The 68339-nt window shown below is 42.5% G+C and overlaps 1 protein-coding gene across 1 annotated transcript; it reads left to right on the forward strand.

The window, feature by feature from the left end:
- The first annotated feature begins 22858 nt into the window (after window positions 1-22858).
- lancl1 (LanC antibiotic synthetase component C-like 1 (bacterial)) lies at window positions 22859-58585 on the forward strand. The gene is made up of 9 exons (XM_048598840.1): window positions 22859-23072; window positions 29922-30039; window positions 33626-33833; window positions 36457-36604; window positions 43043-43186; window positions 46366-46548; window positions 49041-49217; window positions 50306-50378; window positions 57392-58585. Exons 1-9 carry the CDS (start codon window positions 22989-22991, stop codon window positions 57466-57468), a joined length of 1212 nt encoding a protein of 403 aa, XP_048454797.1. The 5' UTR covers window positions 22859-22988; the 3' UTR covers window positions 57469-58585.
- Window positions 58586-68339: the final 9754 nt, after the last annotated feature.

Consider the following 68339-nt stretch of genomic DNA (forward strand, 5'->3'; position numbering starts at 1 on the left):
TCAGATTCTCCAGCATCTGCAGTTCCTACTATCTCTGATACAATTTTAACCTCACTGCGAAGCATTTCTGAAGAAGGGTCTAGGCCCAAAACGTCAGCCTTCCTGCTTCTATGATGCTGCTTGGCCTGCTGTGTTCATCCAGCTCTACACCTTGTTATCTCAGATTTTTCAGCATCTGCAGTTCCTACTATCTCTGACTCTGGCTTGCTGCAGTGCTCCAGCAAAGACCAATGCAAACTGGAGGAACAACACCTCATTTTCTGCTTGGGGACCCTACAGCCCTCCAGACTCAATATTGAGTTCAATAATTTTAGGCCCTAAACTCTCCCATGTCCCAGCCCACTACCCCACACACCAGGCCTTGTTACCACATAGCCTGCCATTACATGGACCCTGTTGTTAGTCACTAACAGTCCCCATTGACAACTATTCACTCTCCCTGCCTGATCGTTAGCAACTCCTTTGTTACTGATAGGCATAGTCTATAGGCCACCAAATAATAACATCACATTGGGGTGGGCAATAAACAAAGAAATAACTAATGCCTGTAAAAATGGTACGGCAATTATCATGGGGGATTTTAACCTACACGTAGATTGGTCGAACCAGCTCGGTCAGGGTAGCCTTGAGGAGGAGTTTGTTGAGTGTATCCGTGATAGTTTTCTTGAACAGTACGTAATGGAACCAATGAGGGAGCAAGCTATCCTAGATCTGGTCCTGTGTAATGAGACAGGAATAATTAATGACCTCATAGTTAGGGATCCTCTTGGAAGGAGTGATCACAGTATGGTTGAATTTAGAATACAGATGGAGAGTGTGAAGATAAAATCCAATACCAGGGTCCTGTGCTTGAACAAGGGGAACTACAATAGAATGAGGGAGGACTTGGCTAAAGTAGACTGGAAACAAAGATTTTACGGTGGGACAGTTGACGAGCAGTGGAGGACTTTCAAAGCAATTTTTCAAAGTGCTCAGCAAAAGTATATTCCAATGAAAAGGAAGGACTGTAAGAAAAGGGGTAATCTGCCATGGGTGTCTAAAGAAATAAGGGAGGCTATCAAATTGAAAGAGAAGGCATACAAAGTGGCCAAAAACAGCATGAAACTAGAAGATTGGGAAAACTTTAAAGGTCAACAGAAAGCCACAAAAAGAGCTATAAAGAAAAGTAAGATAGAACATGAGAAAAAACTAGCACAGAATATAAAGACAGATAGCAAAAGTTTCTATAAATATATAAAACGAAAAAGAGTGGCTAAAGTAAACGTTGGCCTTTTAGAGCATGAGAAGGGGAGTTAGTTATGGGATATGATGAAATGGCCGAGGCATTGAACAGATATTTTGTATCGGTCTTCACGGTGGAGGACACTAATAACATGCCAGTAATTGACAAAGAGACGAAGGTAGGTGAGGACCTGGAAACAATCATTATTACGGAAGAGGTAGTGTTGGGCAAGCTAATGGAGCTAAGGATTGATAAGTCTCCTGGCCCTGATGGAATGCATCCCAGGGTACTAAAAGAGATGGCGGGAGAAATAGCAGGTGCACTAGCGGTAATTTTCCAAAATTCACTGGACTCTGGGGCAGTCCCAGCAGATTGGAAAACAGGAAATGTGATGCCACTGTTTAAAAAGGGAAGTAGACAAAAGATGGGGAATTATAGACCGGTTAGCTTAACCTCTGTAGTGGGGAAGATGCTTGAGTCTGTTATCAAGGAAGAAATAGCAAGGCATCTTGATAGAAATTGTCCCGTTGGGCAGATGCAGCATGGGTTCATGAAGGGCAGGTCATGCTTGACAAATCTTTTGGAATTCTATGAAAACATTATGAGTGAGGTGGACAATGGGCACCCAGTGGATGTGGTGTACCTAGATTTCCAAAAGGCCTTCGACAAGGTGCCACACAAGATGCCGTACTGCATAAGATAAGGATGCATGGCATTAAGGGTAAAGTATTAGCATGGATAGAGGATTGGTTGACTAACAGGAAGCAAAGAGTGCGGATAAATGAGTGCTATTCTAGCTGGCAGTCAGTGACTAGTGGTGTGCCTCAGGGATCGGTGTTGGGACTGCAATTATTTACAATTTATATAGATGATTTGGAGTTGGGGACCACGTGTTGAGTGTCAAAGTTTGCAGATGACACTAAGACGAGTGGCAGAGCAAAGTGTGCAGAGGACTGTGAAACGTTGCAGAGGAACATAGATACATTGAGTGAGTGGGCAAAGGTCTGGCAGATGAAATACAATGTAAATAAATGTGAAGTCATACATTTTGGTCGGAGTAATAGTAAAAAGGATTATTACTTGAATGGTAAAAAGTTGCAGCATGCTGCCATGCAGAGGGACCTGGGTGTCCTTGTGCATGAATCACAGAAGGTAGGTCTGCAGGTACAACAAGTAATTAGGAAGGCAAATGGAATTTTGTCCTTCATTGCTAAAGGGATTGAAATTAAAAGCAGAGAGATTATGTTGCAGCTGTACAAGGTGCTGGTGAGGCCACACCTGGAGTACTGTGTGCAGTTTTGGTCTCCTTACTTGAGAAAGGATGTATTGGCACTGGAGGGGGTGCAAAGGAGGTTCACTAGGTTGATTCCGGAGTTGAGGGGGTTGGCTTATGAGGAGAGACTGAGTAGATTGGGATTATATTCATTGGAATTCAGAAGATTGAGGGGGAATCTTATAGAAACATATAAAATTATGAAGGAAATAGATAAGATAGAAGTAGAGAGGATGTTTCCACTGGTAGGTGAAGATAGGACAAGAGGGCATAGCCTCAAGATTAGAGGGAGCAGATTTAGTACTGAATTGAGAAGGAATTTCTTCACCCAGAGGGTTGTTAATCTATGGAATTCCTTGCCCAGTGAAGTAGTTGATGCTACTTCGGTAAACGTTTTTAAAAAAAAGATAGTTTTTTTTGAACAACAAAGGAATTAAGGGATACGATGAGAACGCGGGTAAGTGGATCTGAGACAACGAAAAGATCAGCCATGATCTTATTGAATGGCGGAGCAGGCTCGAAGGGCCAGACGGCCTACTCCTGCTCCTAGTTCTTATGTTCTTATGTCTGTCCAACTATCTTTCTCTCTCTTTGGGCCCTATCCTATCGCTTACTCCCTACCGTACCCAACTCCCTATTTTCTACATATAAACTGATGTTTTCCCAGCCACCATCAGTTCTGAGGAAGGGTCACTGGACCCGAAACGTTAACTTTGTTTTTTCCTTCACAGATGCTGCCAGACCTGCTGGGCTTTTCCAGCAACTTTGTTTTTGAGCCTGCTCCATCATTCAATAAGATCATGGCTGATCTTTTCATGGACTCAACTCCACTTACCCACTGTTCACCACAACCCTTAATTTCCTTACTGTTCAAAAATCTATATTTGCCTTAAAAACATTCAATGAGGTAACTCAACTGCTTCACTGGGCAGGGAATTCCACAGATTCACAACCCTTTGGGTGAAGATGTTCCTCCGCAACTCCACCCTAAATCTGCTCCCCCTTATTTTGGGGCTACGTGGATAGAGAAACAGAGTTAACATTTTTGAATCCAATATGACTTTTTTGCCTATAGTGAGTTGTTTAATTGTCCACTGCCATTCACGACTGGATGTTGCAAGACTGCAGAGCTTAGATCTGCTGCCTTAATGGTGGAACAGCTTAGTTCTGTCTATCACTTGCTGCTAATGTTGTTTGACACAAAAGTAATCCTGTTCTGAAGCTTCAACAGATTGACACCTCATTTTTAAGTATACCTGGTGCTGCTCCTAGTATGCCCTTCTGCACTCTCCATTGAACCAGGGTTGATCCTCTGGCTTGATGGTAATGGTAGAGTGGGGGATATGCAGGCCATGAGGTTGCAGATTGTATTGGATTACAATTCTACTGCTGCTGATGGCCTACAACACCTCATGGATGCCCAGTCTTGCTAGATCTGTTCAAAGTCTATTCCATTTAGCATGATGATAGTGCCACACAACACAATGTAAGATATTATCAGTGTGAAGGTGGGACTTTATTTCAGCAAGGACTAACGTGGTGGTCACTCTTACATGCATCTGTAGCTGGCAGATTGGTGAGGATGAGGTCAAGTATATTTTCCCCTTTTTTTCAGTTACCTCACCACCTGCTACAATCTAGCAGCTGTGTCCTTTCTGACCAGCTCAGTCAGTAACGCTGCTGCTGAGTCACATTGAATTCAAGTGGTGTTCAATATGGAGGAGTGCCGATTTATCAGCTGAGGGAGGATAGTACATGGAAATCAGCATGTTTCCTCACCCATGTTTGACCTGACGCCATAAGACTTCATAGCAATCAATGTTGAGGACTCCCAGGGCAACTCCCTCTCGACTGTATACCACTGTGCTGCCACCTCTGCTGGGACTGTCCTGCCAGTGGGACAGGACATATTCAGAGATGGTAATGCTGGGACATTTTAAAGTATGATGTTCTGCGTATCTCTATGTCAGGCTGTTCATTGACTATTCTGTGAGACAGCTCTCACAATTTAGCAAGGAGGCCTTCCCAGAATCAGTGAATTGTTGGAGACCATTTGGCCCACGTCTGCACTTTCTCTCCAAATGACCATCATAACCTAATGCCAATCTTCTGCCTTTTACCATATCCTTGCTCATTGTTTCTACCCAAATAATCATCCAATGGTCTCTTCAATACTTCAATTGAACCTGCCACCACCACGTTTCCAGGCAGTGCAATCCATATCCTAATGACTTGCCAGGTGAAAAAGATTTTTCACTTATATTGCAAGCACTTCACTTGCAAATTACTTTATATCTGTGCTCACTGGTTCTTGATCCATTTATGGATGGTAACAGATTCTCCCATCTGTTCTCTCCAAACCCCTCATGAGATTGAAAACTTTGATCAGATCTTCTCTTAATCTTCTTTCCAAGGAAAATGGCCCCAACTTCTCCAATCTATCCTGAAAATTGAAATTTCTCTTTCTTGGAAACCTCTTCTACATCCGCTTGTTAGTCTATTCAAGAAAAACTGTCCTCTTTCGTTTGGAGCAAGGGATAAAAATACTAAAAGTGAAGCCCTCATCCAGGAATGTAGAATGTAAAAATCTGGTTTAAAATCTGATCACTGTGCACTGGTAGTAGTAATCTTGCCTGATGACTATAAGACCATTAAATGTAAATGCAGAAATAGGCCATTCAGCCCATTGGCCAAGACCTGCCCCATTCAATGAAATCATGGCTGATTTGATCATTCTCAACTCCACTTTCCTGCCTTTTCCCCATAACCTTTTATTCTCTTACTGATTAAAAATCTGTCCATCTCAGCCTTGAATATACCTAATGACCAGGAGAACTAGGAAATGCAGTTAGATTGTGTGCAATGAAATGAACACAATATCATTGAACATCCTTTAACATTCTCCAAAGTAGCATCGTATCCCAATTCCAAACCTGGGCTTTGGAAATGACAATGCTGCCCAGTAAAGAGATGGTTAAGGATATGCAGACAGCCTTTATACAACTGAAAGATTACAAAATGGATGTTGAACGTCCTACTTCAAATTTTCACTTAGAATCCAGTGTCATAAGACATAGGAGCAGAATTAGGCCATCCCCTTGTCCTGCCTTCTTCCCATAACCCTTGATCTGTCAAATCATAATAAGAAGATATCAATACTTCCCAGATTGTTCAATGTAGGCTTTGAAGTATAAAAAATCCCTGCTGTTTCTGAAGAAAAGGAGCAGGACCTACATTCAGATAGAGAAAGTAGGAAATACACTGAATGTGAAATACAGGAAATTCATATTCAATTAGAATCACCAAACTTGAGACTGGAACCTAAAGCAAATGAGATTCAAAATCCTCATGCTGAATAATGCACTGTTATTTAGTTCCCCAAGCAGAAAGATTTGATAGACTTGGATGAAATTGAATGGTCAGAAAGTTTAAATACTGTTGCTTCAGACGAAACGCACATACTTAGCTCAGACCAATAGTCAGAAAGTGAGCCTTTGAAAATACATTTTGAGTTTGATTTGATAGTTCAAAAAATAGATGTTCCAGTGTTTAGTCTAAATACTGATCAGTTACTTGAAGCAATAACATTTCTCTTCCAATCTGAGGAATTGAATTTTAGGGAAGCTGCTGCAACTACAAGGTGATTCTTCTGGGGGAGGGTGAACAGCCAGCGGTTGGGATCCATGTTGGCAGTTTGAAGAGCACATGGTCAGGTGTGCGGGAAACTTTACGTGAGTGAGATAGAGGCAGAAGATGTGTGAATATATCTGGAACAAAAACAGAAGTTGCTGGAAAAACTCAGCAGGTCTGGCAGCATCTGTGAAGAAAAATCACAGTTCATGTTTTGGGTCCAGTGACCCCTCCTCAGTATATCTGGAAATTTGGTTCAAATGGCAATTCAGCTGGTAAATCTTTTTCTAGGCAAATTTTAAAGTAAAAATCAGATTTTACCCTCAAAATAACAGCCTTTAAGTAAATTTAAATAGCCTAGGTAAACAGGCAGCTGCCTGATTATGGCAATCAATCACCTGAAATCCATTGCTTAAATGTAGTAACTATTACTCTAGGTGAAACTACAAAATGATTCATACACTCTATATAAAAAAGGGATTTTTAAAACACATGGACAGTACGAGGAAAACTTCACCTGAGCGGGGCAGAGACAGAAGCTAAATGAGCATATTAGGAATTTGGTTCAACCTGGGAATTTGATGTAGAGAGAGGAAGAGACACTTTAAGAAGTTATATGGCAAGAAGTAAAGTGTGCTGAGTGGGAAGCAGGTGCTTTTTTTTTCTGCTTTTCCTCAGCAAATTCATTGGTTGGTAATAAACTGCTGTTAGGGACTTTCCTTAGATTTCCGTAAATTAGAAAAGTGTATTAGTTTTAAAGAATGGAAAACTGAAATACAAGAAAGTCAGGGATAATATAATACGTAATTTAAGTAATTCAAAGCAAAATAAGATTAAGGTAAGGGAAGTAAAGTTGGACATGGCAGTGCTGCTTGGTTGAGTGGAATGTGTCGTCTGTAATATGTGTGAAACCATGTACCTACAGGTGTGCTAGATGACCATCCGTGCAGTAAGTGTGTTCAGCTGTAGAAACTTGAGCTTTGGGTTTCAGAACTTGAGCAGCAGCTGGAGTCACTGTGGCGCATCTGTAAGGCTGAGAGTTACATGGACAGCATGTTTAGACAGGTGGCCACAATGCAGCTTAAGGAGCAAGGAAAGGAATATGTGACTACCTGGAAGCCCAATAGAAACAGGCAGGTAGTGCATGAGTTCCCTGAGAGCACTGGTTCCTCAAGGGTGTCCATTAAAAGCCACATATGTAGCATCATGAGCAACTCAGCTGTACAGGACAAGAGGAAGAAGAAAGTAGGGGAATAGTGATACGGGATTCATTTGTTAGAGGAACAGACCAATGTTTCTTTGACCATCAACATGACTCCAGAATGGTATGATACCTCCCTAGTGCTAGGGTCAAGGATATTACAAAGCAGCCATATGGTCATTCTTCTTGGGGATGATGAACAACCAGAGGTTGATGTTGGGAGCAATGACTTAAGTAGGAAAGGAGGTGTGGTTCTGCAATCAGAACTTAAGGACTTTGTAGCAAATTAGCAAACTCTTCAGTGGGTGGAGTCATACCTAACACATGGGAAGACGGTTGTGGTTGTTGGAGGTCAGTCATCTCAGCTCCAGGACATACCTGCAGGAGTTCCTTAGGGTAGTGACCTAGGCCCAACCATCTTCAGCTACTTCATCAATGACTTACCCTCCATCGTAAGGTCAAAATGGGGATGTTCGCTGATGATTGCACAATGTTCAGCACCAATTGTGACTCCTCAGATCCTGAAGCACTCCATGGTCAAATGCAACAATATCTGGACAATATCCAGGCTTGGGCTGATAAGTAGCAAGTAACATTCACACCACACAAAGGCCACACTATGACCATCACCAATAAGGGACAATCTAACCACCGCTCCTTGACATTCAATGGTGTTACCATCACTGGTAACAATCAAAGATTGATTTTTATTGTCACATCTACTGAAATACAGTGAAAAGCTTTGTTTATGAACAGTACAGGCAGATCACAGCAAGCAAAGGATGTACAGATCAAAAATATTTAGAGGCATACAGGTTACATTGCAGGTTACATTATTTGAAGCTAGAGTCCACTCAACAGTCTGATAATGGCTGGAGAGAAGCTGTTCCTGAACCTGTTTGTACATGTGTTTAAGCTTCTGTATCTTCTGCTTGATGGAAGAGGTTGTAGGAGGTCATTACCAGGGTGCAATGGATCTTTGATGTTGGCCACCTTTCCACAACAGCAAGCCATGTAACTCGAGTCCATGGATGGAAGGTTGGCTTCCATGATGGTCTGGGCTGTGCACACCACTTTCTATAGTTTCTTACAGTCCTGGGCAGAGCAGTCACCATACCAGGTCATACGCTTTCAATGGTACATCTGTAGAAGTTGGTGAGGGACTTATGGAAATGTCAAATTTCCTCAGCCAGCTGAGGAAGAAGAGATGTTGTTGTGCCCCCAGCAGTGAATCCCCCACTATCAACATCCTGGGCATTATTGTTGACCATAAACTCAACTGGACTCATCACATAAACACAGTGGCTACAGGAGCAAGTTAGAGGCTAGAGATACTGCAACAAATAACTCACCTCCTGACTCCCCAAAGCCTGTCGACCATCTACAAGGCACAAGTCAGGAGTTCACCAAAGATCCTCAGACCTCAGATCCTCTTCTAAACCCACAACCACCACCACCTTCACGTTCCCCTCCAAGCCACTCACCATCCTGACTTGGAAATATATCACCGTTCCTTCACTGTCACTGCATCAAAATCCTGGAATTCCCTCCTTGATGGCATTGTGGGTCAAGCCACAGCAGGTGGACTGCAGCGGTTCAAGAAGGCAACTCATCACCAACTTCTCAAAGGCTGCTAGGAATGGGCAATAAATGGCCAGCCAGCGAAGCCCACATCCCACAAATGAATAAAAGAAAGGACTGTAATGTAGTAATATCCAGGTTATTTCCAATGCGTTTTTTAATTCATTCATGGGATGTGAACATCACTGGCTGGCCAGCATTTACTGCCATTCCCTGTTGCCCCTGAGAAGGTGGTGGTGAGTTGATTTCTCGAATGCCTGACTGCACATTCTGTTGGTTGACCCACAATGCCGTGAGGGAGGGAATTCAAGAAGTTTGACCCAGAGACAGTTAAGGAACAGTGATATATTTCTTAGTCCGGATAGAGAGTGGCTTGGAGGGAACATGGTGGTGTTTTCATGTATCTGCTGCCCTTGTCCTTCCAAGTCCATGTGGTAGTGGGTTTGGAAGATGCTGTCAAAGGATTTTTGATGAGTTTCTGCGGTGCATCTTCTAGATTGTACACACTGTTGTTAGTGAGCACTGGTAATAGAGGGAATGGATGTTTGTGGCAAGTAAGTGCACAAATAACAGAATAAGGCAAATGAATACACGACTGGAAAGATGGTGCAAGAGGTGAGGCTTTAGATTCCTGGGACACTGGGACTGGTTCTTGGAAAGGTGGCACCAGTTAAGCTGGATGGGTTGCACCTGAACAGAGCTGGGGCCAAGTTCTTTGCAAGGTATTTTGGTCGTGATGTTGGAAGGACTTTAAACCAACATGGCAGGGCTGTTGGAACAAAGAAAGAATATCAGAGAAGAATATCAGGGTCCTCAATATACTTTAAGAGTCAGATAGCGTTGAAATAGAGAACAGTAAGCTAATAGATGAAGATGCAGTAAGGGAGAAAGTAATGCAATCTAATTTAGGTTTTCCATGCATGTAAGTAAATGCACAGAGTATAGTAAATAAGCTTGGGGTGCAGATTGCAATGTGGAATAACAATGGGAAGAGCAGAGTGACTTTTTAAATATTCCAAGTTACAGGGTGTTCATAAAAGTAAAAAAAAGGAAAGTAGGTGGCGTAGCAGTATTGGTTAAGGAAGGCATTGCAGTGCTTAAGAAGAGGATGTCTCAGAGGGTTCTAGGATTCAGTCAATTTGGCTGGAGCTAAGGAATAGCTGCACACAGTTATATTGCTCAGTGTAGTCTACAGACCATCAACTAGTGGAAAGGAAAAGAGGAACAAATCTGCAGGGAAATAACAGAGAAATAGAAACATTATAGAGAGTTATAGGACTTTGGTTCGACCACATTTGGAATACTGCGTACAGTTCTGGTCGCCACATTACCAAAAGGATGTGAATGCTTTGGAGAGGGTGCAGAGGAGGTTCACCAGGATGTTGCCTGTTATGGAGGGTGCTAGCTACGAAGAGAGGTTAAGTAGATTAGGATTATTTATATTAGAAAGACGGAGGTTGAGGGGGGACCTGATTGAGCTCTACAAAATCATAAGAGGTATAGACAGGGTGGATAGCAAGAAGCTTTTTCCCAGAGTGGCGGACTCAATTACTAGGGGTCACGATTTCAAGGTGAGAGGGGAAAAGTTTAAGGGAGATATGCGTGGAAAGTTCTTTACACAGAGGGTGGTAGGTGCCTGGAACGCATTGCCAGCGGAGGTGGCAGAGGCGGGCACAATAGCATCATTTAAGATGTATCTAGACAGATACATGAATGGGCAGGGAGCAGAGGGATACAGATCCTTGGAAAATAGGCGACAGTTTTAGATAGAGGATCTGGATCGGCGCAGGTTTGGAGGGCCGAAGGGCCTGTTCCTGTGCTGTAATTTCTTTGTTCTTTGTTTTATACCGAGGGACTTCAATTACCCAATCATAGACTGGTGTATTGGTAATGTAAGGAGCAGGGAGAGCCAAGATTTCCAAGATTATGTTCAAGAGAGTTTCCCATGGCAGTATTCGTTCAATCCAACAAGAATGGATGTATTTTTGGACTTGATCTTGGAGATGAGGTGGGCCAAATGGATCAAGTGTCAAAGAGGGTACATCTAAGAGACAGCGATAATTTTAATCATAAGGTTCAGGATGATGGTGGAGAATGACAATAAAAACAAATTGGGCTGTAAAAAGCAGAAATGAAAAGTTGCAGAGATACTGTAACTGAGCAATGGGCTACCTTCAAAGAGGAAATGGTTTGAATAGGAACTTTCCCTCAAAAAGGAAATGGAGGGAGAAACAAATCCAGAGCTCACCGGATGAGGGATGAATAAGGGATGGTGATAAATGCTCGCCTGGACAGTGATACCCTCATCCAGTGTGTGAATGAGAAAAAAGACAGAAGATAGGAAAGGTTTGGAGAGATATGGGGCAGGAACAGGCAGGAGGGTCTAGTTAATGATGGGATATGTTCGGCATGGACTGGTTGGACCGAAGGGTCTGTTTCAGTGCTCTATGACTCTATGATTCTGACTCTATGAAATAGAAATTAGTAAAAAATTAAAGTCACCAATAGTCCTACCACACCATAAGTATGCTTTCTTATTAGAACAGACAACTGGTGGCAGTTTAACCTGAGGGTCACCACACTTCAGGTGAGGAGAGAGGTTGAGAAAGAGAGTCCTTCATGGTAACATCAATTGAACCCACAATGTTTGAATCATTCTGCATCACAACCCAACTGTCCAGCCAACTGACCCCCTTGAGGTAAAGTCACCACAGTCCTAGCAAACCATAGGGTTGCACTCTTAAAGAGAGAGAGAGAGACAGCTGGTGGTGTTTTTAACCTGAGGGTGATCACACCTTAGAGGAGAGAAGAGGTTGAGGAGGAGGGTCCTTTATTGTAACCCCAGTCAAGAAATGAACCCACATCTTTCTGCATCACAAACCAGCCATTCAGACAACTGAGCAAACTGACCCCTTATGTAGAAATTAAGATAAAGGAAACAAGGTGTTCTTATGACAGGTGTCAGGTGGGAAATACAATTGATATTATAAGTATCACAGAGAAGTGACTGCAAAGGGATCAGGGCTGAGAACTAATTATCCAAGGATACATGTCCTATCGAAAGGACAGACAGATGGGCAGAGGGGACGGGTTGCCTTGTTCGTAAGAAATGGAATTAAATCAATAGCAAGAAGTGATTTAGAGTTGGAAGGCACAGAATCTGTCTGGGTTGAGTTGCAGAACTGCAAAGGGAAAAAAGAACATGATGGGAGTTATGTACAGGCCTCCGAGCAGTAGTCTGGATGTGGGGAAGAAAATAAATCAGGGGATAGAAAAGGCATGCAAGAAAGGTACAATTACAATAATCACGGGAACTTCAATATGCAGGAGGGCTAGGAAAATCAATTTGGCAGCGGATCTCAGGAAAAGGAATTCATGGAATGTCTATGAGATGTTTTATTTTGAGCAGCTTGTGGTTGAGCCCACTAGGGAACAAGCAATTCTGGATTTAGTGACGTGTAACGAAGCAAACTTGAATAGGGAGCTGAGGGTGAAGGAAGCCCTAGGGGGCAGTGATCATAATATGATAAAATTCACCCTGCAGTTTGAGAGGGAGAGGCTGGAATCAGAAGTAATGGTATTACAGCAAGCCAGGCAGCATCTAGCGGAAAGGAGCAGTTAACGTTTTGGGTATTACCCTTCTTCAGGACTTCAAGACTTTTGCTCCTTTCCTCCAGTTGCTGCCTAGCTTGCTGTGTTCTTCCAGCCTTCTATTTGTCTACCTTGGATTCCAGCGTCTCCAGTTTTTTTTTGTTGTAAGGGTATTACAATTGAGTAAAGATAACTACAAAGACATGAGGGAGGAGTTGGCCATAGTTGACTAGAAGGTGGAGCAGCAATGGAAGGAGTTTCTGGGGCTAATTCAGGAGACTCAGCAGGAATTTTTGCAGCAGCAGCGGGAGCGGTGAGAGCGAGGACCAGGGGGCTGCCGGGAAGGTAAGTTCTTCATTTCGGCAGCGGAGCGGAGTGGGAGCGGTCGAATTGCGCTCTGGGAAGGTGAGTGAACTGATATATTTGGGCAGTGGCTGTACAGAAGGGCGGGAAAAAGAGTGGAAGGGCTATAGTCATAGGGGACTCGATTGTAAGGGGAGTAGATAGGCGGTTCTGTGGTCGAAAACGAGACTCCCGAATGGTATGTTGCCTCCCAGGTGCACGAATGGTATGTTGCCTCCCAAATCGACTGCAGGACATTCTGAAGGGGGAGGATGAACAGCCAGCTGTCGTGGTGCATATAGGCACCAATGATATAGGTAATAAATGGGATGAGGTCCTACAAGCAGAATTTAGGGAGTTAGGTGCCAAGTTAAAAAGTAGGACCACAGAGGTAGTAATCTCAGGATTGCTACCAGTGCCACGTGCTAATCAGAGTAGAAATGAAAGAATAGGCACGACAAATGAGTGGCTTGAGAGATGGTGCAGAAGGGAGGGGTTCAGATTTTTGGGACATTGGGACCGGTTCTGGGGGAGGTGGGACTATTACAAATCAGACGGTCTACACCTGGGCAGGACTGGAACCAACGTCCTAGGGGCTGCTGTTGGGGAGGGTTTAAACTAATGTGGCAGGGGGATGGGAACCAAATGAGGAGGTTAGTGGACAGGAAGGAGGCAGTAACTGAAGCCTATAAGGAACTAGATAATGAAGTCAGGGTGACTAAGGGAAAGAGTAGGCAGAGAGCAGATGATGAACGCAAAGGACAAGTGGTCTGAGGTGCATTTGTTTTAATGCGAGAAGTGTAGTAGGCAAGGCAGATGAACTTAGGGCTTGGATTAGTACCTGGGAGTATGATGTTATTGCTATTACTGAGACTTGGTTGAGGGAAGGACAGGATTGGCTACTAAATATCCCAGGATATAGATGCTTCAGGCGGAATAGAGAGGGAGGTAAAAGGGGTGGAGGAGTTGCATTACTGGTCAAAGAGGATATCACAGCTGTGCTGAAGGAGGGCACTATGGAGGACTCAAGCAGTGAGGCAATATGGGCAGAGCGCAGAAATAGGAAGGGTGCGGTAACAATGTTGGGGCTGTACTACAGGCCTCCCAACAGCAAGCGTGAGATAGAGGCACAAATATGTAGACAGATTATAGAAACATGTAGGAGCAACTGAGTGGTAGTGATGGGAGATTTTAATTTTCCCAACATTGACTGGGATTCACTTAGTGTTAGGGGTTTAGATGGAGCAGAATTTGTAAGGAGCATCCAGGAGTGTTTTATAGAGCAGTATGTAAATAGTCCAACTCGGGAAGGGGCCATACTGGACCTGGTGTTGGGGAATGAGCCTGGCCAGGTGGTTGAAGTTTCAGTAGGGGATTACTTTGGGAATAGTGATCACAATTCCGTAAGTTTTAGAATACTCATGGACAAAGACAAGAGTGGTCCTAAAGGAAGAGTGCTAAATTGAGGGAAGGCCATCTATAGCAAAATTCGGTAGGAGCTGGGGAATGTGGATTGGGAGCAGCTATTTGAGGGTAAATCCACATTTGATATGTGGGAGGCTTTTAAAGAGAGGTTGATTAGAGTGCAGGACAGACATGTCCCTGTGAAAATGAGGGATAGAAAGGGCAGGATGAGGGAACTATGGATGACAGGTGAAATTGTGAGACTGGCAAAGAGGAAAAAGGAAGCATACATAAGGTCTAGGCGTCTGAAAACAGACAAAGCTTTGAAAGAATATCGGGAAAGTAGGACCAATCTGAAACGAGGAATTAAGAGGGCTAAAAGGGGTCATTAAATATCTTTAGCAAACAGGGTTAAGGAAAATCCCAAAGCCTTTTATTCGTACATAAGGAGCAAGAGGGTACCTAGAGAAAGGGTTGGCCCACTCAAGGACAAAGGAGGGAAGTTATGCGAGGAGTCAGAGAAAATGAGTGAGATTCTTAATGAGTACTTTGCATCGGTATTCACCGAAGAGAGGGACATGACGGACGTTGAGGTTAGGGATAGATGTTTGATTACTTTAGGTCAAGTCGGCATAAGGAGGGGGGATGTATTGGGTATTCTGAAAGGCATTAGGGTGGAAAAGTCCCCAGGTCCGGATGGGATATATCCCAGGTTACTAAGGGAAGCAAGGGAGGAAATAGCTGGGGCCTTAACAGATATCTTTGCAGCATCCTTGAGCATGAGTGAGGTCCCAGAGGACTGGAGAATTGCTAATGTTGTCCCCTTGTTTAAGAGGGGTAGCAAGGATATTCCAGGTAATTACAGACCGGTGAGCCTGACGTCAGTGGTGGGGAAGCTGCTGGAGAAGATACTGAGGGATAGGATCTATTTACATTTGGAAGAAAATGGGCTTATTAGTGATAGGCAGCATGGTTTTGTGCAGGGAAGGTCATGTTTTACCAACTTGATAGAATTCTTTGAGGAAGTGACAAAGTTGATAGATGAGGGAAGGGCTGCAGATGTCATATACATGGACTTCAGTAAGGTGTTTGATAAGGTTCCCCATGGTAGGCTGATGGAGAAATTGAAGTTGCATGGGGTCCAGTGTGTACTAGTTAGATGGATAGAGAACTGGCTGGGCAACAGGAGACAGAGAGTTGTAGTGGAAGGGAGTTTCTCAAAATGGAGAACTGTGACCAGTGGTGTTCCACAGGGATCCTTGTTGGGACCACTGTTGTTTGTGATATACATAAATGATCTGGAGGAAGGTATAGATGGTCTGATTAGCAAGTTTGCAGATGACACTAAGATTGGTGGAGTAGCAGATAGTGAAGGGCACTGTCAGAGAATGCAGCATAATATAGATAGATTGGAGAGTTGGGCGGAGAAATGGCAGATGGAGTTCAATCCAGGCAAATGCGAGGTGTTGCATTTTGGAAGATCCAATTCAAGAGCGAACTATACGGTAAATGGAAAAGCCCTGGGGAAAACTGATGCACAGAGAGATCTGGGTGTTCAGGTCCATTGTACCCTGAAGGTGGCAACGCAGGTCGATAGAGTGGTCAAGAAGGCATACGGCATGCTTTCATTCATCGGACGGGGTATTGAGTGCAAGAGTTGGCAGGTCATGTTACAGTTGTATAGGACTTTGGTTCGACCACATTTGTAATACTGCGTACAGTTCTGGTCGCCACATTACCAAAAGGCTGTGGATGCATTGGAGAGGGTGCAGAGGAGGTTCACCAGGATGTTGCCTGGTATGGAGGGCGCTAGCTATGAAGACAGGTTGAATAGATTAGGATTATTTACATTAGAAAGACAGAGGTTGAGGGGGGACCTGATTGAGGTCTACAAAATCATAAGAGGTACAGACAGGGTGGATAGAAAGAAGCTTTTTCCCAGAGTGGCGGACTCAATTACTAGGGGTCACGATTTCAAGGTGAGAGGGGAAAAGTTTAAGGGAGATATGCGTGGAAAGTTCTTTACGCAGAGGGTGGTGGGTGCCTGGAACGCGTTGCCAGCGGAGGTGGTAGAGGCGTGCACGATAGCGTCATTTAAGATGTATCTAGACAAATATATGAATGGGCAGGGAGCAGAGGGATACAGATCCTTGGAAAATAGGCAACAGTTTTAGATAGAGGATCTGGATCGGCGCAGGCTTGGAGGGCCGAAGGGCCTGTTCCTGTGCTGTAATTTTCTTTGTTCTTTGTTTGTTCTTTGAATTCATCTCAAGGAAGAAAAAGCATATTAAGGGGCGGGGGGATGAGCAACCATGGCCAACAAGGGGAAGTCAGGAACAGCATAAAAACAAAAGAAAAAGCATATAATGTGATGAAGATTAGTGGGAAGCCAGAGGATTGGGAAGATTTTAAAAACCAGCAGAGAATAATTGAAAAAACAGTAAGCAGGTGGGGTGGGGGCGAGAATTTAAACTATGAGAGTAAAATTGCTAATAATATAAAAGAAGATTGCAAGAGTACTTTTAGATCTCTAAAAGACAAGAAAGAGGCAAAAGTGGACCACTGGAAAATGAGGCTGGCGAAGTAGTAATGGGGACAAAGATGTGGCAGGGGAATTGAATATATACTTTATATCAGTTTTCACAGTGGAAGGCAACAGCAGCATTCCAAAACTTCAAGAGATTCTGGGGGCAGAGGTGAGTGTAGTGACCATCACAAAGGAGAAGGTGTTGGGAAAGCTGAATCATAGAATGCCAATAGTGAGGAAAGAGGCCATTCAGCCCATCAAGTCCACACCAACACTCCAAAAAGTATCCCACCCATACTCAGCCCCCTACCCTATCCCTGTAATCCTGCATTTACATGGTCAAGCCACCTAGCCTGCACATCCCTCGTCACACTACAGACAATTTGTCACACCTAATCCACCTCACCTGCATATCTTTGATTTGTAGGAGGAAGCTGGAACACCCGCTGGAAACCCACGCAAACATGGGGAGAACATACAAACTTCACATACATTCGCCCAAAGCTGGAATAGAACCTGGGTCCCTGGTGCAGTGAGGAAGCAATGCAAACCACTGAGTCACTGTGTGAACCTCTGAAGGCGGATAAATAACCTGGGCCAGATGGACTACACCACAGAGTTCTGAAGGAGATAGTTGAGAACATTGTAGAGGTATATTTCAGGAATCACTGGAGTTCAGGGAGGATCCGAGAGAACTGGAAATTGACTAATGTAAGACCACTGTTTTAGAAGGGAAGGAGGAAAAAGACAGGAAACTGGTTGTTGGTAAGATTTTAGAGTCCATTATTATGGTTGAGATTGTAGAGTAATTGGAAGCGCATGGTGAAACAGGGCAGAGTCGGCTCAGCTTCAGAGGGAAGTCATGCCTGACAAATCTATTAGTGGCACAGTGGCTCAGTGGTTAGCACTGTTGCCTCACAGAGCCAGGAACCCGGGTTCAATTCCACCCTCAGGCGACTGTGAGGAGTTTGCACATTCTCCCTGTGTCTGCATGGGTTTCATCCGGCGCTCTGGCTTCCTCCCACAGTCCAAAGATGTGCATGCTAAGTGGATTGGATATGCTAAATTGCCCATGGTGTTCAGGGAGGTGTAGATTAGGGGGATGGGTCTGGGTGGGATATTCTGAGTCAGTGTGGATTTGTTGGGCCAAAGGGCCTGTTTCCACACTGTAGGGATTCTATGATTTAGAATTCTTTGAGGAGGTAACGAGCAAGTTGGACAAAGGAGAGCCACTGGATGTGATTTGTTGGGATCTCCAGAAGGTCTTTGACAAGATGTCGCACAGGAGACTGCTAAATAATATAAGAGCCCATTGTGTTAGGGGCAAGATGGAAGATTGGCTGACTGGCAGAAAGCAGAGACCAGGGATTAAGGGGTCTTTTTCAGAATGGCAGCCAGTGACTAGCAGACTTCTGTAGAGGTCAGTGTTGGGACCACAACTATTCAATTATACGTTAACAATCTGGAAGAAGGAACTAAGGTTACACTTACAGATGACACAAAGATAAGTGGACAGGCAAGTAGTATTGAGGAAGCAAGGAGGCTGCAGAAGGACTTGGACATATTTGGTGAGTGGGCAACATAGTGGCAGATGGAAGAAAATGTGATATAATGTGAGGCATCTTGGCAGGAATAATGCAGGTGTAGACTATTTTCTAACTGGGGAAAGGCTTTGAAAATATGAAATGCAAATGGACTTGGGAGACCTGGTTCAGGATTCTCTTAAGGTTAACATGTAGGTTCAGTTATAGCATCATTGAGGTCCACAGCGTGGAAACAGGTGCTCACGCCACCCAGTTTTCACAATGTAAACTAGTCCCATTTGCCTTCGTTCAGTCCATCTCCCTCCATACCTATTTCATCTACATACCTGTCTAAATGTTCCTTAAATTATGAAATTGTACTCACTCCCACCACTACCTCTGGTAGTCTTGTCCAGATACTCACCACCCACTGTGTGAAAAAATTGTCTCTCTGGACTCTTTTGTATCTCTACCCCTCATCTTAAATCTATGCCCTCTAGTTTTAGACTCTCCTACCATGGGGAAATGTTGTTAGCTATCTATGTTATCTATGCCCCTCATGATTTAATAGACCTCTATAAGGTCACCCCTCAGTCTCCCGTGCTCCAGGGAAAAAAGTCCCAGCCTATCCAACCTCTTCTTATAATTCAAAGTTTCCAATCTAGGTAGCATCCTAGTAAATCTTTTCTGCACAATTTCTATTTTAATAATATTCTTTCTCTGTTAGGGCGGTCAGAACTTGCTGTTAGGTAGGCAAATGCTGAGCCTATATAAGGCTCTGGTCAGACTGCATTTCGAACATTGTGAGCAGTTTTGAGCCCCGTACTAAGGAAAGATGGGCTAGCTTTGGAGGGGGTTCAGAGAAAGTTTACAAGAATGATCCAGGGGATGAAGGTCTTGTCATATGAGGAGCACTTAGGGACTAGATGTCTGTAATCGACAGCATTTAGCAGGATGAGGGGGGGATTGATACTTACAGAATACTGAGAGGTCTAAATAGAGTGGACATGGAAAAGAAGTTTCCACAAGTGGAAGAAACTAGGACTCTGGGATACAGCTTCAGGGTGAGATGACAACTTTTTAGAACTGAGATGAGGAAGAATTTCTTCAGCCAGAGGGTGGTGACTCTGTGCTACTCATTGCTAAACAGGGCTGCATGTTAACCTTAAGAGAATCCTGGACTAGGACTTCCAAGTCCCTTTGAACTTAAGATTTCCAAAGCCTTTCCCCATTTTCTTCATACCAATATGTATAACCTCATACTTTGCTACATTGTATTTCATCTGCCACTTCTTGGCCTACTTGCTGATCATTTTCAAGTCCTTCTGCAGCTTCCCTGATTTCTCAACACTATGTGTCCCTCCACCTATCCTTGTGTCATCAGCAAACTTAGCAACAATTTCCTCAGTTCCTTTGTCCAAATCATTAATGTATAATGTGAATAGTTGTGGTCCCAGCACTGATGTCTGCAGAACTCCACTAGTGACTGGCCGCCATTCTGAAAAAGATCTCTTTATCCCTAGTCTCTGCCTTTTGCCAGTCAGCCAATCCACTACCCATGCCAGCACCTTGCCCTAACAACATGGGATCTTATCTTATTTAGCAGCCTCCTGTGTGGTACCTTGACAAAGGCCTTCAGGAAATCCAAACAGATTGCAACCATTGGCTTTCCTTTGTATGACGTTCTCATTACCTCAAAGAATTGTAACAGATTTGTCAGGCATGTCCTCCCTTGACTAAGCCTTGCTGATCTCACCCTACGTAACCATGCACTTCCAAACACCCCACTCTCACTCATAATAATGGACTCTAAAATCTTACCAATGACTGAGTTCAGGCTAACCGGCCTACAGTTCCCTGGCTTCTGCCTTCCTCCCTTCTTAAACATGGTGTTATATTAGCCATTTTCCAGTCCTCTGGGACCTTCCCTGACTCCAGTAAGTCCTGAAAGATCACCACCAATGCCTCTACAATCTCCTTTTCTTGAGATCTGCTACCAAACTGATTTTCCCAGTCCACATGCATATCAAAGTCCCCCATGATTATTGTAATTGTGTGTTTAGAACATACAACATAGAACAGTACAGTACAGGCCCTTTGGCCCATGATGTTGTGCTGATCTATTATCCTGTTAAAATCAAACTACCCTGCATACCCTACATTTTACTATCCTTCATGTGCCTATCCAAGAGTCGCTTAAAAGTCTCCAAAGTATCTGACTCCACCACCACTGCCGGCAGTGCATTCCACACACCCACCACTCTCTGTGTAAAGAACCTACCTCTGACATTTCCCCATACCTTCCTCCAATCACTTTAAAATTATGCCTCCTCGTAATAGTCATTTCCACCCTGGGAAAATATCTCTGGCTATCCAGTCTATCTATGCCTCTCATCATCTTGTAAACCTCTATCAAGTCACCTCTCATCCATCTTCGCTCCAATGAAAAAAGCCCTAGCTCCTCAACTTTTCCTCATAAGACCTGCCCTCCCGTCCAGGCAACATCCTGGTCAATCTCCTCTGCTTCCACATCCTTCCAATAATGAGGTGACCAGAACTGAACACAATAATCCAAGTGTGGTCTAACCAGAGTTTTACACAGCTGCAGCATAACCTCACGGCTCTTAAACTCAATTCCCCTGCCAATGAAAACCAACACCATATGCCTTCTTTACAACCCTATCAACTTGGGTAGCAACTTTGAGGGATCTATGGACGTGGACCCCAAGATCCCTCTGTTCCTCCACACTACCAAGAATCCTGCCATTAACCCTGTATTCTGCATTCAAATTCGACCTTCCAAAATGAATCTCTACACACTTTTCTGAGTTGAATTCCATCTGTCACTTCTTTGCCCAGCTCTGCATTTTGTCAATGTCCCACTGCAACCTACAACAGCCCTCCACGCTGTCCACGACTCCACCAACCTTCGTGTCATCGGCAAACTTACTAACCCACCCTTCCACTTCCTCATCAAAATCATTTATAAAGATCACAAAGAGCAGAGGTCCCAGAACAGATCCCTGTGGAATACCACTGGTCACCGAGCTCCAGGCTGAATGCTTTCCATCTACTACCACCCTCTGTCTTCTATTGGACAGCCAGTTTTGTATCCAGACAGACAAATTTCCCTGAATCCCATGCCTCTTTACTTTCTGAATGAGCCTACCATGTAGAACCTTATCAAATGCCTTGCTAAAATCCATATACACCACATCCACTGCTCTGCCTTCTTCAATGTGTTTTGTCACATCCTCAAAGAATTCAATAAGGCTCATGAGGCATGACCTGCCCCTCACAAAGCTATGCTGACTATTTCTAATCAAACTGTGTTTTTCCAAATAATCATAAATACTATCTCTCAGAATCCTCTCCAATAATTTGCCCACCACAGAAGTAAGACTGTAATTTCCAGGATTATCCCTATTCCCTTTCGTGAAAAAGGGAATGACATTTGTCACTCTCCAATCTTCTGGTACTACTCTAGCGGACATTGAGGACACAAAGATCATCGCCAAAGGGGCAGCAATCTCTTCCCTTGCTACCCCTAGTAACCTTGGCTATATCCTGTCTGGCCCAGGGGACTTATCTATCTTCATGTTTTTCAAAATTTCCAGCACATCCTCCTTCCTAACATCAACCTGTTCAAGCATATCTGCCTGTTTCATACTGTCCTCACAAATGTCAAGGTCCCTCTCACTGGTGAATACTCAAGCAAAGTATTCATTAAGGACCTCCCCTACCTCCTCCGACTCCTCGCACAAGTTCCCCTCCACTATCCCTGATTGGCCTTCTCCTCACTCTGGACATCCTGTTGTTCCTCACATAAGCATAGAACGCCTTGGGGTTTTCCTTGATCCTACCCGCCAAGGTTTTCTCATACTCCCTTCTAGCTCTCCTAAGTCCATTCTTCAGTTCCTTCCTGGTTACCTTGTAGACCTCTAGAGCCCTGTCCGATCATTGCTTCCTCAACCTTAAGTAAGCTTCCTTCTTCCTCTTGACTAGATGTTCCATAAGTCTTGTCATCCAAGGTTCCTTCACCTTACCATCCCTTCCTTGCTTTTTCTATCTCCTGATTTATTTTCTTCCCCACAACCCGAATACTGTGAGAAGGCCTGTACTTAAAACCCACGGTCTTTTTTCCTTTTCAGCTCCTCGACTCAACCCACATAGATTCTACAACTTCCAAGTCTATATCGCTTCTTGCTATTGATTTAATTCCATTTCTTACAAACACGACAACCCATCCCGCCATCTGCCTGTCCTCTCAACATTAACCTGTATCCTTGGAAATTTACTTCCCAGCCTGACCCGCCTGCAGCCAGGTCTCTGTGATACCCACACCGTACCTGCCAATTTCAAGCCGCGCTACCAGCTCATTTACAAGTTTCTTATACTGCATGCATTTTTAGTATAAATCCTCTGTCCCGCGTTGACTGACCCTCCCCCCCTCATAATTCACCTTATCTGCTAGGATCCCGACCATACTTTATGTCCTATTATTTGTTCTGGGAACTTTAATAGCCTCTCCTGAGCCCTCCCCCTTTGACTCTTCCCAACAGTGCCGGCTGGGGGCGGGGTCGGGCCGGTTCAGGGGTCAAGTCGGGTTTCCGTGGTGTCAACGCTTTGCGGCCTACCGTCGGCAGCGCTGTTTTGGAGCGGGCCGCCGAGTGTAAGCGGGCGATATATCCGACATGGAAAGCAGAGCGTTCAGGAACCCGTACCCCGATTATGAAGGGCTGGCTTCTATACAGAGGCTGTTTGACTCCGCCGGGAATGTGAGTGAGACCCCGGGGAGGGGGATAGAGTGAGAGACATATTATGACCGCGGGGGTTGGGAGGTGTGGGGCGATTGAGAATCAGGGATACAGTGAGGGAAAGACACTGATTGCAGGGGGAAGGGGAGGGAAAGGAAAAATGAGGGACACAATGACTTCTGATGAGCTGGAATGAGGGATTCGCTCTGACCACGAGCGTGGGGGAAGTGGGAGATTCACGTTCAGCCAAGGGTTGGAGTGATTGAGACAGAATGGCTGCAGGATTGAGGTGGGTTACACACTGGACTTGAATAAAGTCTGGAGTGCGAGGTGGACAGGAACTGCCCTGGTGTGTGTTTGGGAACTGATTATTATTATAGGAGCAGGAGTAGAACATTTAGCTCATCGACTCTGTTTCATTCGATATCATGGCTGATCATCTGCTTCAATTCCCAAGCTATTCTCTTAGCCCTTAATATCACTATTAGAAATCTATCAATTTCTGTCTTGAACATACTCAGTGATTGAGACTCCACAGACTCTGGGTTATGAATTCCAAAAATTCACCACCCTCTAAATGAAGAAATTTCTCTTCATCTCAGTTCTAAATGGCCTATACCGTATTCTGAATTTGTATCCCCAGGTTCTAGACACCGTCGCAAGGAAAATGTCCTTTCTTTATCTGCTGTATCTTTTTCAGAATTTTGAGGGTTTCTATGAGAAGCCCTCTCATTCTTTTAAACTCCAAGAAATACAGGCCTATACTCCTCAATCTCTTCTTGTAGGACGGTCCCATCATCCCAGCATTCAGTCTGACAGACCTTCACTACACTCTCTCTATGGCAAACATATCCTTCCTTCAGCAAGCAGACCAGAACTGTACACAATAAAACCGAAAGAACTGCGGATGCTGAAAATAAGGAACAAAAACAGAAGTTGCTGAAAAAGCTTAGCATGTCTGGCAGCATCTGTGAAGAAAAATATCACAATTCTGAGTTAACAGTTCTGAGGAAGGGTCACCGGACCCAAAATGTTAACTATGATTTTTTTCTTCATAGATGCTGCCAGACCTGCTCACCTTTTCCAGCAACTTCTGTTTTTGTTCACTTCTCTAGATGTGGTCTCATCTATGTTCAATAGAAATGAAGCAAGATGATTTTGCTCCTGTGCTCAAATCCTCTTGTGATAAAAGCCAACATACTGTTTACATCACAACAGATTGTTGCACTTGCAGTTTTCAATGACACCCAAGTCCCTTTGGACATCAACACTTTCCAATCAGAGATAGTAGGAACTGCAGATGCTGGAGAATCCGAGACAACAAGGTGCAGGGCTGGATGAACACAGCAGGCCAAGCAGCATCATAGGAGCAGAGAGGCTGACGTTTCGGGCCTAGACCCTTCATCAGAAAAGGGGGAGGGGAAGGGGGTTTTGAAATAAATAGGGAGAGAGTGGGAGGCGGATAGAAGAGGGATAGAGGAGAGGAAACAAACAGGTCGAAGAGGCGGGGATGGGGCCAGGAAAGGTGAGTGTAGGTAGGGAGTTAGGAAGGGGATAGGTCAGTCCAGGGAGGACGGACAGGTCAAGGGGGCAGGATGAGGTTGGTCGGTAGGAGATGGAGGTGCGGCTTGAGGTGGGAGGAGGGGATAGGTGGGAGGAAGAACAGGTTAGGGAGGCAGGGACGAGTTGGACTGGTTTTGGGATGCGGTGGGGGGAGGGGAGATTTTGAAACTTGTGAAATCCACATTGATACCATTGGGCTGCAGGGTTTCCAATCTCTGTTTATTGAAGAAATACTTTGCACTTTCGTTCCTCTCACCAAAGTGTGTAAGGTCATACTTGCCCACATTATATCTGCCGTACATTTAGTCACTCACTCATTCAGCCTGTCTAAATCCCCTGAAGCCTCTTTGCATCCTCTGCATAACTCACATTCCCATCAAGTTTAACCTCGTCTGCAAAGTTGGAAATATCACAATTGACCCCGACATTCTCATATCGATCATTGTAACAGCCCACTGTTCACAGCCTGGCAACCTGAGAATGGCCCATTTACTCCTACATTGTGCGTTGAATCCTCAATTCATGTCAGTATGTTACCCCCAATCCCATGTATTTACTAACATCCTATGTAAGACTTTACCGAAAGCCTAGTGAAACTAGTGCATGGCAGGTTAGCAATGTGAGTATTTAACTGACACTGCAGTGTTGTAGTAACAAGATATTAACTAACTGGCAGTGGGTGGGTGGAAAGTGTTTAGGAAGGAGCTACTAAATGGTCTGGGTGTAGGTTTAGCTTAGTCAACTGGACAGCTAGTTTGCAATGCAGGTTAACTCCACCAGCGTGGGTTCAATAACTGCACCAGCTGAGCTCATTCTCCTTCTTGTCCTCACCCTTTGCCTGAGATGTGGTGAGCCTCGGGTTAAAACACCACCAGCTGTGTCTCTCTAAATGAGAGAGTGGCCTTATGATCTGGTAAGGCTATGGCAACTTTACCTTTTACTAATTGGCCTGGAGGTGTCAGAAACAACTGGCTGCAATTCATTCAAACTGCGGCAGTCAGGACTTTGAAGTTCCAGAAGAGAAGGGGAGTGTTTAAGGGGATGGGGGGTGTGTGTGGGGCGATTGAGAAACTGTTTTCTCAGTTTCTGGCTCTTCTGCATAATGCTCCTGAAAGTACAATATCTACCTGATTCTCAGCCAGCTTTACATGCAGCAGTTTAGATGTTCCTGTCCCTCAGTTGTAAATCCTCTACTGTGCATCTGCTGAGCTGCCATTTCTGTTTCAGAACAGTCCTGACCCTTCAAGTGCCTAAAACCTTCAGTTTTCCATTCGCCTTGCAGTTGCCACTTGCTGCCTCTCAACACTAATTTCTCTGAGCACCCAACAGTAGCCACTAATGCCAATACCTTTATTTTATCAATTTTTAACCAGTCACTCTCCTCTAAGTGTTTCTGTGTCTTTTTTTTTCAGGCTCCAGTGGTTGTTTTGTTTTCCAGACATGTAGTTTATTCATAAAGTTTATAAAGAAAATATAGATTACAAAATATTTAAACACTTGAATATTGCAATATTTGCGAGAAAATTCATAGTCGACTTGATGCAATTGTAATAGAATATGATTTGTAAATATAAAGTCTATGTTGGCATGGATAGAGACCGTAAGACTATAAGAAATAGGAACAGGAGTAGGCTGTTAAGTCCCAAGAGCTTGCTGCACCATTTAGTAGGGTCATGGCTCATCTGATATTCCTCACGTCCATTTTCCTGCCCTTTCCCCATAATCCTTGATTCTCCAACCAATCAAGAATGTACCTATCTTAGCTTTACCTGTACACAAGGGCTCTGCCCTCACAGCTCTCTGTGTCAAGGAGTTCCAAAGACTCCCAAACCCCTGAGAGAAGAAATTCTTCCTCAACTCAGTCTTAAAATGGCTCCCCTTACATCTCCAACTTTGCCCTCTCGTCCATGACAGAAAACATCCTCTCTCAGCATTTATCCTGTCAAGCCCCTTAAGAATCTTATGTGTTTCAATCAGATCACCCCTCATTCTTCTAAACCCCAGTGAGTAGAGTCCCAACCTGTTTAACCTTTGCTCACAAGACGATTCAAACCGGGGATCATCCTGAAGAACCTTATCTGAAGTGCCTCCAATGAAATAATATCTTTTCTTAGATAAGGTGACCAAAACTGTTAGCATTACTCCAGACATAACAAGGTGTAGAGCTGGATGAACACAGCAGGCCAAGCAGCATCATAGGAGCAGGAAGGCTGACATTTCGGGCCTAGACCCTTCATCAGAAATGGGGGAGGGGAAAGGGGTTCTGAAATAAATAGGGAGAGAGGGGGAGGCGGATAGAAGATGGATAGAGGAGAAGATAGGTGGAGAGGAAACAGACAGGTCAGAGGCGGGGATGGAGCCAGTAAAGGTGAGTGTAGGTGGGGAGGTAGGGAGGAGATAGTCAGTCCAGGGAGGACGGACAGGTCAAGGGGGCGGGATGAGGTTAGTAGGTAGGAAATGGGGGTGCGGCTTGAGGTGGGAGGAGGGGATAGGTGGGAGGAAGAACAGGTTAGGGAGGCGGGGACGAGCTGGGCTGGTTTTGGAATGCGGTAGGGAGAGGGGAGATTTTGAAGCTTGTGAAATCCCGATAGCATTACTCCAGATATGGTCTCACCAGCACTTCATACAGTTGCAGTAAGACTTCCCTACTCTTATGCTCCAACCCCCTTGAAATAAAGACCAACATTCCATTAGCCTTCCTTGTTACCTGCTGCACGAGTGCTAGCTTTCTGTGGTTCATGCACAAATACCCCCAGATCCCTTTATGTTGCAGTTTTTCTCCATCTAAATAATCATGTTCTTGTGTTCTCCCTTCCAAAATAAACAATTTTCTACTTTCCCACAATGTACTCCATTTGCCAATTTTTGGCCCACTTTATTTATTAATATCTCTCTGTAAACTGTTTGTATCCCTCTTGCAACCTGCCTTTCCACCTATTTTTGTGTTGTCTACAAACTTGGCTACATTACATTTGCTTCCTTCCTCGAAGTCATTAATATATGTTTGTAAGCTGTTGGCATCCCAGCACTGAACCCCACTGGTCAGAAGTTACGAACCTGATAAGAAAAAACTCTTGTCCCCACTGGCTGTTTCCTGTCCATGAGCCAATTCTCTGTCCATGCTAATGTATAACCTCCAACGCCGCGAGTTCTTATGACTTAACATTTTGTGTGGTACCTTATTGGCCTTCTGGAATTCCAGATGCAACATATCTAATGCCTCCTCTCTGTACGCTCTGGTTGAGACTTCCTCAAAAAACTCTAATAGAGTACTCAGATACGATTTCCCTTTCATGAAACCATGCTGACTCTGCTTCCAAATATGCTGCTGTTACTTCCTTAATAATTGATTCCAATACTTTTCCAACAATAGATATTAGGCATTTGGTTTCTCGTTACCTGCATTTTGCCTCCTTCCGTTTTTGAATAGGGGTGTCACATTGACAGTTTTCCAATCCTCTAGTACTTTTCCAGAATATAAGAATTTTTGGAAAATTACAACCAATGCAACCACTATCTCTGTAGCAGTCTTTTTTTTAAGATCCTTGGATGCAAGCCATAAGGGCAAGGGACTTATTAGTTTTTCTAATACTAATCTCTAGTGATGGTGATGGTACTTAATTCCTCCCCTTATTCACTAGTATTAATGCGATATTTGAAGTGTCTTCCACAGTAAAGACTAATGCAAAATATCTAAGGGAAAAGATATTTTAAAACTGAAAATTATAGGAAGTGCAATAGATTTTTTTGTCAAGTGCAAAGTGCTTCAATGAATTTTTAACCCTCTTGTTTTACACCATACGTTCTTTGTGAGGTACACAGTCCTAGGGGTACAACTGCTCCCAGCATGTGTTGTATCTTCTCCAGGTTGCCATCTCATGCATAAGCATGCCTGTTTCTGCTTCTGGCATGTTCTTCCAACTTTCTGGCCCAGCACTGCGGTAGGGGTATGTCAGGTTCGGGTTTGTGGTGAAGTACAGTGCCTGCAATGCCTCAGTGCCAAGTTTTGAATTGCTGGATCTGTTTTGAATCTATCCCATTTAAGATGATAGTAGTATTGCAGGACACGAAGCTTGTCCACAGTGTGAAGACAGTACTTGCTGTCAGTGAGGATCAGGCTCACTGCTACATACCATCAAGGGCAGACTGATTTGTGTCAGATAAATGGTCACGAGAACATTATGTAGGTGATCCCCTTATTTTGCTTTTTCTCACCAGCTAATACAAGCCAAGCGTGTGGTTTATGGACCTTGCCAGTTGCTTCCAAGGTGATGTTGGGAAGCCAGTTGTGGGGATGTTGACGATCTGCACCCAGCATGCATCTTTTACTCTTTAACTACTCATGATGGTACTTCATGAACTGAGTGAGGGTGGTCAATGGTAATCAGCAGGAAGTATCCTTGCCTATCTTTGACCTTAATTCAAAAGTGTTCACAGAATCTGGAGTAAATATTGAGGGCTTCTGGGGAATGTACAACAAAGTGAATTGCTCTGGTCTTCAGAAAGTTGACTATGTACTTCATCATCTTAAACATTGGAAACATACATATGCTATGGGATCTGTACAGGGTTCTACAGAGTCCATGCACGATTCGACAGAGCTCATTGTTCAATCACCCGTTTATGTTTTGTAGCAAAATAAAATAGAATTAATTACGTTGTTTAGTCAGTAGCAGCCTTGTATTCTTTTATGCACTGTTGATTTTAGTTAATCTAATTGGTCTTTAAAAAGATCTCCACTGTAAGCAAAACTTTTTTTTAAAATTACTAGTGCAGAATTTTATCGGGGGTAGAAAGGGAATGATAAAAGTTGAAGTTGGCTCAAAGATGCCTATCCTTTAAAAATATAGTTGGCAATAATGTCTCTGAAATGCCTCTGGTAAGTCAGCGGGAATGCCTCATGTTCTGAAATGTGTGGATTCTGACATTCAGAGTACTGATCTGCATTCAATCATTTTTAACATGCAGGGTTGACTTGTCACTTCCACTTGATTTGTATTTTGTAAATATTTTGAGGTAAATTAATATTTTAATTCATACCCTGGTACTATCCTCAAGCAAATGTAGATTTATGACAGTGTGTCAGCAGATTGTCCAGCTAATATGGGCTAATAGCCATTATGTCTTTGTACATTGGCTGAAAATAGTCACTGATAGTGCGAATGTGCAAAAGACAGCAGGAGATGAGAATGGTGTGAATCGGTTCTATGTGTCGACCTGAACTAAGGACGCAGAATAGCCTTGTTTTCATTTTTGTTGATCTTGGCTAAGAATGCAGAAGCATCTTACTTTCTTAATGCTTTACAGTTAACCAGTGACTTCATTCAGCAACTGCAGAGCAAGATCAGTGAATTATTGCAGCATATGGAAAATGGGTTGATAAAGGGTGATGAAACGGACTGCACCAGCTACACTGGATGGGCAGGTACTATTAGCGCTGCAAAACTGAGAAGCAATTATTGTGTGCACCCAGAAACCATCAAGGTTACACTTTGTATATTTGAATACTGAAAATTGTGTGTTTGATGTCATCAGGATAACAACTAGACATTTTCTGAATGAAAAGATGACTTTAAGGTAACGAGTTTGATTTTTCTATTTGGTAAAAATTGGTGCAAATGAAGTATTCAGGCACTCAGCGGATTCACAAAATGAAAAGTAATTCAGGCCACACCAATCAATGCAAAAAATATTTTGTAGTTGATTTACATGCTCTTCCTACTCTGCTCCCTCACTTAAAATTAAATCTTGTTGTAATGTCACTTTCTCTCACTCTTCTTTACTCAGAGCTTCAAGTTCTTCAAAAGCCCTTAGCACCTCCATTGTTTTCTTCCTACAGCTTTCTAAAACCCAACTTTTGGGTAACCTGGTGAACACACCTAATTGCCCTTGCCTCATAAACCTGATGGTATTGGCCTTATGGGTTTTAACTCCAGAAATACACGAAGAGAAAGATATTTTCAACCAAACAGTATAAAATAACCTCAAGGAGCGTCTAGTTATGGTTCTGACTGAAGGTATGTTGAAGCAATGTAGAATTTGAGAACTAAAACAGGGATTTATTTGAGTACAGGTACTGTGAGATCTCCCAAATCTGACGTGTGAAGAATTAATATTTGTATATTGTGGGAGAACATTTGACCCAAGAAAAAGAGACAAAATATGGGGAAATAAAGACACACAGGCTGGCTCTAAATAACAGAAGGGAAAGTTAGATGTTGATGAACATCACCAGAATGCTGTGCAGAATTCAGCTTGAGAATGCAAATTTTCCAGAATTGATTTTCAGATGAAATACATTTGTTTAGGAACACAGAAATGTAGTTTGACGTAAATTGCTGTTTGCATAGGTGTTTTACAGGGGTTGCTGATTTTGGGAGTTGTTTTTATTGTTTGTGTTCATATGGAAAAGTACCAGTAGGTAGCAGTGACCTCAGTAAGGGCAGTAGGAGTGACGGGACTGAGATTTGACTAGACTAGAGGGAACATGTTGGAAGATAGTGCAGTCCAGTCCAGTGTTGATAACTGTTTTGGTCACTGATATTTGCAGTAGGTTTCAGATAACCTTAAAGGTTGTGGCATAACCTGCATTTCTGATAACCTTGAAATTGCTTGGTGATGACGTTAATCAATGGCCTTTGACTAAACTGGTAATGCACTGGAGTAATAGCTTTCAAGAATTGACTTTGATATACAGGTTAAAATTATTTACTGTGCCAATTTAATTTCCTGTTTTCTAGATTAGGAATTGTATGTTATCAGCAGACTTGTTGAATTCAATTCACAAGCAGAAATACTGAATGAGTTAATCTGACTGATCATAGAAGCCCTACAGTTGTAGAAACAGGCCATCTAGCCCAACAGGTCCACACCAACCCTCCGAAGAACATCCAACCCAGAACCATCCCCCTACCCTGTCCCTGTAACCCTGCATTTCTCTTGACTAACCTACCTAGCCTGCACATCCCTGAACACTATGGGCAATTTAGCATGGTCGATCCATCTCACTTGCACATCTTTGGACTTTGGGAGGAAACCGGAGGACCCGGCGGAAACCCACGCAGACACGGGGAGAATGTGCAAACTCCACACAGTCGCCCAAGGGTGGAATCGAACCCAAATTCCTGGCGCTGTAAGACAGCAGTGCTAACGACTGAGCTACTGTACTGACTGATATTTTATTCACTCAGCAGTTCTGTCACTATTATCTCACAGAATAATGTAGGATAATAGGTCAGCACAACATAATGGGCCGAAGGGCCTGTACTGAGCTGTACTGTTCTATGTTCTAGAATGTAATGGTTGTAACAACATGATAATTCCTTGACTAAATCTAATAGTAAGAGCATAACATCTATAAAAAGTAAAACATCTATAAAAACAGATGGAAAATAGAATTCAACAAACATTGTTATTTTCAGCAATTTTTCCTTTCAGTTTAGTTTGAAGTGTGGTTACTTGTAATTGTGGGGAGACGTGGCAGCCACTTTGAGAACGAAATCTCACCAAAGAAAACAACTGTTCCCCTAAGTTGGTCAAATACAATGTTAATTTCAAGGTTAAGGGCAGAAGGTTTGGTGGTGTTTTGAGGAAAGAGTTTTTCATCAGAGGGTGGTGGGAGTCTGGAATGCACAGCCTGGTAAGCAATAGAGCCAGGAAATCTCTTAACTATTTAAAAAATAATGTGGATGAGCACTCGAAATATCATGACATTCAAGGCTATGAGCCAAGTGCTGGAAAGTGCGACAAGTGTACATTGGTCAGCACCGACTTGACGAGCCTCCTTCTGTGTTATATGACTCTAGATACTGGTTGAGAAATAAGTATTGGCCAGGACACCATGTTCTTAAAATAATATCGTAGTATTTTCTTACATCCACCTGAGACATCTTTAAGATTATACTTCCTTCCAAAAACACGCAGCACCTCCTCAGTACGAATGTTAGTCTGGATTGAGGAGTCCGCCTTGAATCCATGAACTTCTGTCTCAGTGGCCAGTACATGCCAACAGAAGTAGTCTTTGAAATATGAATGCTGCATAAAAGCTAACTAAATTGGATGATGCATGTCAAAAAGACATTGCTTTCAGACTCCAGTGGATATGTGCGTGTGCAAGGCAGATGGGCTGCAGAGGATGTGAGAATGGTTCAGGGCAGATGAATGTGGCCAAGTGTGACAGTGGATCACCTAACAGGAGGACCTACAAGTAGTAGCAACAATTAAGGAATAGCTTTCAATGGTAAGTAGAAGTACAATAATTTGACCATCTGTCTTGTAGAGGTTCTGTGTTCTAGTCTTCAAATTATTGCTCTTTGCCCATTGCACATTTACATTCTCAGTTAATACAAATAAGAGCAATTGAATGACCTTTCAGATTGCAAACTTCCAGCTTTCTTACTGTAGCAGTACATAATTTTTCCTTCATGGCATGGTTGTAATCATTTAAAACTGTTAAATTTCAGCTATGGTTCAGCTGTTACCATTATCACATGAATCCCAGGTTCAAGTACTTTTGCAATAAGTCCAGACTGCTACAACAATGCAATGCTGGGACCAGCTGGAGGCGCACACACCACATTGCGGTTCACGGGAGCGTGCTCTGCACAAACGGGCCACAGCGTTTCCTGTCTTAACACCAGTGACTACGCTTTAGAAATTACTTCATTCGATGTACAATGCTTTGAATTGTCTGACAACGACCAGAACGGAGCAAGGAAACACCCAAGTATTTCCAGTCTGTCTGACTTGATAATATGTCCAAATTGCAGCAGCTTCACAGTTTTTGTCTTTTAGTGCATCAAACAGGTCTTGCTTGGAGCAAGTGATCTTGGTGGTGGTCAAGAGAGTCTGACCATACCCAAACAAGATCTGTAGTCTGTACATGGCTTAATAAGGGTGATCTGAAACAGCATATAGTTTCTTTATTTTAAAAAAATTCCTGAAACTCTTATCTTTCACCAGCTCAGTCAACAGTGTCACATGTCTATAACAATGCATTTGTATTCCATCAGGGATTGCTTTACTATATCTGCATCTACACAATATTTATGGAGATCAGTCCTTCCTGCAGAAAGCTCTACAGTACGTCAATAAGAGTCTGAAATGTCTCACTGGGCGTGTAGTCACTTTCCTGTGTGGTGACGCAGGCCCGCTGGCAGTAGCTGCAGTTGTGCATCATAAGCTGCGGCAGACTCAAGAATCAGACGCTTACATCAATCAGTAAGTGAAAGCAACTTGCTCTAATTATACTTGGATTTTGTTGCCGGGTTATCTCTCTATCCTTGCAGCTCTATTCTATCTTAACCTGCACCGTCACTGTTGACCACTATTGACTTCAGTATTCCAATGTTTTCAATTTAAAATAGTCATCTGCAGGTTTAAATCTCTTTCTAGCCCTAATTTGCCCAGTCTGTGTGAAATCCTCCTGTCCTGCAACCATAAACTCTTGAACTCTTGCCCTATACTTGACTTCTTGCCACTCTTCCCTCATCACTCCGTCACTGAGGCATCCCGTCAAGTGACTGTTTCTTCAACAAACACCTCAATTTCCCTCTTTTTAAAATTATTAAGTAGTTTGTTGACCAAACATTTGGGCTTTGTCACAACACCCATTTAGTCTAATTAAGTATCTGAAGCTCCGGGGAAACTTCTATACACGATTAGTGGAAGTGAATACAAGACTTATTGAATTATCCCCTACACTTTTGAACCTCAAAATAGAGGAGCTTAGATTTTAAAATTTACATCCTTGTATTTCAACTCTCTCCTCCTTGCCATTCCTTATCTCTGTAATCTCCTGCAGACCTCCAAGATCTCTATGCTACTCCAGTTCTAGCCTCTTGCCTGTATACCTTATTGCTCCAGTATTGATCTTCATCTACCTAGGCTCCAGGCCTCCCATCTTTTATCTTCTGTAAACTTCAGTTTATCCCAAACTTTGTATCTGTATCCTAATCCACAACAAATCTCGTGCACCAACACTCCCGTGTTCAGTTCGGCTCCTGATCTGGAAATGCCTTTTAAAATTGTAGTCATCAACTCCAAATTTATCCCTCTCAATTTCTTCAATCCCCAATGTTGGACAGCAACGCCTTCAGCTACCTTGAGTCTGATTGGTGGAATTGCCAACATATATCTTTCCACTTCTATTCCCTCATTGTAGATGCTCTTTAAAACCTATATTTTTGACCAAGCATTGGCCATATGTTCTGATATCTCCCTGTGTGACTCAATACTACATTTTTTGATGTGCCTCCTACACGGTGCCATGGAATGAGCTCCCAACAGTATACGGGGTGAGCTTAATTTAAACACAAGTTGTTGTTTCTCCTTTGTAAGGGAAAATGTGCTTTAGGTATATGTCCTTTTTTGAATCTCGTGATAGTAGTCAAGGTAAGACTTGTTCCCAAACAAAAACCAAAGCCGCCTCTGTACACGCAGTAGTCTTGATCTGGCAGCTCCTGAGAACTTCCATGGGCTGGGGTTGAAACTGCAGGAGTGTTTTGAAATACTTTTGTCATCACAAAGATTTCTTAGTGTTATATATTGAATGTCATGCAGCATTTGCCTCAGCAAAATATACTTGGCAAAGAATACTGAGTAGGCTTTAATTATAAATGTATGTACTCAGCAAATTACTTCCTTTTAAGAGAACTATACTATTGTGAAATATTATGAAAATGTTACTTTTTTTGGTGGAGACCATAGTGAACAATTGTAAGGATCATTCTGGTCATCACCGTTATGTTTGTTCTTCTATCTACATTGGAAGCTGTTTACATATTAACACAGTGTACACACTGAATTGGTTTTGATGAATTAAAGGCTGGAATTTAAAAACATACTTATTTTGATCCCTGCACATGTTGACTGTTCAGTTACAACTGTTGCGTAGATGTATATTCTTTGGTTAATCTTTCATAGCAGTGGTGCCATGTGATTGGTTCAAAATTTTCTAATTTAATACAGGATCAAAACTGGCTTTAGTTTCTGAGAAATATCAATTCTGCATCATTAACTTCAGTCTTCTACACACTGCCAGCTCAGTCATTGCTCTTTTGGTCATGTGCAGTTTGAAACAACTCTGCCATTAGCCTGCTTAGAGTAAAAAGTAATGGATCCTTCTCAGTCTAAAGTAGTTCCTTCGTACTCCCCCCAACTCGTCAATATATAAGGCCCACCAATAAATAATTTCCCATGTCTGTGTCAGCTTACAGAGAGTAAATAGAGTTCAGCAGCAAGTTCCTCTGAATTTGTAAAGTTTATTACGCAGCGAACGTGGTTCTCTGTTTTTTTGCTGAGTTTGTGGATTTCAGCTGGGGAAGCAATGGGTTTTTTAAACTTCAAAAATATACTTTATTCATAAAATATCTTTATTTACATACATAGTTCCTAAAGCAGTTTGGCTCTGTACAGTAACATAGGAAACAAACATTGGAGTTTGACTCTATCCAACAAACAAACCAAAGGCATTTCTTACTTGTACAGTTGCTTCAACTGGCTTCTGCACCCAAAGGATTATTGGGCAAGGATCCCACTCTTAATCATTATTAAGCCAAGGGGAAGGTGTTTTATTCTAATATTTTCAAATTTTAAGAAAGAGGCATGACTTTACTTGCCTGCTTTCAGAAACTTGTATATGCTTGTGTCAAATCATATAATGATACAAAAAGCAACAATCTTAAAAAGAAATAAAGAATATGTAGTTAAAGAATGTGCTCATCATGCTTACAAGAAGAGCAAAAGGAGGAGTCATATTTTTTATTTTGTACTTACAGTCCAAATATTCGTGTTTTCAAATCTTTTTGCAAGTATTTCAGGTTTTACAATGTATTTCTTGCAGGCTTCTCCAACTACATCAATCTGTAGTGAAACTGAATTCAAGACTGCCAGATGAAATGCTCTACGGACGGATCGGATATCTATATGCGTTATTATTTGTTAATGATCAGTTTGGCACTGAAAAAATATCAATGCAGTACATGAAACAGGTAGTGTCTCTCTCTCCTTTTTTATTTAAATGATTATTTAGCGATATTAAAGTTTAAAAAAATCTCTGCCTTTCCCATATGATTTCTAAAAATTGAATCCTTGTAAACTTTCTTTTGTGTTGATATGTACAAGTTAATTTCAAAACACACTGTCCACTAATAAATGAAAAAGCACCAAGCTTTTATCTGAAGTCTGATGTTCTAAATGTTATTTAATTTTTGACCTTCCCTTTGATGTGAAGAAGTACTGGTAACATTCAGGAAAAGCATTCCTCATTTGTTGTTCTACAAAGTAATGGATGGTCAATAATGTTGATAGAAGTTACCAAACAAAACTATAAGTATTTACAAAGCTAACTATTGTTTGTACAATATTTCTTAGATATACTTTTTCTGAAGATTTCTCAGCTCTCTAACCTTTAGATATTGAAAATCCACTTGTATATCAAATACCTGAAGATTTGTTGATAGAAACCAGAAGAGTTTGTCATCCAGTTGCCCTAGATGTTTAAAGATTTAATTTTTTATAATCTGCCAGATATTGATTTCAGCAAGTACTTAGACATGTGCAGACTCTTGAAGTTCATGACGTTGGAAGATGTTAGAGAGATTAAAAGAGGCAAGGCTGTGAAGAAGAATTTTTAAAATCCAGATAATGCTTAACATATAAGTCACTAAACAGTGATCTATGACTGGAACTTGGTACAAGTTAAAAATGTGGGCAGCAGAAGTTTAGGTGACCTCTAGTTCATAGAGGGTGGAATGTGGTATCTGGCCAGGTGTGTGAGATAAATTGAGTCTAGAGATTATCAAAAGCATTGATGAAGGATTCAGCAGTGAATGAACTCATGTTTGATAGATTTCTGGTGCTGTTACATCACTAGAAATGCACAATCTTATTAAAAACAAGCATACATGGTCAATCTCCTTTTGAAGACCAGATTGCCTCACCCTGGCCTAACAGTCTACTTCGTCCCAAGACAGCTTTCAGGGGGAGAATTGCAGCCAGTGGTTAAGGACCAGAGTTTGTGATTAGAACACAATTTTAGTTGGGAGAAATGTTTTCTTGTCTGGGTATTGTGGCTACAGTGGTAAATGAGTACTTGCATCCATGTTTACCAATGTATAAACTTTACCAAAGCTATGGTGAACAATTAAGTTGCCAGAATATCAAATAAGTTAAAAATAGGAGTGACAAAGAAGGTTGCCAATAATTAAGAATTAAAATGGATACCACCACTCACTTCTACCAATTCATCTCCAAGCTGCACACCATCCTGAAATTGAAATTCCATTCCCTTTCTTTCATTCATTACCATTGGCCAATATCCTGAATACCCTTGCAGCACCAGGGTATGTAGCGCACGGACTGCAGCAGTTCAGGAAGGCAGCTCACCATCCAATGGTCAAGCCAATTATGAATCATCAATAAAAACCTAAAGAACTGTGGATGCTGTAAATCAGAAACCAAAACAAAAATTGCTGAGAAAGAAATCAAGAGTTAACGTTTCGCGCCCAGTGACCCTTCGGCAGAACAATTCTGATGAAGGGTCATTGAACTGAAACATTAATTCTGATTTCTGTCCACAGATGCTGCCAGACCTGCTGAGCTTTTCTAGTAATTTCTGTTTTTGTTATGGATCAGCAATGCCAGCCTAGCCAGCAACACCAAAATCCCAAGATGAAGACCAATAATTTGGAAGGTAGATGTTGGCAATTCTCATTTACACCACGTCTAGCTCCATTTTATTCTTGTTTCCCCATTCCACAGGTAATTAATCTCCCCGTTCTCTCAACACTATTGCTGTTGTTAGGGTTTGAACTAATTTGGCAGGGCAGTGAGATACACAGTAGAGATGCGATAATGGTGATGCACTGATAATATTTAAGAAAAGCCAGGATTGTCTGGCAGGCAGAATGTATAGAACAAAGAAACTTACAGCTCAGGAACAGCCCCTTCAGCCATCCAAGCCTGCACCGACATGCTGCCCACCACAAATAAAAACCCCTACCCTTCTGGGGACCGTATCCCTCCATTCCCATCCTATTCATGTATTTGTCAAGATGCCCTTTAAAAATCACTATCGTATCTGTGTCCACTACCTCCCCTGGCAGCGAGTTCCAGGCACCCACCACTCTGTGTAAGAAACGTGTCTCGTACATCACTTTTAAACCTTGCCCTTCGCACCTTGAATCTATGGCCCTGAGTAACTGACTCTTGCACCCTGGGAAAAAGCTTCTGACTGTCCACTCCCTTCATAATCTTGTAGACCTCTATCAAGTCGCCTCTCAACCTGTGTTGTTCCATTGAGAACAACCCAAGTTTCTCCAACCTCTCCTCATAGCTAATGCCATCCATACCAAGCAACATCCTGGTAAATCTTTTCTGTACCCTCTCCAAAGCCACCACATCCTTCTGGTAGTGTGGCGACCAGAATTGAACACAATATTTCAAATGCAGCCTAACTAACGTTCTATAAAGCTGCAAAATTACCTGCCAATTTTTAAACTCAGTGCCCCGGCTGATGAAGGCAAGCACGCTGCATGCCTTGTTGATGATCGTTTCCACCTGCGTTGCTACTTTCATGACCTGTGTATCTGTACACCTAGATCCCTCTGCCTATCAGTACTCTTAAGGGTTCAGCCATTTACTGTATATTTTCCATCTGGATTAAACCTTCCAAATTACATTACCTCAAATTTTTCCAGATTAAACTCCATCTGCCAAGTCTCTGCCCAAGTCACCAACTGATCTATATCCAGCTGTATTCTTTGATGGTCCTCATCACTATCTGCAATTCCACCCACCTTTGTGTCATCAGCAGAGTTACTAAACAGACCAGTTACACTTGCTTCCAAATCATTTATATATATATATATATATATATATATATATACATATATATATATATATATATATATATATTACAAATAGCAAAGGTCCCAACACTGATCCATGGATGCAAGTGAGGAACACCACTAGTCACAACCCTCCATTCAGAAACTTACTCTTCCACTGCTACCCTCTGTCTTCTATGACTGAGCCAGTTTCTTATCCATCTTGCAAGCTCACCTCTGACCCTGTGCAACTTTACCTTCTGTATTAGCCTGCCATGAGGGACCTTGTCAAAGGCCTTACTGTAGTCCATGTAGGTAACATCCACTGCCCTACCCTCATCAATCATCGTCACTTCTTCAAAAATCTCAATCAAGTTAGTAACCTCCCTTTCACAAACCACGTTGCCTCTTGCTAATATGCCCACTTATTTCCAAGTGGGAGTAAATCCCGTCTCGAAGAATCCCCTCCAATAATTTCCCTACCACTGATGTAAGGCTCACAGGCCTATAATTAGCTGGATTATCCTTGCCACCCGTCTTAAACAAAGGAACAACATTGGCTATTCTCCAATCCTCTGGGACCTTCCCTGTAGCCAGTGAGGATACAAAGATTTCCCTCAAGGCCCCAGCAATTTCCTCCCTTGCCTCTCTCAGTATTCTAGGGTATATCCCATCAGGCCCTGGGGACTTGTCTACCTTAATGTTTTTCAAGACCCCCAATATCTCCTCCCTTTTGGTCTCAACATGACCCAAACTATCTACACACCCTTTCCAGACTCATCGTCCACCAAGTCTTTCTCCTTGGTGAATACTGACGCAAAGTACTCCTTTAATACCTCATCCATTTCCTCTGGCTCCACACATAAATTCCCCTCCCTGTCCTTGAGTGAGCCAACCCTTTCTCTGGCTACCCTCTTGTTCTTTTATACATGTATAAAAAGCCTTGGGATTTTCTTAAATCCTGTTGGCGAATGACTTTTCATGACCCGTTTTAGCCCTCCTGACTCCTTGCTTAAGTTTCTTTTGACTTTCCTTGTATTCCACCCTTGTTTCATGTGTTCCCAGCGCCCTAGCCTTGATAAATGCTTCCTTTTTCTTTTTGATTAGGCTCACAATATCTCTCATTATCCAAGGTTCCTTAACTTGCCATACTTATCCTTCATCCTAATAGGAACATACTGGTCCTGAGTTCCCAGCAACTTGCACTTGAAAGCCTCCCACATACTAGACATTAATATGCCCTCAAACATCTGCCTCCAATCCACATTCTTTAGTTCCTGCCTAATATTGTTGTAATTAGCCTTCCCCCAATTTAGCACCTTCACCTGACCAACACACCTGTCTTTATCCATCAGTACCTTAAAGCTTACTGAATTGTCATCACTGTTGCCAAGCTGCTCACCTACTGAGTCGTTGACCGCCTGGCCAGGCTCATTCCCCAATACTAGGTCCAGTACAGCCCCTTTCCTATTTGGAGTATCTACATACTGTTTCAAGAAGCCCTCCCCTGGATGCTCCTTACAAACTCTGCCCCATCCACACTCCAAGCAATAAGCGAGTCCCAGTCAATATATGGGAAGTTAGAATCACCCATGACAATAACCCTGTAACTTTTACATCTGCCAAAATCTGCCTACATTATCTGTTCTTCTATCTCCCACTGGCTGTTCCTGAGCTCTACCCATATTGCCTCGCTGTATGAGCCATCCGAGGCGTCCTCCTGCAGTACAGCTGTGATATTCTCCTCAACAAGTAGTGCAACTCCTCACCCCTTTTACATCCCCCTCTATCCCGCCTTAAACATCTGTATCCTGGAATGTTAAGCTGCCTATCCTGTCCCTCCCTTAACCAAGTCTCTGTAATAGCAACAACATCATAGTTTCAAGTACTAATCCAAGCTCTAAGTTCATCTGCCTTACCTGTTACACTTCTTGCATTGAAACAGATGCACTTCAGTCCACCAGACCTGCTTTGATCAGCAACCACACCCTACCTGCTCTTCTCCTCCATTACAGCCCCTCCGCAAGCACCTGCTGGAAGCGGTGACTGTACTGATGCAGATCTTCCCCACATCAGCCACTCTGCTGCCCTCTTCCAGGTACTCTCCTTCACTTGTCTTGATGAAGTCCACCTTCTGGAAACTGAGACTGCACTGATGCTGATCTTCCCCACATCAGCCAATCAGCATCACCACTCTGCTGCCCTCTTCCAGGTGAAATGGAGTCTTAGAGAAAATGTTTACAGCACCGAAAGAGATCTTTTGCCCATTGTGTTCATATGAGCAATCAAATATCCATCTAGCTCCAATGCATTTTCCAACAATTGGTCCATAGCCTTGCGTGCTATGACATTTCAAATACTCATCTATATACTACTTAAATGTAACTTAAATTTTCAGACAAAGAGTTCCAATATCCAAAACCCTCTGGGTGAAAGCATTTTTCCTTAGAACCCCAAAAATGCTGATTCTTTACCATAAAAATGTACTTCCCGGTTATTGATATCTTCACTAACAGGACACCTTTTCCCTTATCTATCCTGCTTACGTTGCTCAGAACTTTGTACATCTCAATCAGATCCTCCTCAACATTCTCTGCTGAAAGCCTATCTAGTCTCACTTCATAGCTAAGTTGTTCCAGGCCAGGCAACATCCTGGTGAATCTCTTCTGCATCCTGTCTAGTGCAGTCACATCCTCCCCATAGTGTGGCAACCATAATCGTACGCAGCACTCAGGAAGGAACTTTCCCCTTTGATAGGGGGAATCAATGACAAGGAGGTTTCAAGGAAAAACTTATTCACCCAGAAGATTGTGGGAATTTAAAACTCACTGCTTGTAATGTAGAGGCAGAAACCAACGTAACATTGAAGAAGTATTTAGATGTGCTGTTGCGATGCTAAAGCATACAAAGGTCTGGGCCAATCTCTGGAAAATGGAATTAGAACATTTTGGTTGGTTGGTTGCTTTTTGACTGGTACAGATGCGATGGACCAAGGGCCTTTTTCTGTGCTATGGACTTGTATGATTCTAAGGAGGGTCCTAAAATAAAGAGAATGCTGAGAGAAGGAATTGCATAGGTTATGAACATATGAAACAGTAGCTGTAGGCCATTCGGTCCCTCAACCTTGCTCAGCCTTTCAATTCAATCACAGCTGATTTTATCAGCATTTAGATGGATAAGGCAGACTTTCTTTCAAAGATGGTACAAAGGTGCTGGAGGGGTGCAAAAGAGACCAGAAGCATCATCTTGGAGTACTGGGTATTACAGAGAAAGTTTGTGGAGGTGAGGCATGTGTAGCAGGTATTTGAACAAAAGTACCAAACTGAAATGTTGGGGAGTATAAAGTCCAGTGGGCTATTACCTGAATCAACTTGCATAACAAAACAAAGTGTGTGGAACACACTGTGGGGAGGGGACTTGATGGATATCTAATGGACCACCAAAAGGAAGCTGTTTCCTTGACTGAATGTTGCCAGTGTCTTTCTCCAGATCACCAACAGAAGATGAATAATAGCCTCTGACTGATATGTTTCCCAATGTTTTACTTCATTGATTGTATTCTTTGCAGTAAACTGTGATTTTTTTTTTTCTGTGTTTCAGGTTTGTGATGCTGTCATAAGTTCTGGAGAAAAGTTAAGTAGCAGAAAACGTATTTCCAAAAGCCCATTGATGTACGAGTGGTACCAGGAGTATTATGTTGGAGCAGCTCACGGCTTAGCTGGAATCTATTATTTCCTGATGCAAGTAAGTAATTAAATCTTAATCTTCTGATGTTGCTGAGAATGTGGTTCTGTGTTTCAGGAAGTGAACTTTTATTCTCCTTTTAAGCCAAATGTGACAATACAGTACAAGCTATCTAACATAAATATTCTAGCTGCTGCTGTTCAACAACAAATTACAAGTAGTAAACCCTGTCACAGCTCACTGCAGTAGAATGCTGGAAATTAAGCCCAGGGTCACCAATCATCTAAAATTTTAATGAACCAATCAGAAATCCCAATTTGTGTCTAACTGACTTTGGTCCCAGAACCAAAGCGAATCGCCCCAGGTTTTCTTCGGTAGCAGTATAAACAACTATTTATTTAACACATTTAACTTTAAGAAGAACAGCTAAAAGAGCAGGATTTCTAGACTTTTTTTGAAAATTTATTTGTGTGATTTGGGCTTTGCTGGCTGGACCAGCATTTATTGCCCATCCTTGAGAAAGGTGGTGATGAGTTGCCTTCTTTTACTGCTACAGTCATGTGCTGTCATTAGACACTTTAGGGAGGGAGTTCCAGGATTTTGAGCCAGCAACAGCTAAGGTATGGTGATATATTTCCAAGTCAGGATGGTGAGTGGTTTGGAGGGGAACTTGCACGTGTTGGTGTTTGCACGTGTTGGTGTTCCCACGTATCTGCTGCCCTTGTCCACCTGGTTGGTAGAGGTCGTTGGTTTGGAAGGTCTTAAGGATATTTGGTGAATTTGTGCAGTGCTTCTTGTAGATGGTACACATCACCTCCTGAGCATCAGTGGTGGAGGGCATGGATATTTGTGGATGTGGTGACAATCAAACTGGCAGAAGGGTGTCAAGCTTCTTGAGTGTCTTTGGAAAAGCACTCATCCAGGTAAGTGGGGAGTATTCCATCACACCCTTGATTTGTGCCTTGTAGGTGTTGGAGAGGCTTTAAGGAGTCAGAAAGTGAGTTACTTGTAAGATTCCTAACCTCTGGCCTGCTCCTGTAGTTCCTGTATATGGCTAATCCAGTTCAATTTCTGGTTATTGGTAACCCCAGAATGTTAATAGTAGGTATTCAGCAATGATAGTGTCATTAAATGTCAAGAGGCAATGGTTAGATTCTCTCTTGTTTCAGATGGGCATTGCCTGGCATGTATGTGGCACGATAGTTCTTTACTGTTTGTTAGTCCAAGCCTGGTTATTGTCCGGGACGTTTTGTATTTGGACGTGGCCTGCTTCAGAATCTGAGGAATTGCAAATGATGCTGAACATTGTGCAATTATCAGCAAACATCCCCATTTCTTCCGTTATGATGGAAGGAGATCATTGATGAAGCAGCTGAAGATGTTTGGGCCTTGGACACTATCCTGAGGAACTCCTGGAGAGATGTCCTTTAGTTGAAATAACTGACCTGCAACAACCACAACCATCCTCCTGTGTGCTAGGTATGACTCCAACCAATGGAGAGCTTTCCCTCTGATTTCCATTGACCCCAGTTTTGCATGGGCTCATTCATACCAATGTGACTTGATGTCAGGGCAGTCACTCTCTCCTTAACTGTGGAATTAGACTCTTTTGTCCATGTTTGAAACTAAGCCATCATGAGGTCAGCAACTGAGTGGCCCTGGTAGAACCCGAACTGGGCATCAGTGAGCAAGTTATCGCTTAACTTGATAGTACAGTTGATGGTGCCTTCCCTCATTTTATTAATGTTCGAGAGTAGACTGATGGGCGGTAATTGGGCAGGTTGGATTTGTCCTGCTTTTTGTGTACAGGACACATCTGGGCAATTTTCCACATTGTCAGGTTGATGTAGGAAGTTCTGGAGCACCCATCTTCAGTACTGTTGCTGGAATATTGTTAGAACCCATGGCCTTGCAGTATCCTGTGCCTCCAACCATTTCTTGATATCATGTGAAGTGGCTGAAGACTGGCATGTAACAAGCTGGAGGCCTGCATTTTTGAGGATGGAAATGTTTGTGGGACTGCCTCCTCCAGTGAGTTGTTAATTGTGCACTGCCATTCACAGCTGGATGTGGCAGAACTACAGAGCTTGGACTGATCCATTGGTTGTGGGATCACTTGGCCCTGTCTATCACTTGCTTATGCTGTTTGGCACACAGGTAACCCTGTTTAGACAGGTTGACACTTGCAGTTTAGGTACGCCTGAGGCTGGTCCTGGCATGCCCTCCTGCACTTTACATTGCACCAGGGTTGACTTGGTTTGATGATAATGGTACAGTGGGGAATGTGCCAGGTCATGAAGTTGCAGATTTGTGTTGGAGTACGAGCCTGCGGCTGTCAATGGCCTACATGGCCTTGAGTTGCTTTATCTGTTTGAAGTCTGTCCCATTTAGCATGATGATAGTGGCCACACAACTCAATGGAAGGTACTTTCAGTGTGGAGGTAAGACTTTGACTCACGAGGATTGTGCAGTAATTAATCTTACCCATACTATCATGGACAGATGTATCAACAGCTGGCAGATTGGTGAGGATGTTTCTCCATCTTGTTGGTTCACTGCCTCATACAGTTGGAGCAGCTATGACTATAGGACCTGGCCAGCAGTGCACTGCTGAGCTGCACTGCTGAGTTGAAATCCTCCACCCAGAGTACATTTGTGCTTTTGCCACCCGCTGTGCTCCCTCCAAGCTGAGTTCAACACAGAGGAGCACTGATTGACCAGGGGAGAACAGTATGTAGTAATAGCAGGGGGTTTCCTTGTCCGTGTTTGACCAGATGTCATGAGACTTCATGGGGTCCAAAGTGAATCTTGAGGACAACCAGTGCAACACCCTCCTGACTTTATACCACTGTGCTGCTACACTGAACTTGGGTCTCTCTCTACATGAACATAGGTTCTCTTCTCTTTCCCAACTAACTCATAACTTGCAGCAAAGTCTCTTTGCTTTACATGTGAAACATTGGCTTGTGTGTCTTGGATATTCAAGATTTGCTGTGCTTTGGCAATTTCTGTCATGTTCTTGCCAAATTACTTCCTCAGAAAACTTTAAGAGATTGTTGGAAAGGGTTATCCCTTTCTAAATTTATCCTGGTAACTGTTTACGTAACTATTAAGCAGGGTCAAATTAAACCATCCAATCATTTTGGTAGTGTATAGAATTGTACATGCTGACATTCAATTTTTAATCTTGCTTGTTGTTTTGACAACAGAATTATTTTCTTCTGTTTGTTTTCTTTTAGCCAGAACTCGGTGTTGACCAAGATACACTTGTTAAGCTGGTGAAACCCAGTGTGGACTATGTTTGTCAGCTCAAGTTTTCATCAGGAAATTATCCTCCCTGTATTGGTGAATCTAGAGATAACCTAGTTCACTGGTGTCATGGGTCACCTGGCGTGATTTACATGCTCATACAAGCTTATAAGGTACTGTGTGTGTGTGTGTGTGTGTGTGGATAATTATTATCATAGAAAAATTATAAATTGTGAGGAGGACAGTGTAGAACTCCATGAAGGCCTAGTCAAATTGGTGGAATAGGCAGAAAGGCGGATGAAGTTCAATCCAGAGAAGTGTGAGGTGATGCATTTTGAAAGCAGGAACGTGGACAAACAATATAGCATAAGGGATAGAACCTGGGTGTACATGTGCACAGATCTTTAAAGGTGTAGGACAGATGGAGAGAGCAGCAAGTAAAACAGACATTGGCCTTATTAATAGGAGCATAGAGTACAAGAATAAGGAGGTGATGTTGAATTTGTGTAAGACTCTGGCTAGACCTCATCTGGAGTATTATGTACGCTTCTGGGCTCCACGCTGTAGGAGTCGTGAACATATTAGAGTTTGTGCAGAAGAGGTTTCAAAGAGTGGTTCTAGTTATGAGAATCTGTTGAAGAAGTTGGGACTGTTCTTTTGGAGAGGAGAAAGTTATGGGGAGTTCTGATCAGAGTTTCCAAAATCATTCAGTACTGAATAAATAGATTGAAACTGTTCACAGTCATAAAAAGATCAAGAATGAGAAGGTACAGATATAAAGTGATTCGCAAATGAAACAAACACAGGGTGGAAAAAGAAACTTTTCTCATTAGCCAGCTCTCCAAATGAGTATCATGACTTAGTACCAGTGTCCTGCCTTTTCACCAATCCTTGGGTTTTGAATGCACTGCCTGGAAGCGTGGTGGAGATAGGTTCAGTTGAGGCTTTCAAAAGAGCATTATTTCTATTCACAGAATTATTCAATGTGCGAGGATATGGTCAAAGGAAGTAGACTGGTACTAGGACACAATACTCATTTGGAGGGCTGGTGCAGATACAGTGGACCGAATGGCCGCCTCCTGCACCAAATACTTCTGTGGTTCTGAAGATAAAGAAGAGTAGATCGAGGCGCTATCACACATTGGGACAATAGAAAGAAGCCAGTGTGGACTCACCAAGATTTTCTTTGAGCTAAAGAAGTACAAACAAGCAGAAAGTCTTGTATAATTAGTGTCATTTTTATCGGAACTGGAAATTGGAAGATGAATTGTAAAGGAATCAAAATATGTTGACGATTTTTAGTAATTAATGAGGAATGGGTTTAAGATTAAATGCAAGAAATTTACAATGAAGTGCAAGAGGAATTTTCTTCATAGTGATTGAAGATGGAATGCCTTAATAGAATTCAGCTTTGAAAAGAAGACCAAATCAATGTTGTTGAATAGGTTGCAGGAGTAAAGGGATGTTGAAATAGGCCATTGGATCAGCTTAGAAATGTAGTTGTCTCTTGCTTGGTATTCCTAAGGTATTCTTGAAAACCAGCATGCTTAAAAATCATTTTCCACTGAGAAACATTGTATAAATATGGGCGACTTTCCTGATCCATGATTTTTACATTTAAAAACCTACCTTGAACCTAACTGGCCTGAAAATCCTCTTAGCAAGTCTTAATGACTAACTTGTAGTACTGACCCTTTCAAATGCACATCATTTCCCACTTCTATCTTTCCACCTCTGCTGACCCTCGTGCTGCCTCCTTCCCTGGTTCCTCCTGCTGGCTGGTTCTCCCCAGTTATCCTGTTTGCTAACCTTCCTGCTCACCACTTTCCTGATGTTTGCTGTTACCCTCTCGTTTGCTGCTTTCTTTCTGACAAGCCATACACTCCCAGTGAGGACCCAGGAGAGGGTGAGTGAGAGTATCAGGGAGGGAAGCAGCAAACTGGAGGGTTGAGAGAAAGAGGGAGGGCCATGGTTAAGAGAAGATCAGGGGATGAAGGCAGCAAGCAAGAGGGTCAAAGAAAGTGGTAAGGGAGGTGGAGAACAGCACTTTGTTTTTTAACTAGACCAAGCATGGTTAATCACTATGCTTGAGCAAGAATGGTTGTGATAGTTGCATTGATAATTTACCAATCTCTCAAAAACATGAGTGCACTGTTAGCTTGCAGTTCGACCATGGACCATCTGGACTTGGCCTAGGGAAGATAAACAGAAATATATAATAATTGAGCTCAGCAGTCAGCAAGAGTGTTGCAAATGTCAGCTATTAATTTGTCTTTGGTGGCACCCATGCTCTACACTCACTGATGTTGGCATCTGGCAGTAAAAGGAGGTGAGGCACAACAGCATCTAGGATCGGGACTGCCATTTGAGACAGCACAAGATGCAAACCTTGTTTTGTTGGTCAGTATGCCCTATACTGACAAATGTAACGTAATTAAAAATCTCTGCTCACATCATAGAGCAGTAGGGCACAGACAGAGCTTATTCATTCCATCCGTTACTCCTCGACCACACATCTCCCTTCCAACATTTTTCACTGAGGTAGAACACCCAAATGTCTTAAGGCACGTCTGGGGCATTTGAGGAACAGAAGTGGCTCACTTCTTGCAGCATAATTGTATGATGCCATGTGCTATTCTTATAAACTCTTTATGTTTGCAAACAGATTTTCAAAGAAGAACGATATCTGCAAGATGCTTCTGATTGTGCAGAAGTGATTTGGCACAGAGGGCTGTTAAAGAAAGGATATGGACTGTGCCATGGTCCTGCTGGCAATGCTTATGGATTCCTGGCCATGTATAATCTTACTGGAGATAAGAAGTATTTGTACAGAGCTTGCAAGGTATCTGACACTGTCTCCTTATTTCGTGGAGAAACCTTTTGGACATGAGTTCAATCCTGTACTGTTGTTTTGCCAAACTGATCTGTAAGATCCTACTCTTTGTTTGTTGTCAGGTGGTAGTATTCTCCAGTTGACAGACTTTAGTCTGATTTTCAGAGTGTAAACTGTCACAATGGAAAACCGCAACAATGGGTCTGTTTGCAGTGGAGGCTAACATGTCTTTTCCACTAGTGGAAAGGGCAAGCAAACACCTCAAGCACCATGAGCCTCCTGGTGCTAGTGATAGAGAATGGGATCAGGGCACCTGATGTTTCCAGCAATCATAGAGCACATCAATTGGGAAGAAATCCTCTGACATAAAAAGGTTAACCAATGAAAGTCCTGTGTGGCCTGTTCTAAAAGTAGATCAATAGTTCTGCTTTTACTTATTCTAGACTATGTTTTATATTGACTCACAAGATGTGGGCATCTTTGGCCAAGCCACCATTTATTATCCCCATCTTGAATTGCCCTTGAGAATGTGGTGGTGGTGAACTGCAATCCGTTTGTTGTAGGGACTCTTTATGTGCCAGCAGGGAGGGAGTTCCAGGATTTTGACCCAGTGACTGAAGAAAAGGTGATATATTTCCAAGTCTGGATGATCAGTGACATGAAGGGAAACTTGCAGGTTGTGGTGTTCCCATGTATCTTCTGCCCTTGTCTTTATTCATGGTAGTGGTCGTGGGTTTGGAGCTTACCTGAACATAAAGTGAAGTCTGAGTGATCCAAGTGAATTAATGCAGCACAACATCCAGTATCCTCTAACGGTAGCTCTGCAAATGCTGAACGTTGTGTAAATTGATAAATTTCTGCAGTTTTCCCAACTAGTGTTGGCAATCGGAGAAAGCTGATGTCTGAGTGATAAGAGATCAGTTTCAGAAAATCTACTTGTCCTAATGTTTTAAATGAGATGGTAACTAAATCCAAGGGTTAGTATTAAGAGTGGTGTCTCTGTTAGTTGTCATTTAAACCAATGGGCTTTTCAAAGCTAATAAGTGCATAGAGCTGTAAAGTTGGATTTATTGTTGCTAATGAGTTTTGGCTTTCAGTTTGCAGAATGGTGTTTTGATTATGGGAAACATGGCTGTAGAACACCAGACAGTCCTTTTTCTCTCTTTGAAGGTAATTGACATTTAAAATCACTTATTATTTTAAAAATAGTATTAAACTGGCTACAATAAGGTGTAGAGCTGGATGAACACAGCAGGCCAAGCAGCATCAGAGGAGCAGGAAAGCTGACATTTCGGGTCTAGACCCTTTCTGAAGAAGGGTCTAGACCCGAAACGTCAGCTTTCCTACTCCTCTGATGCTCCTTGGCCTGCTGTGTTCATCCGGCTCTACACCTTTTTATATTAGATTCTCCAGCATCAGCAGTTCCTACTATCTCTTAAACTGGCTACAATGTGTTTCAGTTTTTTTCTAAACATTTCTTTACCATTCTACTCATTATAGGAGTAATAATTAAGACTCCAAATTAGAATACTGCATAATACACAATGTTTTGGCATTCTGTCGTATATAAACTGGAAACTGTTGCTGTTGAAAGTTGAATGCAAACAGGAGTGACTTAACCATAGTGAACAACCCTCTTTCCCATCTCCTCTGCCCTTACCTACAATGACATGCATCAGGACCAGAGTAGTATTAATAGCTGTATGTGTTCTTCCAGTTCTGGTCCTGGGTGCTTCCTGACTTTAATCATTCCGCCGCCAGCAGTCGTGCTTCAGCTGTCTGTGCCTTATGCTCTGGAAACTGCCTCCCTAAATCTTTTCAGCTCCCTTTCCTGCTTTAAGATGCTCCATAATCCCACAGCTTGACCACATTTTTAATCATTGACCTGAATATCTCCTTAAGTGGCTCAGTGTCATTTTTTAAATTTATACTGCTTCCTCTTCCCACTACATTTCTGTCTCTGTTTTGGTTAGCAGATGGGGCCAGGCCACATGACATCATGACCAAATGCAGCAAGGGTTTAGTCACGCCTTGGGGATTTTTACGTGAACGGCACATTGCCAGTGGTCACTGTTGTGCAAGATACTTCATACCTTGAAGCAACTTCTTGGTGGTGTCACAGAGCTGCTCCCCATTGGGTATGAATAGCACTGTATGGGCAGAGTTAAGTTAGGGTGAAAAGAGAAGTACATGTAGAGATATTACAAGGTGTAGAGCTGGATGAACACAGCAGGCCAAGCAGCATCAGAGGAGCAGGAAAGCTGACGTTTCGGGTCTAGACCCTTCTTCAGAAAAAATGTAGAGAGTAGTCTTTCAATAACATAACAGTAAGATTAGAGTCTAGTATGTCTCAGCTTACTATGCATAGTAGTATTTAGCACAAATAAGTAATAATCAGGGCTCTAAAGAAGCCAAAACTTGAAGATAGTTTTGATGTTGTATACTTCCTGACCAGTATGTCTGGAGCACAGACTTTTACATCTGGGCATAAATTCAGAGGATGAAAGAGTCATGTCAAAATTCTGATTCTAACCATAAGACGTAACAGAATAAGTCTGTTTGAAGTTCTGTTAGAATTCAGGGGAAGTTGCAGCAAATTCATTTGTGGAGTTCCAGGAGGAATTGAGCGGCAATTTCTTTGATTAGTGTTAGAAACAGAGGTTGAACTGCAAGAGTAAAGCAGCAACTGAAGGATGTTCATGTCAGCTGAGTGCTGCTCTGAGACGTTTGTCAAAATTCCTGATGCAACAAAGACATTTTCAATACAAATATTTATTTGGTGCTGCCACCCAGTGTTTTTCTTCAGAAATGCATGCTAAGAAACGCAATTTGAAGGACCAAGTTACATTTCTATTATTTAAGACTGATATAGTGACTGATATGTCAACATAAGTAGCAATTGCAACACTCCTGACAGATTTAATAGCTACCACAAGTAAATTCTGACACTTCTATGAAATGGATTTTTTTAACCAAAGTCAGAGCCTGTCTTCAGATTTGTCAGAGAGTTTGCAGTGAGCCATTCAGATAAGGGAGAGAAAACCTGATTCAATTGTAACTAAATAAATTGAAGAGTGAATGATTTCCTTTGTTAGTTTGCAAAAGAGTTTGGGAAGCTGAAGTCTGAGTGGTTAAGTGTATGTGTGCAAAGAATGCTGGAAATACTCAGCACGTCTGGTACCATCTGTGTGGAGAGAGGCAGTTAATGGCTCAGATAAGCAGCAGTCCCAATAATGGTAGATGCTGAGAACAGCATCACAGTTTGCACCCCCATGCACATTTATTCCTAAAACTGGCAACTGTAGTGTATCTCAGTGGGCTGTGGAGCAACCTTCAGTGATGTTCGTGCTAGGTTGCTTTATAAAATGGCATTCAGTAATTTGCACTCATTGCCCAGAGGCTATGCTTGTTTTCATTGATTCAAGGCACTAGTCAGACCACACTTGGAAAACTGTGAACTGTTGTGGACCCTTTATCTAAGGAGCGATATACTGGCTTTGGAGACAGTTATTAGGCTGATACTGGGTCTGGAGGGATTGCTTTATGAAGTGACAGTGAGTAGATTGAGTCTGTACTCATTGGAATGTAGAGGTGACTTTAATGAAACATACATTATCCTCAGGAGACTTGACAGAGTAGGTGTGGAAAGGTTGTTCCCCTGTGTGAGAGTTTTGAACCAGAGGGCATAATCCCAGAGTAAGGAGTCGCACATTTAAGACAAGAGATAAAGAGGAATTTCTTCTCGGAGAGTAGTGAATCTGTGAAATTCTTTACCACAGAGGGCTGTCGAGGCAGGTCATTAAGTCTATTTAATGCTGTAATAGACAGATTTTTAATAAGTAAGGTAGCCTAGGGTTATGGGGACAAAGCAGGTAAGTGGAGTTGAGGATTATCAGATCAACTATGATCTCAAGGAATTTGCAGAGCAGACCGATGGGCTGAATGATCTCCTGCTCGTGCACTGTATGATCTTATGATGCTGTCAGTTTGGGCAGTATGATCTTAGGAGTAGCTCAAATGAACATTGGAGATAGAATACATTCACCAGTAGCACCTGTTAAAACCATCAAATTACTTGCAAGGCTCTCAGTGAAGAAGTTGGGAAACTGTTTACCCTGAACCTAAAAGAGATTGCTTGTTTTTGTTTCAAAGCTCTTGTATTTTTCCACTGCCACCTTTTTAAAGTGCTTATGCTAGTGGTGTGCTAAGGATAGTCACTATTATTTCTCAATACAGGTTGAAAGGCAGAATCAGTCTTCTGACTGCTGCAAGCAGTTTACAGTGCAATTCCAGACTAGGAGAGAGAGGGGTAAAGATGATTTATGTGCATCAGATAGGGTCTAAATTTATTCTGTAGGAGCACCATTTAAGCTTTTCCTTGATAGTTTAAAGTCTTTTAAATTATTACGGGATTCGCAACTCCTATTGAAAATCAAAGCAGCCTGAACAAGGTTTATCCCAGAGCTGACACTAAACAGTTTTATTAAAATACTCCAAAGTTTACAACAGATTTCAAAAGTTTATCAAAGTATTTAAAATGATTGTAAAGCACACTCCTCCCTCTGAGTTGAAGACTTTTAAAATTTTTAATGGGATATGCACTTCGTTAATCGTCCCTATTGCCCTTGAACTGATTAGCTATCAAGGCCATCTCAGAGGGCAGTTAAGAGTCAACCCCATTGCTGTGGATTTGGCGCCACATGTAGATCAGACTGGGTTAGATTGGCAAATTTCTTTCCCAAAGGAATGTCAGTTTTTTTCAACGACTATCAAGAATGATTACATGCTCACCACTTTGTTAGCTTTTAATTCCACATTTTATTTAGTCATAGAACTGTACAGCACTGGAACATTCCAGACTCCTAATACACCCTGTGTAAAAAACTTGCACCTCTTGTCTCCTTTGAACTTGCCCCCGCTCACCTTAAATGCGTGCCTGTAGTTTTAGACATTTGAGTCTCCTTGAGCTCCCACATCCTGCAGGAGGAGCATGCCACTGCTTTAAACACCATCTCAAATGCTCTAAGACTAAAGAGGAAAGTTAAAAGCCGCTGCTCATCGCAGCCTCTCGAACCAACACATTACTTCTCATCCTGCTACCAACAAATTTTCGATAACGCATCTCTTTTCCCCTTTTTGTTTTTTGGTTACAGGAAGAGGGAGGGAGGGATACACTGGGCTTGTTTTCACTGGAACGCAGGAGATTGAGGGGCGATCTGATAGAAGTTTATAAGATTGTGAATGGCACAGATAGAGTGGAAAGTATGAGGCTTTCTCCCACGGAGGAGGGGTCACAGGGGACACAGGTTCATGGTACAAGGGCAAGTTTAAAAGAGATGTGTGAGGCACGTTTTTCACACAAAGGTGGTGAGTGCCTGGAATGTGATGCCAGAGGAGGTGGTGGAAGCAGTCACAATAGTAGCATTCAAGAAGCACCTGGACCACTACATGAATAGGAAGGGAAAAGAGAGATATGGATCCTGTAAGTAAAGACCGTTTTAATATGGAAGGCAAAATGTCTCAGAAGGCCAAACGACCTGTTCCTGTGCTGTATTGTTTTTTGTTCAAAACTGCACACAATACTCAAGGTGTAGCCTCACCAAGGTCCTGTATAACTGCAGCAAAACATTACTACTCTTGTACTCAAATCCTCTTGCTATGAAGGCCAGCATGCCATTAGGTTTTCTCACTGCTTGCTGCACCTGCATGCCGCACCTGCATGCCAGCCTTCAGTGACTGTTCCACCGTGACACCTAGGTCTCGTTGCATCTCACCTTCTAAACTGCCACCATTCAGATAATAATCTGCCTTCCTGTTTTTGCCATCAAAATGGGTAACCTCCCATTTATCCACACTATATTCCATTTGCCAAGTATTTGTCCACTTAACCAGCCTGTCGAAGTCAAGCTGCAGCCTCTTAGCATCCTCCTCATAGCACACACTGCCACACAGCTTAGTGTCATCTGCAGTTTTGACGATATTGCTTTCAATTCCTTCATCCAAATTGTTATTATATATTGTGAACAGAATTTCTGCACTTTACCTGTGACCCTTAGTTCCCCTATTGATCAAGAATCTATCTATCTCAGCTTTAAATACACACAAGGAATTCTTCCTCATCTCAGTCTTAAATGGGCTGTTTGTTTCTATGTGCTCTGGTCATTGATTTTCCCATAAGTGGAAACATTATCTCAGCATTTACCCTGTCAAGGCCTTCCTATCAAATCCCTTAAGAATCCTATATGTTTAATTATATCACCTCTCATTCTTCTAAACTCCAATGAGTAGAGTTCCAAGCTGTTTAGCCTTTGTTCATGAATCAGTCACTCCATACCAGAGATCATCCTAATGAACCTTCACAGAACTACCTCCAGAGAAATAATATATTTCCTTAAATAAAAGGACCAAAACTGCTCTCAGTACTCCAGATGTGGTCACATCAGCAGCTTATACAGTTGCAGTAAGACTTCCCTTCTCGTATACACCAAACCCCTTGAAATAAGGGCGAACATTCCATTTGCCTTAATAAAAACCGAAAGAACTATGGATGCTGTAAATCAGGAACACAAACAGAAGTTGCTGGAAAAGCTCAGCAGGTCTGGCAGCATCTGTGAAGAAAAAAAATCAGAAATAACGTATCCGGTGACCCTTCCCCACAACCTGAAACGTTAACTCTGATTTTTTTTCTTCACAGATGCAGCCAGATCTGCTGAGTTTTTCCAGCAACTTCTGTTTTTATTTCATTTGCCTTCCTGTTTACCTGCTGCATCTGTGTGCTGGCTCTTTGTCTCATGCACAAGTATCCCCAAGTCCTATTGTGTTGCAGCTCCCTGCAATTTTTTTCCATTTAAATTTTTAAATTTCTTTTAAATTTTAAATTTCTTTTGTTCTCCCTTCCAAAATACACAAATTCACATTTTCCCACATGCTATTTGCCAACTTTTGGCCCACTTACTTAACCTATGACTATCTCTCTGTAAACTGTTTGTATCCCTCTCGCAACTTGCCCTTCCACCTATTTTTATCAGCTGAAAATTTGACTACAGTACATTCGCTTCCTTCGTCCAAGTCATTAATATATATTGTAAACAGTTGTGGTCCCAGCACTGATCATCGTGGAACCAACCTGAAAAAGAAACCTTTATCCCCACTCACTGTTTCCTGCCCATTAACCAATTTTCTATCCACGCCTATGTATTACTGCCAGTATCAGGGGCACCTGGCTAATGATTTAAACTTTTCTGAGTTATGATCGCAAATGCTAACTGGAAGCCCAAATATGACCCAACTACTTGTTCCCCTCTATCCACTCCAGTTGACTTTTGCAGGAAAAACACAAATAGAGTTCCTTTTCATGAAGCCATGTTGACCCTGCTTCATTAGATAGATTTTCCAAATTTCTTGCTATTACTTCCTTAATAAATTATTCCAACATTTATCCAACAATCAATGTTAGATTAATTGGCACAGTTATCTGCTTTTTGTCTCCATCCCTTTTTGAATAGGAGCATCACATTAACAGTTTTCCAATCCTGTAGTACTTCTCCAGAATCCAAGGACTTTTAGAAAATTATAACTAATGCATTTGCTATTTCTGTAGCTATTTCTTTTAGGATGCAAGCCATCACAGCCAGAGGGACTTATCTCCCTTTACCCTTATTGGTTTGTCTCATACTACTTCTGTACTGCTGGTGATGGTACTTAATTAGCAGGGCGGCCCAGTGGCTCAGTGGTTAGCACTGCTGCCTCACAGCGCCATGGACCTGGGTTCAATTCCAGCCTTGGGCGTTTGTCTGTGTGGAGTTTGCACATTCTCCCCCTGCCTGCATGGGTTTCCTCCCACAGTCCAAAGATGTGCAGAGTATGTGGATTGGCCATGCTAAATTATCCATAGTGCCCAGGGATGTTTAGCTTAGGTGGGTTAGACGTGGGAAATGTAGGGGAATAGGTCTGGGTGTGATGCTCTTCGGATGGGTGGTGAGGACTTGTTGGGCCGAATGGTCTGTTTTCACACTGTAAGGGTTCTATGAATCAATTCCTTCCGTGTATTGTTTTGATGCTGCCATTCCAGCATTTCTGTCTTTACTTCAGATTTCCAGTATCAAATATTTTGCTTGAGTAATTTTGTCTTTTGATTGTCTGTTACTAAGTTTCAACAGTCTCTCTTTCCTATTTCATTAAAGGGATGGCAGGAACTATTTACTTTCTTGCTGACTTGCTGCAGCCCACAAAGGCAAAATTCCCTGCGTTTGAGGTGTGATTCAACCATGGTATCAGTGCACATTATTAGATCTGATGCATTGCTTTCTCCAGTAAAACAACTAATGCATGTTTCTGTTATGAACCAAGAACACAGAAGAAAATGTTGGAGGAGAGATTGTGATGAGTAACTTCACTTTACCTAGTACTCTACTCTTTAAGTGCTCCATTCCATAACTGAAGGTTTTCTTGCATGACGTAAATATTGCATTTTTGTAAAAGCAATAACAGTGGAAGAATGGTTTCTCTACTCACAGTGCACAATGTCTTGGGATGTATTATTGCAGTGTAAGCCTAGTACGTGACTTTTATTCTGAAACCATACTTGTGCACTACATATGCCACAAGCATATGAAGTCTGTTTCGCAGTAAATGTGTGATGCTGAGTACCTGCTATTTATACAGTCCTGGCAGTGATCCACATTAAACCATTTTTCCAAAGCAGTAATGTTAATTAACTGGTTTGTTTGAAAGACCTTGCACTGTTTGTGTTTAGATGTATTTTTTGAAGCATCTTTGTCAGCCATTGTCCTTCCTCTTTCCTCAAGGGTAGCACTTTTCTAAATGACTGGCTAATAGCGCAGGGCTTTATGATGGAGCTAGTGGTATACTGCACACGAGCATTTATTTTCCAAAGTGTGCTCAATATAAAAAAGTATTATAAATTGCTCACTACTTTAGTTCATTCAGTTCTCCATGTACTTTTTAAAGAGTTTTCTGGGGTTGTAGTAAGTTTCCATTTTATCTTAATATTAACATTGAAAATATGCCAAGTAACTGAAATTCTCCTTAGTTTGTAGTGAATTAATGCTCTTGTTCATCCTCTTTATATTAATCATATGGAACTTATCATTCTATAACCATACGTATTCAGTTTTGATTTTTGTTCAGTGGCATTTAGATGCTGGTGTTTTTGCTTGCTTTATAAAGCAATTAAACGACTACCATAAAACTTGCAGCTTTCCAGTCTTCACTGACAACTGAGTGTTTAATTATATAATATAGAAATTTGTTTCCTGGTCTGTAATCTGTGCAAAGTCATACTGCATTTAAAGCAAAATCTGTTCACAAAATAATCTGTGAATTAAAAACAAAATAAAATAAAAATGTTTCTGTTGTATGCTGTTGTTTGATATTTTGATTTTGAGCATGATATTGCACAACCTATGTTGTTGCTGTGTGAATTCCCTGTTTAATATTTTGAACTTTATTCTGGTGAAAGATATAGCATGGCTATTTTATTGATTTTCTTTTTCCTCATGAATGATGTAGGTAGTGGGAAATATGTAATGTACCTCAATACCTCTGGTGGTAACCAACCTGTTGCAAGACTCTATGCACATAGTACATTTCAGGTATTCTCCCATTTCCATATATTGTTTCAATTGTTTCTGAAATTGCTCACAGTCATCTGTAGGCTTTTTTAAAATACAATCTACATCCATCAGTGCAGATGAAAGTTTTGACTGATTAGAATATTAGCCTTCAGATTAAAGATCAATTCAATGTTGCACCCACCTCCAAAATGGAACATGCGTCTTGGGAGGCAAAAATAGATTATTTAAACTGACTCTTTTGTTCTTAATAGACAGAACTGAAAATGTGAGGGGAAAAAATGAAAATAAGGAAGGAACAGTGCTTTTGTAACTGTTTTGAGAGAAATAAGGTTAGCCCTGACATCTGAAATTGTAACATGTGAGCTGTCTTTTTCTTAAACAGCTAATCCACAGATTCTGCAATTCCCTTGACTTCACATCTGCTGACAAAGTTTATCTAGAAACCTGTGAGGTTCCACATGTAAGCTGACAACACCAGTCTACTGTCCACCTTTCCACTTGCTGGGCCATCAAATTGGTTGGTCTGGCATCAACTAAAAATGAATGGAAATATTCTCCAGTTCAACATTGGAAATACCAATGCCATTGATTTGGGTCCCCACCATGCATTCATTCCCTATCCACTTGTTCCAATATCCTCCTTGGCGCAGAAATATTTTGTTCACATCCTCAGCATCCTTTTTGACCCTGAACCAAGACTCTGATCCCATATCCCTTCTGTCACCAAGACTATATTCTTCCGTCTGTCTTGCATTTCCCACCTCAGCTCACCTGCTGTTGAAACCTTCATCTGTGGCTTGAAGTCTGACTTAACTACTTCACCCTCCATGCACTTTAAATTTATAACTTTGCTGTCTTTAACCTAACTTGTGTGAAGTCTATTCTTCTCACACTTCTTTACTCACTGACATATGTTGACTTTTGATCTTCTAACGTCTTCCAACTGTGGAATATTCCAAGATCTTTGTGTTCCTCCAATTCTGCCTTTGTGTGCATTCTTCATTTTCCTTCGCACCATCATTGATCATGTCTTCATCTTCCTTGAATCCATCCCTGAACCTTTCCACCAATCTGTCTCTTTCTCCTCTTTAAATACGCACAATATTTGTAAGTAAGTGGATGAATTATTTGCAAAAGTAGAAATAAACAAATATGACATCTTAACCACTACAAAAAAATGGTTGCAGGGTAACTAAGGCTGGAACCTGAATATTGAAGGGTACACAAGGATTCAAAAAGTGTGGAAGTTAGGAAAAGGTAGTGGGTTGGTTCTGTTAGTTTAGGATGCTATTAGTACAGTAGTGAGAAATGATCTTGGCTGAAAAAAACAAGATATGGAGTCCATGGTCCTGAAAGCCTGCTTGTCTGAGCAAGATTTTGGTTATAGATTATAATATGTCCATATGTCTTGGTGTTAGACTTGGTGTCTTTGCACCTTTGAAGAATTTTGGGATGCTTCATTATGTTAAAGATTGCAAGTTAATGTGGTTTATATATACCTACTGGGAATTGAGGACTCCCGTTTGCTCCTGCACATTCTCATATTATGTTCAAGATGAAACTCAGTGCTTATCTTTGTTTCATATTCTGATGAATGATCGCTACACAAGATGTTAGCCTACAAATATTCTCCTGACACTTATATTCCTGTGTAATTTTGACTCATTATTTTCAAGCTTCTAGCATTTGTTGTTATTTTGATTCTGTAACTCAATTCTGTAACCTCCTATTCTATAATTCAAAACTACTTTCCATCCATGTAGTGCATTGCAAGGTGTTTCCTTTCTTAGTGTTCTAGCCCATTAGTAGCTGTGGTCTTTAAGGTGCTGGTGTTCCCACAATGTTACTGGGTGGGGTATTCAAAAATTTTTACCCAGCAATTTATGTCCATTGTCTAATGCTGTTTTCTTGCTCATCTTGGAGGAGGTAAGTATCATCAAAGTGATCTTGGTGAACTGTCGTCGAGGAGAGAGATGGGGCGTCCAGAAACCACCTGAGTTTTAAAATTAAATCAAACCAGGGACATAGCAGTAAAGTCAATTGATTTGTTGGTGAGTAACTGCTGTTTGGGATGGTGTTTAAAGTGTTGGAATGTAAAGAAAAACGTGTTTAAAACCATATGATGAATTAAAAGACACTAATAGAAAATGAAAGAAAGAAACTAATGATTCCAGTATTTATTTCCCTTTTAGATGCTAAGCTTTATTGGGTTACTTGGGTTTAAATTAGTACAGTAAATGAATTCATGGGATATTAGCAGTAGTACTGGGGAAAGTCGGAGCTGTACTGTTGGGATGTACTGTATGTTGCAAATCATATAACTAAGGCAGGAAAGAAGGCTTTAAACTGAATAATGGGGAGATGCCAGAAAACAAAGGGAAACAATAGGTAATGGAACAGGGTAGTACTTTGCGTAGTGATAACCAGAGTGTTGCAAGAAGGGAATAGAGGCCAGAGATTGCAAAAATGATAAAAAGACAACATTAAGGCCCCTGTATCTGAATGTGTACATTTCTGTGTGTTTCACGGGTAATTACTAGAAGGGAACCTCTAATCCCATCATAGCAGATTGGGGCTTGTGTTTTGGTAATTGTCAGAGGAGTTCAGCCATTCTGCCTCCATTAACACTAAGCCTAACCATCTTCAGCCACTTCATCAATTACCTTTCTTCCACTATAAGGTCAGAAGTGGGGATGTTTGTTGATTCTTTCAGCACCATTTGTGACTCCTCAGATACTGAAACCGTCCACATTCACATGCAATAAGATTTGGACAATATCCAGGCTTGGGCTGACAAATAGCAAGTAACATTGATGCCACACAAATGCCAGGCAGTGACCATCTCCAATAAGACACAATCTAACCACTGCCCTTTGACATTGTTATTGTCACTGAATCCTCCACTAATAACATCCTGGGGTTACCACTGACCAGGAACTCAACTGGACTCACCGTGTAAACACATCGGCTACAAGAGCTAGTCAGAGGCCAGCTCACCACCTGACTCCCAAAGCCTGTCCACCATCTACATGGCACAAGTCAAGAGCTTGATGGGTGCAGCTCCAACAACACTCAAGAAGCTTGACCACTATCCGGGACAAAGCAACCTGCTTAATTGGCACCCTATCCACAAGCATTCACTCCCTCCCCTGTCGACGTTCAGTAGCAGCAGTGTACCAACTACAAGATGTGCTGCAGAAATTCACCAAAAGTCCTTAGTCAGCACCTTCTAAACCCACAACTACTTCTCTCTAGAGGGACAAGGACAGCAGATACCTAGAAACACCAACACCTGCAGGTTTCCTTCCAAGCCACTCACCATCCGGACTTGGAAATTTACCACTGTTCCTTTACTCCCAAGAAGGCAGCTGACTTCCTCCTTCTCAAGTGCACCCAGAGACTGGCAATAAATACTGGCCAATCAGTGACCTCCACGTCCCACAAATAAATTAAAAGAAAAAATGCTGGGCCTTCATAAATGGAGGGAGACTGGCATCATTCACACTGGTAGTGCTGTGTGATTTGATCAGATTCACAGAAAGAAAGGAGACATAGGGCAGGACGACACTTCAATTTGTGGATGCATCCCCAGAGGTGATGTTAAAATCAGTCAGAGGCAGTTGCTTTCTCTAGAGAATGGAAGGTGGAGGTTAATATATATCACCATCAGGCTACAGGTCTCACAGGAGTTGTGCCAATGCTGAAGACAATAGACAAGGATATTGTGGCAGTTGGGTGGGCAACTGTTGTGTCAGGCTGTTGCCAATGGAGAGATGCAATAGAGACTGAATAAAAATGTTAAATATCTCCCTGGCATTGACCTGAAACTGATATAGCTCCACATTGACCGATCTAAAGCATTAATAGTCTATGAAATACAGTTTGATCAAGACTGCATGTATTCTTTCCAATGGAAGCACCCCCAGAGCTGGATTTTATGTCCCCCAACTCCAGTACATTTGAAGGTACCTTGTAAATTATTGTGCCCATACTCCCCTCCCAGCCTCTCTCCCATATTACTGTGGGCAAGGAAGGAATCAGGCATTTTACGCGAAGTTGGGGAAGGCAGAGGCAAGTCAGATACCATGGCAACTTTTACCTCATCACCTACTGTCAGGCAAGAAGAGAGGGTACCATTTTCTCGGGGTGGGGGGGAGAAGTTCCCTACGTACATCAGAGGTATCCCTGCCTTTGACCAAGACTTTCAGCCTCTTGATCCAGGCCCCCTGATTCCCATTACAACCTCCACAATCCTCCAGAGTTAGACAGATGTGTCCAACTTCAGGACTCCTCTTTCTCCTCCTGCAGTCCCAGCCTTGATCCTGGCACTGGTACAACTATAGAGCCACCATCCAGTCTGATTGACCGGTGAGTGCCTCGCGTGGGATTTCTTCCCAGATGGGCAGGAGTTCCACCCTGAATCCATGCTGTCCCCAGTATCATCTCGCTGTTGGGCAGTGAAGTTTTGAGTGGGTGAGCTGACAACTAACATTTCAATATTTACGTCAGGATTTGTACAAAATAAATACTTGAGGAGAGGCATCAGTGGATACACTGTAGGCATTGGTTACTATTTTTGGATGCAGTTTAGTTCTTTGTGCTGAGTATGAAAGAGATCATTGGTGCCATCAGTGCTGTAACATGAAGCGTTTGAGAGTATGCCTACCTCAGTTGCTGCAGTTTCGTAAATGGATGTGGGCACACAGCAACGGCCTGTCTCTGACAGCAGTGGTCCTTTGATGCAAGTCACCTGGATGCTTCAACACTACATTCTAACGCAGTCAAGTGCTCTTCTACACTAGCAAGCAGGGAACTGCTGTCCCGAGAGGAAGTTGGGGGAGAGGGACCCTGTCACCTGGACCTTTCCACAAAATGACTCCAGGTCACAGCTTCCTGCTGTTGGCCCCTCTGACCAAGCCACAAAGACCAAGTCACAAACCCTGTCCAATGGCAGGGCATCTCTCAAAAGCCCCTCCAAAGCGTCAGAGCCTAGAAATAGACACACTACTTCCCAGCTCCGCTATAAGCGCAGAGGTAACGTCACAAACAAGTGAGAGAAACTAGATGAGGAAAAGGTCTCTATGACACACAAGGATTTATTTGAGTGTATCTTCCAATATTAATTGCACATGGAAAACATTTATTTCAAGGAGTTATGTATTATCTTGTTCTGATACTTTCAATGCCATCCTGATGGGTAGCACTGACTTGATATGTTAGTGCTGTTGGGGAAGGTTTAAACTACCGCAGCAGGGATGAAGGAACCAGGGGAGTTATACCATGTGCACTAAATGCTGGGAGATACAGATAGCAAGAAAATAGAGAATAGTAAATCAGTAAGAGAAGTTGGAGTAATGAAGAAAGTAGTGAGTCTAAATCAGGATTACTCTGCATATATGTGCAGGTAAGGAGTACAGTAAAACAGATTGGGGAGTTACAGGCATGGATTGCCATGTGGAATAATGATGTGGCAATAACAGAGCCCTGGCTGAAGGAAGTCAGGACTGGGTGCTAAGTATTCCTGGTGTCCAGAAAAGATAGGAAAGGGAAAAACAGAGGTGTGGTGGCAAGTTTGGTTAAGCAGAGCATTATACTACTGGAGAAATGGATATTTCAATGTGTTCAAGGATAGAATCAATTTGGCTAGAACCAAGAAATAAGGGTGCATGTTTGGTTTAATATATGAACCAACTAGCTAGTGGAAAGGATACGGAGAAACAAATCAGGAAGGAAGTTATAAACAGGTCTAAATATGATAAAGTAGTTATAGTGGGGGTTTTCATTATCTGTGCACAGACTAGGATAGTGGTAGAAGTAGGGGCATAATCTGAGAATTACGCCCAGACCATTCAGGAGATGTTAGGAAGTACCTCTACACACAAAAGATGGTGGATGTTTGGAATTCTGTTCCACAAATGGCAGTGGATGCTGGACCAATTGTTAATTTTAAATCTGAACCAGATAAATTTTTGTTAAGTCATAGTCATAGTATCATATAGCATGGAAATGGACCCTTTGGTCCAACCAGTCCATGTGAACATAATCCGAAACTAAACTAGTCCCACCTCCCTGGTCCTAGCCCATTTCCCTCCAAACCTTTCCTATTCATGTATATGTCCAAATGTATTTTTTAAACATTGTAATTGTGCCTACATCCACCACTTCCTCACGAAGTTCATTCCATACACGTATGATCCTCTGCGTAAAAAATTTGCCCCCATGTCTTTCTTAAATCTCTCCCTCTCACCTTAAAAATGTGCCCCCTGGTCTTAAAATTCCCCATCCCAGGGAAATGACACTTACCATCAACCTTATTTATACCCCTCATGATAGTATAAACTTCTATGAGGTCACCTCTCAACCTGCTACGCCCTAGTGAAAAAAGTCCCAGCCTATGCAGCCTTTCTTTATAACTCAAATCTTCCATACCAGCAATATCCTGGTAAATCTCTTCTGATCCCTCTCCAGCTTAATATCCTTCCAATAACTAGGCGATCAGTACAGGCCAAAGGCAGGTATATGCAGTTAGGCCACAGACAGCCCTGATCTCATTGAATAGCAGAACAGGCTGAGGGGCTGAAAACAGAAGTTGCTGGGAAAGATCAGCAGGTCTGGCAGCATCTGTGGAGAAAAATCAGAGTTAACTTTTTGGGTCTGGTGACCCTTCCTCAGAACTCAGGCTGAGGGGCTGAATAGCCTATTCCTGTTCCAATGGTAGTCAGAATTCTCTCTAATTTTCTCTCTGGCCTTCTAGGCAAAAAAGTCTAGGAAAAAAGTAGATGGGTTACAGTCAGGGGACGGAAAGGGAACAGGCAGACAGTGCAGGGATCCCCTGTGGCCATTCCCCTCAAAAACAAGTATACCGTTTTGGATACTGTTGGGGGGGACGACTTACCAGGGGTAAGCCATGGGGTACAGGTCTCTGGCACAGACTCTGTCCCTGTTGCTCAGAAGGGAAGGGGGGAGAGGAGGAGAGCATTAGTCATTGGGGACTCCATAGTTAGGGGGACAGATAGGAGATTCTGTGGGAACGAGAGAGACTCGCGGTTGGTGTGTTGCCTCCCAGGTGCCAGGGTCCATGATGTCTCGGATCGTGTTTTCGGGATCCTTAAGGGGGAGGGGGAGCAGCCCCAAGTCGTGGTCCACATAGGCACCAACGACATAGGTAGGAAAAGGGATGGGGATGTAAGGCAGAAATTCAAGGAGCTAGGGTAGAAGCTTAGAGCTAGAACAAACAGAGTTGTTATCTCTGGTTTGTTACCCGTGCCACATGCTAGCAAGGCGAGGAATAGGGAGAGAGAGCAGTTGAACACGTGGCTACAGGGATGGTGCAGGAGGGAGGGATTCAGATACCTGGATAATTGGGGCTCATTCTGGGGTAGGTGGGACCTCTACAAACGGGATGGTCTACACCTGAACCAGAGGGGTACCAATATCCTGGGGGGGAAATTTGCTAATGCTCTTCGGGAGGGTTTAAACTAATTCAACAGGGGGGTGGGAACCTGAATTGTAGCTCCAGTGTACAGGAGGTTGAGAGTAATGAGGTCATAAATAAGGTTTCAAGGTCGCAGGAGTGTACCGGCAGGCAGGAAGGTGGTTTGAAGTGTGTCTACTTCAATGCCAGGAGCATCCGGAATAAGGTGGGTGAACTTGCAGCATGGGTTGGTACCTGGGACTTCGATGTTGTGGCCATTTCGGAGACATGGATAGAGTAGGGACAGGAATGGTTGTTGCAGGTTCCAGGGTTTAGATGTTTCAGTAAGATCAGGGAAGGTGGTAAAAGAGGAGGAGGTGTGGCATTGTTAGTCAAGGACAGTATTACGGTGGCAGAAAGGGCGTTTGATGACAACTCGACTACTGAGGTAGTATGGGCTGAGGTTAGAACCAGGAAAGGAGAGGTCACCCTGTTGGGAGTTTTCTATAGGCCTCCAAAAAGTTCCAGAGATGTAGAGGAAAAGATTGCAAAGATGATTCTGGATAGGAGCGAAAGTAACAGGGTAGTTGTTATGGGGGACTTTAACTTTCCAAATATTGACTGGAAACGCTATAGTTCGAGTACTTCAGATGGGTCAGTTTTTGTCCAATGTGTGCAGGAGGGTTTCCTGACACAGTATGTAGATAGCCAACAAGAGGCGAGGCCACATTGGATTTGGTACTGGGTAATGAACCAGGCCAGGTGTTAGATTTGGAGGTAGGAGAGCACTTTGGTGATAGTGACCACAATTCGGTTACGTTTACTTTAGCGATGGAAAGGGATCGGTATATAAAGCAGGGCAAGAGTTATAGCTGGGGGAAAGGCAATTATGAGGCGATGAGGCAAGATTTAGGATGCATAGGATGGAGAAGGAAACTGCAGGGGCTGGGCACAATTGAAATGTGGAGCTTGTTCAAGGAACAGCTACTGCGTGTCCTTGAGAAGTATGTACCTGTCAGGCAGGGAGGAAGTGGTCGAGCGAGGGAACCGTGGTTTACTAAAGAAGTTGAATCTCTTGTCAAGAGGAAGAAGGAGGCTTATGTAGAGATGAGGCGTGAAGGCTCAGTGAGGGCGCTTGAGAGTTACAAGTTAGCCAGGAAGGACCTAAAGAGAGAGCTAAGATGAGCCAGGAGGGGACATGAGAAGTCTTTAGCAGGTAGGATCAAGGAAAACCCTAAAGCTTTCTATAGGTATGTCAGGAATAAAAGAATGACTAGAGTAAGATTGGGGCCGGTCAAGGACAGTAGTGGGAAGTTGTGCGTGGAGTCCGAAGAGATAGGAGAGGTGCTAAATGAATATTTTTCGTCAGTATTCACGCAGGAAAAAGACAATGTATTCGAGGAGAATACTGAGATACAGTCTATTAGACTAGACGGGATTGAGGTTCATAAGGAGGAGGTGTTAGCAATTCTGGAAGGTGTGAAAATAGATAAGTCCCCTGGGCCGGATGGGATTTATCCTAGGATTCTCTGGGAAGCTAGAGAGGAGATTGCAGAGCCTTTGGCTTTGATCTTTATGTCGTCATTGTCTTCAGGAATAGTGCCAGAAGACTGGAGACTAGCAAATGTTGTCCCCTTGTTCAAGAAGGGGAGTAGAGACAACCCTGGTAATTATAGACCAGTGAGCCTTACTTCGGTTGTGGGTAAAGTGTTGGAAAGGATTATAAGAGATAGGATTTATAGTCATCTGGAAAGGAATAATTTGATTAGGGATAGTCAACACGGTTTTGTGAAGGGTAGGTCGTGCCTCACAAACCTTATTGAGTTCTTTGAGAAGGTGACCAAACAGGTGGATGAGGGTAAAGCGGTTGATGTGGTGTATTTGGATTTCAGTAAAGCGTTTGATAAGGTTCCCCATGGTAGGCTATTGCAGAAAATACGGAGGCATGGGATTGAGGGTGATTTAGCGGTTTGGATCAGAAATTGGCTAGCTGTAAGAAGACAGAGGGTGGTGGTTGATGGGAAATGTTCATCCTGGAGTTCAGTTACTAGTGGTGTACCTCAAGGATCTGTTTTGGGGCCACTGCTGTTTGTCATTTTTATAAATGACCTGGATGAGGGC

Source organism: Rhincodon typus, chromosome 7, assembly GCF_021869965.1.
Source record: "Rhincodon typus isolate 14 chromosome 7, sRhiTyp1.1, whole genome shotgun sequence".
NCBI lineage: Eukaryota > Metazoa > Chordata > Chondrichthyes > Orectolobiformes > Rhincodontidae > Rhincodon > Rhincodon typus.

Excerpts from the sequence above, each read along its gene's own strand:
- lancl1 (XM_048598840.1), top strand. The coding sequence starts at position 22,989 with ATGGAAAGCAGAGCGTTCAGGAACCCGTACCCCGATTATGAAGGGCTG. Across the intron at positions 33,834-36,456 it reads TCAGACGCTTACATCAATCA|GCTTCTCCAACTACATCAAT; the intron begins GTAAGTGAAAGC and ends TATTTCTTGCAG. Across the intron at positions 36,605-43,042 it reads CAATGCAGTACATGAAACAG|GTTTGTGATGCTGTCATAAG; the intron begins GTAGTGTCTCTC and ends TCTGTGTTTCAG.